A 60948-nucleotide genomic window follows, 5' to 3' on the forward strand; every position below is an offset into this window, starting at 1 on the left:
AAGTCACATCAACTCTATTTTTTTGATGGTCATGAAAAGTCCAAATCATGTTTTTCATGAAATTGTATGATATTTGAAAGAAACCAGATGAAAGTATGATGATCAAACTAAGAAACTAAGCTTTTGCTACATTGATAAAGTTTGATCATAAAGTTACTGGTCCCCTCCCCCATGTCCAGAACCATTTTCCCTAAGTAAATGTTGGAATTTTCATTGGGAAAGAAGATAAAGTGTTTTCAAAAGCGATCTCATTTGCATGGGAAAACACATCTTTTACTACACATGGTTAATAATGTCACTTTTGTTTTGAAACAACTTCACGGTGGGCTTTGAACAGTGCACGTGGCTCTCGCCCGGGAGGTAGACCAGTTCCAAATCGAATGCAATCAACTTTCAGATTATGCAAAACACCAATGTTATCATGATGGTAAATAAGTACCGCCTTGTAACCAATATCGGAGAAGGTGTGTTTGCAGAGGGGCATGGTTTATAAAGCTAGATAGCTAATACTAGTGCCAAAATGTGACAGTAGGGTGTCAGCAAATATAAATAAAATGTTGCCCTATTCATCTTTGGGAAAGATACTTATATGTTTCCCATTTCATCTGTGTCTGATGTTAGCTAGTTACTGGCTAGCTAGGCTAAGTATTCACCCATGAATACTAAGCATTCAACACTATTGAATTGCTTCTAGTTTTTTCTGTCCATCACTCTCCCACTCTATGTTGTTTCCATAGCCCCATAAGGTTCTCCACTGCACTGAAATGCACAAATGGTGTTTTAGAGAGCAGATTTGCTGTGCATTAAAAAAATGTTTTTGTAAATTAGATTTTGGGCGGATTTGCTTTGATGTGCTCACGAGATGTGTTGATGTCACTGAGAACTCTGTATCAGGTGTGCTTGCCATGCCATGTCAGAAACATGACGATTTCTCTGGGACACATGTTTGTCAAATAGAGGCGTTGACATCGTAAATAAATATTATGACATCACGGGGATACAGGGAGGAGTTGGTATCACACAGAAATACCGGGGCAGCAGGTAACCTAGTGGTTAGAGTAATCTAAAGGTCTCTGGATCGAATCCCCGAGCTGACAAGGTACAAATCTGTTGTTCTGCCTCTGAACAAGGCAGTTAACCCACTGTTCCCCGGTAGGCTGTCATTGTAAATAAGAATTTGTTCTTAACTGACTTGCCTAGTTAAGTAAATAAATAAAAAGAAACATGCTAATGTCACAGAGGTGGCAGGTAGCCTAGCGGATAATAGATTTGGGCCAGTAACCGAACAGTCCCTAGTACGAATCCTGAGCCAACTAGGTGAAAAATCTGCTATTTTTTTAAAGGTCATAAAAAGTCCAAATCATGTTTGCTTTACCCTATCACCAAATTAGCTTGAGATGATTTTACTGCAACACTACATCCAAGTTGCTTGACATAGGCATTTCAAAGAGCTGTCAGTCACTGCAAGCTCATGAATATAAGCTCCCGACCCACTCAGCCTGTCTTTTCAAACTTCCCTGGTATTTAGCCATGAGAGGAAAATTACTTTTCAGAATGACTGTTCAGGACCTTTAAGTCAGTGTTTCCCAACAGGAGCTACGCATACCTCTAGGGGTAAGTGGGCAGTCCCTAGGGTGTACATGGGAAGATTTTAAAAAGTAAAAAAATATTGGGAAAAATATTACAAAAAAATATATGTTCACGTTATTTAAATCTTAATAGGCAGGAAAACATTTACTGAGGTCACTGGTGTGAAACATCTGGTAATTTTAAATGTATAGACCTATATTTTTACTTAATTTCAGTGCATGTGCATTGAACTGCATTGAAATGCACATTATCCTTTTCTGGTATCCTCAGAAACTATGATTGACAGCAGCTGATGAACTGAAGACTGTACCATTGTCAAATGACACAGTGTGCCGTAGGATGGATGACATGGGCGTTGATATTGTTGATCAAGTGGTGAAAAAATTATAATTCCGGTCTATTTTCTCTGCAGTTGGAGAATCAACTGATGTGTTTGTGTGATACAGCAACATCTACGAATTTAATGAGCACATTCTGTTCTGCAAGAAGCTAACGGGGAAAACTACATGTGAGGATATGTTTCACATTATTCAAAGCTTCTTCTCAGATCACAATCTGCATTGGAAATCCTGTGTTTGTGTGTGCATGCATCGTGCTGCATCAATACCTGGTAGAGTGAAATTATTAATTGCCCACAGAAAGAAGGTAATCCCACTGTCTCATTCACAGAGAGGCATTGGCCAGCAAGAGAATGAGTCCTGAATTACATGATGTTTTGAGTGATTAACTTGATCCAGTCCAGGCCTCTGAATTATCGACTGTTTGAAAGGCTCTGTGATGACAGTAGAACTGAGCAACAGCAACTACGACTTCACACTGACGTTGGTTGGCTATCCAGAGGGAAAATGCTAGAGGCTTTTTGAGCTGCACTCAGAAGTGATTTTCTGTCTGAGCACTCACACCCCCTTGTGGTTGTGTTAGAGGACAGACTGGGGAACCCGCCTTGCCTGTCTTGCTGATGTGTTCAGGAAACTGAATAATCTGATTCTAACTATGCAAGGTAAAGCCACACACATTCTAAACATGTATGATAAAGTGTGTGGATTCATGAATAATATTACACTCTAGGAGAAGAAATGTCAAAATTGGGATATAAGTTGTTCCCAGCAGCTTGACACCTACCTTTTGAATCAGCTTGAAGGTTCTGGGAAATTTACCAGAATTTTGCAATCCTACCTGCAAGACAGATTATGCTGGTTTACAAAGCGATGTGTAATTTCTATTGGAGTCCAGCCAGACTAGGTTATCCATTAGCTGACATGTACTGTATTCACCTACAATCATAATGACTGCCCGGATTAGAAACAATATGACAAGACCTTATAAGGCCTAATGTATTTAAACTGGAACAACCATTTCAGTAATTGGGGCAAAACATCTAACAAAATGATTGGATTAGTTTAGAAAAATGTGTGGTATATATCTTTGTGTAGCATGAGATTAATCAATAAATCACTCAAAAACACAGATATTAAAAACAATTCCAAGAATATGCCTGCAGTAGAGCGTGCTGGGACAAAAGTAAATTAATATCATAACTTAAAAGATTGTTGATGTGACATCTCATTTAGTTCATGACTTTGAATTTCTAGTGTTCACTCATTTAACTCTGTACCACTCATTGGTGTAAATGAACAACTCCAGAACCCCCATGCTGATGTTAATAATCAGTGTTAAACCAAAACCACACCCATCATTATCCTATTTCCCTACATGCTCTATTGCAAGTCGATTTAACAAAAATGTTTCAGCGACTATGCTTTTGCATGCACATTGATTGAATAATTAATGTTAATGCTTTTCAAGTATAATTAATCCAACTGGTCTGGTCTGGTTCTACTTGTCTGGTGATGACCTGTTTAAGGGGAGGAAGGACAACATCAGAGCAAGCAGACACACCTGGTAGCCCATGACCTGGAGGTCTATGGAGGCTCCAGGTATAGGTTGGTGTCTTTGGTCTTTCCTCTGCTCCTCTGGTTCTGGAATGTGTGGTGTCTAATTCTGTTGATCTGCTCTGGGGGGTTGTTGGTCCTGGTCTGGTCTGGTCTGGTGAGGTAAGGTAAATGGTGGCCTGAAGAGGGCAGATGTAAAAAAAATAAAGGCAGGGGAGGAGGGCTGCAGGCCAAGCGTAGAGGGAGTAAGGATCACCTCTGCCGCACTCTACTCGATGTAAGTCCTGTAGTCTGTCGTCTCCTCCTCAAGCAGCTGGTCTGGTGCTGGTTCTGGCATTTGAGGGGTTACGGGGTTATCAGTGGACTGGGGAGTCAGATCGGGCCGAGGTCAAGCCACTGTTACCTTTCCGTCTCCCTCAATCATTCCAGCAATTCTGGTCTTGTGTGCTGGACCAGAGAAACAGCCGTGGTCAAGCCAGTGTTACCGTTGCTGGAGGAGGACTGGACCCTGGTGGGCTCTCTCTGGTTAGGCTCAAACACCACCAGAGCAGATGGGGTTGGCATATTTGTGACCAACGCCTACCTCCAACTGAAGTCCAGCAGGGTAGTCAAGAGAGGGCGAATCCTACTCTTAGACTTTGAGATTCAGTGTTCGCACCTGAGGGTCATCAATGTGTACGGCCGAGAGAGTATCCCTCTTCAAACAGTTTCACTCACTCCTGTTCACCCCCACACCAGTCCATGTGGGGGAGAGACTTAAATTGTCCCCTCCGAGACGAAGACCACAGCAGGCCCAGGAGAGACCGTAGCACACAGGAACTATAATCAATCATCGACGAGTTCTTCCTTACAGATGAAGGTGGCGCCTCCCCTCCAACACCAACGTGAGTGAGTTCCTCCGGTGCAGCTTACTCCATGTTCTTGCTCTCGCCAGGTCTGAGAATGTGCTCCCTAACAAGCCAAGGGGTGCACTTCTCAGACCACAGGATGCTGACCGTGTCCGTAGACTGGGAAGGCCTAGTGAGAGAAGGCAGGGTTTCCTGGAGGGTGTCTTTGACGTGTACGATCACATATTTGTGATCATTGTTGAGTGGTCCCTGCAGTGTACGATCACAAATATGTGATTGGAACAGTAGCAGCAGAATGTATGATGTAACAAATGTGTTAAAACAATATTTTGTACTGATGGGAAATAAAAGTCTTCACAAATGTATTCTTGAATTTCACCTTTTATTGTAAAAGATAAATGCGAACTTTATCATCCTAACATCACACGGAACACATCCACAGCTAAACTTATTCCATAACCAAGTCTAAATAACAGGTTGAGCTGACAAACAACAAAACACAAGTTAGCGACCTAACAGCTAGACTTGTTTACAATGTACCAGATCTCCGGTGGGCACTAGGGAGAAATGTAATATTGTTTAGAAGAGAGATGCGTGTCAGCTAAGCTAACAGCAGCTAAATTCTTTGGCAGCCATATTTGTTTATGTTTAACTTGGCGAAAACTCCCTAATCCCAGAATGCCATTCACTATAAGATGCAAATAACACCAAAGTCAATGATGGCTGCGTCCATTGCCTGAAAAATATTAACTTAGTTTAGCCACTTTTCAGCATATTACAAAACTTGTTTCAGTGTATACAATAACCAGAGCACATGCCTTGACAAGTAGTTTACTGTTTTTGACAAAGCAAAAAAAGGTTATCGCCTTACAGATCACCTCAAATACAAGCCTACTGCCTAGCCTAACCATAGTGCGAAACCTAAACAGGGATGAAACCATTTTTTTTGCAGGGTTTATTTAATTTGTGGGAGGTTTTCAAGTAAATGGGGGGTAGAAATGGGGAAGGTATCATGGGGGAATATGATGCAGGAAATATTACTATGATGGGGGATTTATCAATAAATGGGGGGCACACACAAGAGAAGTTTATACGCCAAATAAAAATAAAACCCCTGGTAAGGGGGGTCTGGCTGGCAACCCTGAGGTACCAAAGCTACATCTGTGCATAGAGGACAACTGGGAACCCGGAAAAAAGCAAGCTGCGACTGGGAAAAATAGTTCTGAACGGTTATCCAACTCGGAATGCCAACTCGGAACAGTTTCTAGAGGCTCAGTTTTCTGACCTGAAGATCACTGACGTCATGATTTGAACTAGTGTTTTTCAGAGTTCCCAGTTGTATTGAAAGCACCATAAGTTAGTTCAGTGAACTATCCCTTATAGTTCACTGAATGCATCTTTGGTCTGACAGACGTTTGCATGACAATCAGAATGCATTGTATGATGTCAACAAACACAGTGCCACACATAGCCGGCAAATAGCTTAGCATTAGCTCATCATAATCAGTACAACCTTCAAAAAAGTATTTTATACACATATGTGTCCATTACAATCTATGCAAGAATTGGAATACATGATCTGTCACCAGCACTACAAAACATGAATAAAACAGTAAATACATTATGATCCATACATACATACAGTAGAAACGATATACAGAAAATAAGCCACTCACTTTGATAGGAACGCACACATGTCCAAAGCCCAATTTTGTAAGGAAAACAACAATGAAGGCAATGCGGGCGCTAGCCAGAAAATGTGCCAGTGGAAAAAGTTTGTGCAAGGCCAGTTCTGACTAGAGATGCGCAATGTCTTCATACTTAATCTGGGGAAACGCTTGAGCTCTCATTGAAGAGAGAAGTTTGCAGGCTCAGTAAAGCCTCAAACACAGTTGTCCGCAATAGTTAAATGAGCTACTTCGTATGTAAATAAATGAGGAGGCGGAACACACCTCAATTCAAACTGTTGTTAGAAAAAAAAGTTGTTAGAAAATTATTTGAAATTGACAAATTGAGACATGGCCTATAGATAATTAGCAGGCACCGTGCCTTAGTTTGAGGGCAGCGCGGGTTATCTGTCCTGTTGCGTATCAATCACATTTTGGAACAGTGAGTGCATTCTGACATCACATGCATTAAAAAACTCACGCTGGGCCCATTAGAGATATTTGGAACTCGCACGTGAAAAGGTTAAAGGGAGATTGGAAATGTTCAAGGCCAGAACTACGGGCTACTCAGGAGAATATGACGGAGAAAAACTAGGCAAAATAGGGTCAGTTTTGAACACCACAACAAGACCCTCCAACATCTCAGCCTCCTCCAGCTAGAATGGTGGGACATGGCCCGAGAGCTGGACGACATGAAAGAATACCTTTCCACCCTCTATCGGGAAGAACAGAAGAAGATCCAGCACAAGTCAAAACTCCAGGGTCTTGGAGGAGGAGAAATGCACCCGCAGGGCATGGTCAAAGCAAAAACCAATCCTGTCCCTGTACAACAACCAAGGGGACTCTGTGACCAACAGTGATGACATCCTGGGGGTGGCCAAGAAGTTCTATGATAGTTTGTACCACATCAAGCATGTTGACGAGGCTTGATGTCATACAGCCTATTGTAGAACTCCCTGGCCACCCCCAGGATGTCACCACTGTTGGTCACAGAGTCCCCTTGGTCTAGACCAGAGGTGGGCAAGTCCTCGAGGGCCTGATTGGTGTCACAATTTTGCCCCAGATAACACACCTGACTCCAATCACCTAATCATGATCTTCATTTTAGAATGAAATTTGATTAATCAGCTGTGTTTGCTAGGGATGGAGAAAAAGCGTGACACCAATCAGGCCCTCGAGGACTGGAGATGCCCACCCCTGGTCTAGACAGAGTCACAGAGGGTGGCGAGAGCAAGAACCCCGACCTAAGCTCAGAGGAGCTCACCCAGGCTGTGCGCTCCCTGAACAAATGCAAAGCACAAGGACCGGAAAGGATCCCAGGACGGTTCTGTCAGTCCTCCTCAAGGACGACGTGGGATGGTCTTGAGAGCAGTATACAGAGAAAAGAGGCAGGGTGGGTCCATGCAACAGAGTACCGTCTCTCTTATCCCAAAGAAAGGGGACTTGAAGGAACTCCGGAACTGGTTCCCCATCAACCTCCTCTCCATCAACAACAATGACCATGACCAAGGCCCTCACCTACCCTCACCTACTCTCGGCATCTGCAGCATACCCAGTAGGTTCATTAATGGTAACCTGCTCCTGGTGAGAGATCTCAGCGTGCACTCTCAGGGGTGGAGGTCCCCTTTGGGCCTTTTCAGCCTAGAACAGGAGAAGGCTTTTGACAGGGTTAGCCATGGCTTCCTGCAGAGGGTGCTAACCAAGATTAACTTCCCCCAACACCTCATCCACTGGACTGAACTCTGCTACCAGAACATCACAAGCAGAGTTCTGGTAAACAATACCCTCACAGACCCTTTCCCCCATCAGATCCGACAAACGCCAAGGTAGCCCCTCTGCTATGTCATCTGCCTAGAACCTTTCCTCCAGAAGATCAGGTCAAACACCAGAAATCTCTGGCTAACAGAGGCCAGGGCCCCAGGGGGAGAGGCTCGAAGTGGCAGTGGCGGCATACATGGACGACATCACCATCGGCGGCACAGATATTTGCTCCATCGCCAACAAAGGTGTTGGACGACTACTGTGCAGCCACTGAGGTAAGAGTGAACTATTCCTGACACAGGACTGGCATGAGACTCACCGCATCTTTCCCAGTTAAACAAAGACCATTAAACTGTTGGGGGTCGCCTTCCAGAGGGATGGAGGTGGCTCCTTCAGCTGGGAGGAGACCATCCACCACCTTCAACAGAAGATCTGAGAATGGAGTGTATGGTGCCTCACAATGACAGATAAGATCCTGGTCCTGAAGGCAATCGTTCTCCCCATTCTCTTGTACCTAGTGTCATGACGTTGGCCTGGGGGGTAGGTTTATGACAGTCAAATACCTCTTCCCCCCCTTTTTCCTCTCTCTATCCTACTGAGGTTACATTTGCAAAACCCTTGGTTAACATAAGGATTCTGGGAACATCAGAAGGTTGGGGGAAATGAACTATATTCTGGTAATCTGAACAATTGAACATATGCGGTGGTACTTAATGAATATGATGTCAGTTCGGGTTGTCATCGGAGACATTCTCATCCATGATAAGATGACAAACTCAACAGTGGAAAGTCTACACATCAGAGTTATCGGATTCACATGGAATTGTTGTTCAATTTAAATGTTTGAATATGAAATTAAGAAAGCCAAAGAAGATGGCTGCCTAAATATGGTTCCTAAATATGGTTCCCAATCAGAGACAACGATAAACACCTGCCTCTAATTGAGAACCAATCTAGGCAACCATAGACCTACATAAACACCTAGATGGAAACAACCCCATAAATCTACAAAACCCCTAAACAGTGCAAACACCCTAGATGAGACAAAAACACACATACCACCCTCGTCACATCCTGACCTAACCAAAAAATATAAAGAAAACAAAGAATACTCAGGTCAGGGCGTGACAACGACGGTCCTATGTCAGAATGGTTCAGATAATCACTACAGAACGAAGCCAACATCAGCATGAGCTTGGTTGCGAATGGTATGAACTTTGAACGCTTATTCACTACAGAAGTGATACCTCCTAGCCGTTAAGTTAGCAACAGCCGCTGCAAACGAGGGTTAGGAAGGAACAGAGAGTATCTCGTCTGTCACACAATGACATTACTACAACGTATCCAATTGACCACCAGAGACATTCTTCAAAGGACAAAGGACTTGGTTTGGCAACACGGCCTTCCATCTACCACCAATCTACCGAAGCGCAGCTCAGAGTAAATATTTATTGCATTTTCCTTTTCCAAATGGGCGGTAATTTAGAATGCATAAGATACTGTATCTACGATAGCACAGCTTCTGCCTTTGTCCCTCAGTCTTCCCGCTCTTTCACTCAAACCCAGCCCTTTTCCTTTGTGTAACAAGCTGTCATATCTGTTCCGTCCGCTAGGGAAGATTTCCTTTATGATGTAATTTGTAATCAAGTTATGATTTAATTACATTTAATTATGTGTATGTGTAATTCTGTGTGATGAGTTAGGTATTTAGTAAATAAATAATTAAACCCAATTTTGTATTGTTGGTTCAACTTGTTAGCCAGGGTTAGTTTCAGATGAGACTGAATTAAGATGACGATTAATATTGACTGCTATTGATGCAAAATATTACTAGGTCTTTAAGAGTTTATTCGGAAGATAACAGCTCTATAAATACTTTTTCCTTCTGGAAGGTTCTCCCATCTCCATAGAGAGACTCTGAAGCTCTGTCAGAGTGACCATCGGGTTCTTGGTCACCTCCTTGACCAAGGCCCTTCTCCCCTGATTGCTCAATTTAGCCAGGCGGCAAGCTTTAGGAAGAGTCTTGGTGGTTCCAAAATTCTTCCATTTAAGAATGGATGGGGGCCAGTGTGTTCTTGGGGACCTTCAATGCTGCAAACAGATCTGCACCTCAACACAAACCTCAACACAAACCTGTCTTGGCGCTCTACAGACAATTCCTTCAACCTCATGGCTTGGTTTTTGCTCTCACATGCACTGTCAACTGTGGGACCTTATATAGAAAAAGACATTGAAAAAGAGAAGCGGTCGGAATACTTTTCAAATGCACTGTACATTCTCACATCATACACATTCAAACCAGTCAGTCCATCATATTGCATACACTAAAAACATAGAGGACATTGGCACAGTCACTCACAACCGACCGATGTCCCAACTTCACTGGATAGATAAGCACATATACAGCTACAATTGACCCTGCATTTAGTAGTCCTACAGCACAAAGAACAAATGAATGTTTGAACACGTTCTTCTTGGCCATGGGCATTCTGAAGCACTGGCCAGATGGAAGCATCTCGAACTGACTGTGTGGAGGGTGGGAGGGGTTGCCAACAAGAGCCATTGACTTCTTTTTGGTTGACTTCTTGAACAGACTGCTCAAATGTGCCTGTGGTCGACCAATTACTTTGCTGGTTGTGTTTATTATTCCGGTAAGTTTGGTTTTGCTCCTCACGCTCAGATTACTATACCAGACTGTCAAATTGAACATGAGGATGCTCTCCAGCAAGTTGCTGTATACCCTCTCCAGAACATCTTGGCTGACCAAAAATCCTTCAATTTCCTGATTAAAAACAGGAAAGCCAAGTACTTTGAACGTTACTTTGCTACCCCCATCCTCAGAACCCTCAGACTCAGCACCATAGACCGTACTGTGCCCTACTGCTGGGACCTACCACCAGTGTACAAGTGTGGATAGATTTTGCCTTCAGGTCAGGTCTGCCCAAGGCTGGGCTGGCATCCTGGAAGTACAAGGACATCATGGCCCACATCCGCTCCAATGATGGAAGGACATTAACATCTAAACCACCCTCCGTGCCACCAAGGCCAACCCCAGACCCATCCTCTGGCTTTCAGCATCCAGCTTTGCCACCGCATCACTCCTCCTCCATGCCCCATGCCACCGACCATGCTCCCAGCACCATCCAAGGCTGATGGACACATCCTCTACTCTCACCCCCACCTTTCTCTCTCTCTCCATTTCTCTCTTCCCCTACCTCCCTATACACCTATCAGTCTCACAGAACTGGCACCAGCCCAGAACCAGGAACCATTCACCCCCACAAGAGGGCGGAGGAGGGACCAACGTTCAGACCTTCACCCGGAGTGAGCAGGCCACAGGAAAGTACCACCTATTCTGGGGCTCTTTTTGTTCCTCAGGTTGTCCTTCCTCCCCTCTGCAGATCCAACACCAGTCTCAGTTCCAGCACCAGACCCAGCACCAGAACACCAGACGAGGTGCGGAGGATGGACTAAACATCTAACCCTCACCCAGAGAAGGCGGACCACAGGCGAGTGCCACCTTTGACCTCTGGGTCTACAGTAAGGCTCCCTTGTGTGTCTGCTTGCTCCTCAGGTTGTCCTTCCTCCCCACTACATATCCCGACCCAGCACCTGCAGCAGCCCTGTTCCTGGTTCCGAGACCCTAGTCCCAACACCTGACCCAGCACCAACCCATGTTTTCCATTTTCCGTCCAGAACTCAAACGGATCAGAGATACTATCAAATGAACACTACTGTCAAAAAAAGTTAAAGAAAAAGAAAATTAACTGTTAAATGACACTAAAACGTTTTTTTTTTTTTGTATATATAACCTGATGCTTACTGATTGTGTATGTTTTTCTTTACCTAATGCTTGCATTTGTTGCAATTTTTCTTGCATATTTTGTATTCAATGACGAGTGATTGATTGATTGCTTACGATTTATTGACTTGACATATATCGAATTGATTGAATAACCTGCTTTAAGCTTTGTTAACTTGAATGCAATTTGAATTATATATGACATGCATAACCAAATAAAATTACCTTAATCCTTAAATGTTTGAGCATTTTCACCATGTCCTTTTTTAAAATATGTTTTGCCCTGCAGTTTATGCCAGTTTAGAAGCCTTTGTTAAGGCCTCTAGCAGTGCATGTGATAGAAAACATCTAATATTCATGAATATGCTGTCTATGTGTAACACAGCCAACCTGCTTGCACCAATCCCTTGTAATGACAGTAAAATACAGTTAAATACAAACCCCTCCTCTCCTACAATTAATTTAATTTATTAATTAATTCCGAATACAGTAGCATTTACTTTTTTTTACAGTATAATGGAGTCAATTTTACGGTGTTGTGCCATGTCATTACACCTACATTACCTACCTACATTGATACCATATTTATATTACAGTAGGTGTACTGTAATATGAAATACAGAATTCATGGCAAACTCTTTAGAGCCCTCAAACTCAATTCTGGACCTCGAAGTCAGTTCCATTGCATTTTGTCATTGTTCCCCTCTAATCAGGGACTGAATTAGACCTGGGACACCAGGTGTGTGCAATTAATTATCATGTAGAACAAAAAAGGCCCCAGACCTAATAGGGTAATAGTTGAGTACCTCTGCTTTAGAGTGTGGGCTCAAGGCTGTGGCAACGGTGAGTTGTGAGGCTCTTGGTGACTGTGGACAGACTTAACGTTACAGATTTTGCTGTTTCATCTACCCCAGTGCAGAGCTGGGTGATTCCCCATAATGTGGAGGAGGATCCATGGATGGTGAATCCTACACACAACCATCCCCCCCTAGGTAATGAACCCTAGGATCTCTTGAACCCCCGGGTATACCCCTCTGGATCAGTAGCCACCTCCTGGTGCACTGGTAGACATGTGGTCCTTCTTTCCACACACATACGTTTGCGTTGTGTCTATTTATGTTTTTTACTTTATCATCTTGGTCATATGATCAGCAAGGACAGCTCAATTTACAGAACCTGATGGTTTCTGTCCCTCCGAAACAGGGAGAACTATCCATGTAGTCAGAGAGAGGAGGGTTTATCCAACAGCTCAGCCTGTGAGGAGTAGATTTGAAGAGGACCTGTCTAGTGAAGAAGGGATATCAGTGGAGAAAGAGGAGCAGAAAGGGAAAAGACAGGAGACCCAGCCTGGGAGATCTGTTTGAGTGACACACTGGCTGATTTTAAACTGCCACTGAGTTTTTAATGATTATTATTATTAATTATTTCCACTGAAATACAGGTGAACTCTGATTTTGAGATTCTAATTTTGAATATAGGACAACTTTAGATGGTATTTTATTGAAGTAATTTACAATTTGTCACAGATTATCTAGTTTGGTCCCCTCGTATTTGTCATATTTTGCCATCAGTTTAGCAATATGTCAATGTTTTAATAAAATATCATAAAAAAAGTTAACAAATAAAGTTATAAACAAATCCCAGAGTGGAATAGTAGTCCAACCACTCAATGTCACTGTTGTATTTTTTCCTCTTTAGCATCCTCATACTGCTGTGTGAGCATTCATTCATGCGCGCGTGTGTGCGAGCGTGTGTGCGAGCGTGAGAGAGAGTGAGAGGTTATCCTGTGATCTTGTCCTTCACTTGGAAAATTAAACATGCGCTAGTAGGTCATCTTTGACTGGGGTGGGGCTGATGGTGACCCCCTACGTCTTCTGACCCTCCATCCGCCCATGACATAGAAATGTTGTAAAAAAACTATAATATTTAACTAGGCAAGTCAGTTAAGAACAAATTCTTATTTACAATGACGGCCTACCAGGGAACAGTGGGTTAACTGCCTTGTTCAGGGGCAGAATGACAGATTTTTACCTTGTCAGCTCGGGAATTCAATCCAGCAACCTTTTGGTTACTGGCCCACCGCTCTAACCACTGGGCAACCTGCCGCCCCAAAGATCTGAATAGACAAAAACTGAAGTTTTCATCTGATGTGGATGTGAAGTTAAAAAGATTGGAAAAGTCTGTGGAGAAGGATGATGACAATATGTCAGACTAGCCATGCCCAAATGTGTCCCTATCTGGGGCCATTAGCTTTTCCCAGAATGACAAATTGTCCCGAGTACTCTAAGATCTTATGAGCCCACTAAACAACAGCCTTACATTGATTTGTATATTCAGTATGCTGTGGAACGTAATGAGAGTATGTTTCTACGTACAGTGGAATAATACCTGATAAGAAGAATGGATTTGGGAACCCTTTCAAGGGTATGCAGGTCCTCCTAAGCCTTTGTGTTTAGAAAGAAGTGGAAATTGTCATATTATTGAATTCAATGAGACTTCTCTACCCGTGACCTACTCATCCTCAGCGCCTATGTATGAAGGGTCCACCGTCCCACACATATTTAACAAATATTGGAAACTAGTGTTGGAGGAAATTATGGTTGAAATGACTAATTATGTATACATTCCAATCAGAACTGACTAGTCCAAATGCTATAATGTACTGTACAAATATGAATTTTCTCTCTTGCTCCCATTCCCAATTGTATATAATGTAGTCAGGAGTTTAGTAACAATGACGGTCTGTTCTTTGTACAAATGAATGTACTATCTCCAGGTGGCAGGGACGGACTATCTCCAGACTGTCTAGAATGCTGATTTATACTGACTGACCTTGACTTCAGGCGTGGAGCGAAGGCTTGAGAATTATAGGGCCTCTCTACTGGTGTCATGAAAGAGATAGAACATTTAGAAAACGCTGACATCATTTTCAGTTTATAACCTGTGGAAAAATGTGTATGTGGCAGTACTCTCTTGTAATAAACGCTGTTACCTGACTTTTAAGACTGGTCTCGATCTATTTCATGCATAATTAATGAATTTACAACTCATTAATGAAATAGGGAGAGTGCGAATTTGGTTTTGGCTATAAAACATATAGGAATTTAGAATTCCTCTAACAACTAGCCACACACACATACCTACAATATGGATGTGGGGGCAGATTACCATCATCAGGAGTCTTATCTGGCAGTAGTGGTGCATGGGTAAAATCCCCGGGGAAGCCAAGCCCCCCACCCCCAGAAATGTGTTGTGATAATTGCGTTGTTTGCTCATAACCTGTTAGTTCATATGCCTTGAAACCGTTGTATACACAAACCTCTTGAAGCTAGGGGGCACTATTTTTATTTTTGGAAAAATAACGTTCCCAATGTAAACGGCCTATTTCTCAGGACCAGATGCTAGAATATGCATATAATTGACAGCTTAGGATAGAAAACATTCTAAGGTTTCCAAAACTGTAAAAATATTGTCTGTGAGTATAACAGAACTGATATTGCAGGCGAAAGCCTGAGGAAAATCCAATCAGGAAGTGACTCTTATTTTGAACGCTCTGTTTTCCTATGCATCCCTATTGACCATTGAAAGGGATATCAACCAGATTCCTTTTTCTACGTCTTCCCTAAGGGTGTCTACAGCCTTTAGATGTAGTTGCACGCCTTTATGTTGAAGAATGAGCGTAAACGAGCACATTGCGTAAGTGGCCAGCTGATGGCTCTCAGAGTGATTCTTGCGTAAAAGAGAGAGGTAGCCATTTTCCCCCCCGGTCCTACTGAAAAGCCAACTGTCCCGGTTGATGTATTATCGAATAGATATTTGAAAAACACCTTGAGGATTGATCATTAAACAAAACGTTTGCCATGTTTCTGTCGATATTGTGGCGTTGTCGTGACCACTATTTCCGGTGGATTTCTGAACATAACGTGACAAACAAACGGAGGTATTTTGGGTATAAAAATAATCTTTATGGAACAAAAGGAACATTTGCTGTCTAACTGGGAGTCTCGTCAGTGAAAACATCCGAAGATCATCAAAGGTAAACGGCTAATTTGATTTATTTTCTGATTTTCGTGACCAAGCTTCCTGCTGCTAGCTGGACATAATGCTATGCTAGGCTATCGATAAACTTACACAAACGCTTATCTTGCTCTCGCTGTCAAGCATAATTTCAAAATCTGAGATGACAGGGTGATTACCAAAAGGCTAAACTGTGTTTCACTATATTTCACTTGTGATTTCATGAATATGAATATTTGCTAGTAAGATTATTTGACCGTTGCGCTCTGCTAATTAGTGTAGTTGCTGACAATTCTCCCGGATCTGGGATGGGTAGTTCCAAGATTAAAGGCTTGTAAGTAAGAATTTCATGGTACGGTTGTATTCGGCGCATGTGAAAAATACAATTTGATTTGATTTGATATACTGTAGGCCTAAGGTCGAGACAATAAGAAGACACAGTGGCAGAATAAATTCAACCACACAAAAACTTCATCTGTTCAGTGAAGTCCACAAAACATATTGCATGTAACAAAGACTTACATGACCTACAGCAAGGTCAGGCAAGGTAATGTTTCCGACATTGTCGGACTACTAAGCAGCTATTGATTTAGAACCACTGAGAGTTACCGCAAGTCACAAAGAAAACAGGAGCTACCTCCACTATTCCAGCATAATTTCAAGTTCAACATTTTAAACATAATCTAATCACCTACAGTATGTTTACTCTAATACAGTGACAACTAAAAGATACCAAAAACAATTTAGTCGATCAACATAAGCTAAATACAGTATGACGTGGCTGCTCATGGTACTGGTTTGTGTGTGTGTGTGTGTGTGTGTGTGTGTGTGTGTGTGTGTGTGTGTGTGTGTGTGTGTGTGTGTGTGTGTGTGTGTGTGTGTGTGTGTGTGTGTGTGTGTGTGTGTGTGTGTGTGCATACGTGCAAGTAGAAAAAACAAGTTAACATTAGCCTACTAACATTAGCTACATGTTGAACTATCATCCTCTCAGGCCAGGGACACAATGTATGAATGTATGGTTACATTAGAATTGCCGTTATAATCATTGGTCAGTACGGAAAATTAAGTAAACCGCAAGTCCAAATCCTTATCTCCAATTTAGTAAAGGGATGTTTTCAGCTAGCTAGCTAGTTAGCCACCGGAGGACAATGACCCAACGAGATGCAACAATGACGTTTTTTTTCTGTCAATGACGTTTGGCTTCTGATGTGATTGTTCTGAAGTCAAATCCAAACGGGCTTCCCTTGACAGGTTTTTTTTGGTTCACCAGGACAATTCACAGCTGAGCACATTCAGTTTAGCTCAACGCTGATTGGCTATTTTTATTTTTTATCAAGAAAGGCCAAATGCTTGCAGGCTTCTCTTGCATTCAATGTTATGTGCAGCAACAATGTCATACTCTTTTTGACCAGACAGCATCAGATAGATATACGCTACACATACTGAGACAGAGGAGCGCTGTTTTGTTTACTCGGATGCTTTCTCCAGTGAGATACATTCAGCGTCTTGAAGGACATTTATGAAACACAGAAAGACAAAAGAGAAATGATTTAGTATGTTTTTAGATTTTTTTCTTGGTACATTTTTGGGGAAGCCTGGCTTGCTTTGGCATAAATTAATACGCTCCACTGTTATCTGGAGTTAAATTGGGATCAGTCTCAGTATTTGTCAAAAATTGCCACTATATATTCAGTTTTGCTACTCTCCCCACCCACCCCATGCACACACACACACACACACACACACACACACACACACACACACACACACACACACACACACACACACACACACACACACACACACACACACACACACACACACACACACACACACACACACTTTAATCTCCCCAGACCACCTCACATCCCCACCACCAAACCCATTAGCCATGGGATTGATGTTGGGGGTGGGAAGGAGGGAGAGTTACCTAATCCCTGTTAGGGTGGCGGCACACAGAGCATGTTAGTGCAGGGGCCAAACGCTTACATTGCTCTGTCTCACTCTGATGACATGTTTGATCAGCCTTTTATAGATCAACCCTGCCCTTTACTTCTACAAGACGTAGCTTTCTGACCGCACATTGTTGTCACTCCAATCAATACCTGAATAGTATAAGAGCTAGGGTTAGGGTGAGAGTATGGTTGGGGCTGGGACCAGGGTTAGGGTGAGAAGATGGTTGGGGCTGGGACCAGGGTTAGGGTGAGAGTATGGTTGGGGCTGGGACCAGGGTTAGGGTGAAAAGATGGTTGGGGCTGGGACCAGGGTTAGGGTGAGAAGATGGTTGGGGCTGGGACCAGGGTTAGGGTGAGAGGATGGTTGGGGCTGGGACCAGGGTTAGGTTGAGAGGATGGTTGGGGCTGGGACCAGGGTTAGGGTGAGAGGATGGTTGGGGCTGGGACCAGGGTTAGGGTGAGAGGGTGGATGATGCTGTACAGACCAGTGTTAGGGTAAGATATTTGGTTGGGGTGTCTGCTGTGGAATGCATAAAGAGTGGCAGGAGGGAAAGCAGACCTTGATGGAGGGACAAAGAGCTGGACATCTGTCACACGCTACCGCACGCCCTTCACCACCAACACAATAGAACCAGGGACAGGGGGGCCAAGGGAGAACAGGCTAGTTGTCGCTTTGACTCTACTTTCTTTCTGCTTCAGCTCCACTCATCAGCCCCTCTTGAGCCTTTTGGGGGGTTCTCGACATGACACAATTGGCCCTTTGTTTCTCTTGCCAATATTTACCCCTCCACCCATTTTACTCTCTGAAAAACATGTATATCTTCCTTATTGAAAAATACAAGTTGCATATGTCCTCCATACTGTGTGTGTCCTTGTGTGGGTGTGGAACTAGACTGATTTAGGCCTTTCACTGGCTATGATGATGGGCCTGAAGTAGGTGACAGGGAATTCAGAAAAATTAATTAATGTTCTCACCATGATAGAGGTATTACTTAACGTGACACAATCACAGGGGAGCTATGAAGAATGTCACCTCAGAGGTTGGACAACAACCAAGTATGCTGTGGAATATTAAGATCGCAGCAGAATTTCCATAGGCACACCATTTTAGTGTACCTCTACCTTTGAAAAATGCATCATCTCAAGTCAGTGCACTACAGTACATATTCATTTAAATACAGAAAGAAATCATTAGACCCAAAAAGCAAGGCAGGGGATATTTGAAAAGAGGGTTGGGTAGTGACAGGTGGGATGCTATGGGGTGGTAACGAAAGGGATAAATAAATCACCTGTTATCTCTTTAAAAAAAAGATACTGCAATCAAGCATTTTGAGAGAACACTATATGAAGACCATATGGTCATGGTTGTTGAAGGTCCATTGAGTGTTTGATGATTGAGTGTGTCCTTCATGGTAAGCCTTCTATTTCAATATGATATAACGGTTGGGGTTTTAATGGAATATGTTACAGTAGCTTTACCACCAGCTTGAGAGATGACAAATGACGCAGATAGAGGCTGTAAATCAGGAGGAATCAAGTTGCTCTGGATCTGCACTCGCTTCCATTGTTGTTTGGAATTCCTTTCTGAACTCTGTAGATCTACGGTTTGATGCATTACCTTCAGAAGAGGACAAAGAGTAGCCGTCAAATAGCCTCACAAATTACATTTGCAAAAATAATATTTTGTGTGAGCAGTGGCGTAACGCAGTATTGCAGCGCCCCCCGCAAGGTCTGAGCAAGGGGATGTTTTTTTTTGCCATGTGGCAGAGAAAAGGGTTCTGTTTTCGAGCTAATCTTATGCTATTTTGCCATGGCACCGTGAGGTCGGCTAGACAGAGAGCTCCTGTACATTTTGTAAATATTTAATATTTTGTATTTGTTTATTGACAATTTCAGCCACACCTGTTGCTGGCAGGTGTATAAAATAGAGCACACAGCCATGCAATCTCCATAGACAAACAGTGGCAGGAGAATGGCCTTGCTGAAGAGCTCAGTGACTTTCAACGTGGCACCGTCATAGTACCCCAAGTCAGTTCATCAAATTTCTTCCCTGCTAAAGCTGCCCTGGTCAACTGTAAGTGCTGATATTGTGAAGTGGAAAAGTCTAGGAGCCACAATGGCTCAGCCGCAAAGTGGTAGGCCACAAAAGCTCACAGAACGGGACCGAGAGTGCTGAAGCCCGTAGCGCGTAAAAATAGTCTGTATTTGGTTGCAACATTCACTCCCAAGTTCCAAACTGCCTCTGGAAGCAACATCAGCACATTAACTGTTCGTCGGGAGCTTCATGAAATGGGTTTCCATGGTCGATTAGCCACAAGCAAGCATAAGATCAATGCCAAGTGTCGACTGAAGTTTTGTAAAGCTTGCCACTATTGGACTCTGGAGCAGTGGAAACGCGTTCACTGGAGTGATGAATCACGCTTCACCATCTGCAAGGAAAACGCTACCTCCCCAATACATAGTGCCAACTGTAAAGTTTGGTGGAGAAGGAATAATGGTCTGGGGCTGTTTTTCATGATTCTGGCTAAGCCCCTTAGTTGCAGTGAAGGGAAATCTTAATGCTACAGCATACAAATTCATTCTAGGTGGTTCAGTGTTTCCAACTTTGTGGCAACAGTTTAGGGAAGGCCCGTTCCTGTTTCAGCGTGACAATGCCCCTGTGCACAAAGCGAGGTCCATACAGAAATGTTTGTTGAGTGTGAAAGAAATTGACCTACACAGAGCCATGACCTCAACCCCATCGAGCACCTTTGGGATGAATTGGAACGCCGTCTGCGAGCCAGGCCAAATCGCCTGAGCTCTGAGCTCGTCGGGGGCACAGATCTGGGGAAGGGTACCCAAAACATTCTGCAGCATTGAAGGTCCCCAAGAATACAGCGGCCTCTATCAATCTTAAATGGAAGAAGTTTGGAACCACAAAGACTCTCCTAGAGCTGGTCGCCTGGCCAAACTGAGCAATCGGGGGAGAACGGTCTTGGACAGGGAGGTGACCAAGAACCCAGATGGTAATTTTGACAGAGCTCTAGAGTTCCTCTGTGGCAATGGTTGTCCGTGGCTAGAGGCTCAATGCGGTCCGTGGCTAGAGGCTCCGGACCGCAGACCTTCACTGATGGCTCCGGGCCGCAGACCGTCGCTGGAGGTTCCGGACCGCAGACCATCTCAGGGGGTTCCGGACCGCGGACCGTCTCAGGAGGTTCCCGGAACCGCGGACCGTCTGAGGAGGTTCCGGACCGTGGACCGTAGTTGGAGGTTCTAGACTGTGAAACATCACCGGAAGCTCTGGACTGGGAACTGTCGCCGGAAGCTCTGGACTGGGAACTGTTGCCCGAAGCTCTGGACTGTGGAGGCGCACTGGGGCCTGATGCGTGGTGCCGGTACAGGTGGCACCGGGCTGATGACACGCACCTCAGAGCGAGTGCGGGGAAGAGGCACAGGACGTACTGGACTGTGGAGGCGCACTGGAGGCCTGATGCGTGGGACTGGTACAGGTGGCACCGTGCTGATGACACGCACCTCAGGGCGAGTGCGGGGAGGAGACACAGGACGCAGTGGACTGTAGAGGTGCACTGGAGGTCTAGAGCGCAGAGCTGGCACAACCCTTCCTGTCTGGATGCTCACTCCAGCCCGGCAAGTGCGGGAAGCTGGCACAGGACACACTGGGCTGTGAAGGTGCACTGGTGACACAGTGCGTAGAACTGGCACAGGATATCCTGGACCAAGGAGACGTACTGGAGACCAGGAGTGCTAAGCTGGCACAATCTGTCCTGGTTGGATGCCCACTCTAGCACGGAAAATGCGGGGAGCTGGAACAGAGCGCACCGGGCTGTGAAAGCGCACTGGAGACCCCGTGCGCACCACCGCATAACACGGTGCCTGACCGGTCACATGCTCCCCATGGTAAGCATGGGGAGTGGGCTCAGGTCTAAACCCTGACTCCGCGAATCTCCCCGGTTGCCTCCTCCAAAAAAGTTTTGGGAGCTGCCTCTTGGGGTTCCGTTGTTGAGCTAACTCCTCGTATCTTCGCCGTTCCGCTCTCGCTGCCTCTATCTGCTCCCTTGGATGGCGATACTCTCTGGCCCTTGTCCAGGGTCCTTCTCCATCCAGGATTTCTTCCCATGTCCACTCCTCCTGGCCACGCTGCTTGTTCCGTTTTTGGTGGGATCTTCTGTCACGTTTGTTGAAATGAGTAGACCAAGGCGCAGCGTGAGTAGAGTTCCACATATTGTAATCAACTGAAACTCACCAAAACAAAACAAGAAAGCACAAACGAAAGGTGAAGATACTGGTGTGCACTCAGGCAACTAAATGTAGACAAGATGCCACAAACACAAATGAGGAATGGCTAAATATGATCCTCCTTAAATATGATCCCCAATCAGAGACAACGATAAACAGCTGCCTCTGCTTGGGACCACATCAGGCCACCATAGAAATACAATATCACCTAGATGACCCACCCAAGTCACTATCACACCCCAACCAACACAGAGAAAAAACAGCTTACTATGGTCAGGGTGTGATAGCTTAGGAAGTTAATGAAAATAAGTGCTTTGTCTAACCTTTCACAGACTGATGTTTCTCAACCTGAAGCTGTTGATTTTACACCTGTACAGAGCATCAACCTTCTTAGTGAGGGTGGCGAGCTGGAGAGACGGGTTCCCGGGCTGCTCCTCTTTGTTAAACACCTGCACTCTGCCTCTGTACACATTACTCAGACTAGACTTCCTGATTCCTAGGATCCCTGTGATTGGATCAGCTTTAGGTCCATCGAACATCTACAGACTTGGCATCGGGTTCAGAAGAGGAGCAGGGCAGGAAGACAGGCTGGCCAGAGTAGGCAGTGATCTGTGTCACTTCAGAGCCTGACACAGTACAGTCTTTAGAAACAGACAGCACAGAGACAGACCAGTCTGGGTGAGGTGGTGCTGTCGGTGTCAGAATTTTTACTACCAATGTAATTTCCCAGGGTGTCTTGAGTACATTTTACAGGTACCTGTACCACCCATGACTGTGTTCGCTGCTGACAGAGACATTATTGTTACATTCAATGACTTTCATTCCTATAGCCTTCACCAGTGAGTACCGAAGTGAATATTATATCATAAAATGTAAATGATATATGAAAACACATTACTTTTCTGAACCATACCATACTTTTGCAGCCTAGGTTTGCTATAACACAGTGGTCTGAAACTCTTGGTTTGCAGGCCGTATTGATCGGCAAGTCATATTTTGCTGGCTTGCAAAGTGTTATATATCCAACAATTGGCACTTCTAATAACCTGTGATCTGTAGTTCGAATGACTTCCAAGGTAGGGAAGATTGATAAATGAGACTAAACCATGACACCGCACTCCAAAAAGCAAGTCCTCCAGGCTCTAGTTTTGTCGTATCTTGATTATTGTCCGGTCGAGTGCTGCAAGAGCTGCAGCTGGCCCAGAACAGAGCAGCACGTCTTGCTCTTCATTGTAATCAGAGTGCATTCTGGTTTCAGAGCTGGTCATGGGTGCACCTCAGCCACGCTCAAGGTTCTAAACGATATCTTAACCGCCATCGATAAGAAACAATACTGTGCAGCCGTACAAGTTAACCTGGCCAAGGCTTTCGACTCTGTCAATCACCATATCCTCATCGCCAGACTCAACAGCCTTGGTTTCTCAAATGATTGCCTCGCCTGGTTCACCAACTACTTCTCCGACAGAGTTCAGTGTGTCAAATCTGAGGGCCTGTTGTCCGGGCCTCTGGCAGTCTCTATGGGGGTGCCACAGGGTTCAATTCTTGGGCCAACTCTCTTCTCTGTATACATCAATGATGTTGCTCTTGCTGCTGGTGAGTCTCTGATCCACCTCTACGCAGATGACACCATTCTGTATACTTCTGGCCCTTCTTTGGACACTGTGTTAAAAACACTCCAGATGAGCTTCAATGCCATACAACTCTCCTTCCGTGGCCTCCAACTGCTCTTAAATACAAGTCAAACTAAATGCATCTCTTCAACCAATCGCTGCCTGCACCTGCCCGCCCGTCCAGCATCACTACTCTGGACGGTTCTGACTTCGAATATGTGGACAACTACAAATACCTAGGTGTCTGGTTAGGCTGTAAACTCTCCTTCCAGACTCACATAAAACATCTCCAATCCAAAGTTAAATCTAGAATTTGCTTCCTATTTCGCAACAAAGCCTCCTTCACTCATGCTGCCAAACACCCTAGTAAAACTGACCATCTTACCGATCCTCGACTTTGGCGATGTCATTTACAAAATAGCCTCCAACACTCTACTCAACAAATAGGATGCAGTCTTATCACAGTGCCATCTGTTTTGTCACCAAAGCCCCATATGCTACCCACCACTGCGAGCTGTACGCTCTCGTTGGCTGTCCCTCGCTTCATACTCATCGCCAAACCCACTGGCTCAAGGTCATCTAAATCATATCAAATTTTATTTGTCACATACACATGGTTAGCAGATGTTAATGCGAGTGTAGCGAAATGCTTGTGCTTCTAGTTCTGACAATGCAGTAATAACCAACAAGTAATCTAACTAACAATTCCAAAACTACTGTCTTATACACACAAGTGTAAGGGGATAAAGAATATGTACATAAAGATATATGAATGAGTGATGGTACAGAGCGGTATAGGCAAGATACAGTAGATGGTATCGAGTACAGTATATACATATGAGATGAGTATGTAAACAAAGTGGCATAGTTAAAGTGGCTAGTGATACATGTATTACATAAAGACGCAGTAGATGATATAGAGTACAGTATATACGTATACATATGAGATTAATAATGTAGGGTATGTAAACATTATATTAGGTATAATATACACTTTTGTTTAAAGTGGCTAGTGATATATTTTACATAATTTCCCATCAATTCCCATTATTAAAGTGGCTGGAGTTGAGTCAGTGTGTTGGCAGCAGCCACTCAATGTTAGTGGTGGCTGTTTAACAGTCTGATGGCCTTGAGATAGAAGCTGTTTTTCAGTCTCTCGGTCCCAGCTTTGATGCACCTGTACTGACCTCGCCTTCTGGATGATAGCGGGGTGAACAGGAAGTGGCTCGGGTGGTTGTTGTCCTTGATGATCTTTATGGCCTTCCTGTAACATCGGGTGGTGTAGGTGTCCTGGAGGGCAGGTAGTTTGCCCCCGGTGATGCATTGTGCAGACCTCACTACCCTCTGGAGAGCCTTACGGTTGTGGGCGGAGCAGTTGCCGTACCAGGCGGTGATACAGCCCGCCAGGATGCTCTCGATTGTGCATCTGTAGAAGTTTGTAAGTGCTTTTGGTGACAAGCCGGATTTCTTCAGCCTCCTGAGGTTGAAGAGGCGCTGCTGCGCCTTCTTCACGATGCTGTCTGTGTGGGTGGACCAATTCAGTTTGTCTGTGATGTGTATGCCGAGGAACTTAAAACTTGCTACTCTCTCCACTACTGTTCCATCGATGTGGATAGGGGGGTGTTCCCTCTGCTGTTTCCTGAAGTCCACAATCATCTCCTTAGTTTTGTTGACGTTGAGTGTGAGGTTATTTTCCTGACACCACACTCCGAGGGCCCTCACCTCCTCCCTGTAGGCCGTCTCGTCGTTGTTGGTAATCAAGCCTACCACTACAAGTCTTATCTCTGCTCGCTGGTCACCATAGCTGCACCCACCCGCAGCCAGCACGCGTTCCAGCAGGTATATCTCACTTGTCACCCCCAAAGACAATACCTCCTTTGGCCGCCTCTTCTTCCAGTTCTCTGCTGCCAATGACTGGAACGAACTACAAAATCTCTGAAACTGGAAACACTAGCTTTAAGCACTAGCTGTCAGAGCAGCTCACAGATCACTGCACCTGTACATAGCCCATCTATAATTTAGCCCAAACAACTACCTCTTCCCCTACTGTATTTATTTATTTAGTATTTATTTATTTAGTATTTCTACTTTGCACACTCTTCTACTGTCAAATCTACCATTCCAGTGTTTTAATTGCTGTATTGTATTTACTTCGCCACCATGGCCTATTTATTCCCTTTACCTCCCTTATCTCACCTCATTTGCTCACATTGTATATACTTATTCTTCTACTGTATGTTTGTTTTACTCCATGTGTAACACTGTGTTATATGTGTCAAACTGCTTTGCTTTATCTTGGACAGGTTGCAGTTGTAAATGATAACTTGTTCTCAACTTGCCTACCTGGTTTAATAAAGTTAAAATTAAAATTAAATAAATAAAAAACAAATTAGTGTTTGAAAACCTTTTTAATAAATAGATTACATACGAATAAAATGCTGTTATAGAGGTGATTTCCTTCGTATGTAATATCAGAGGGGAGAAGTGGGACCTCAGGATGTTCGGCGAGTTCCCACTAGTAATTACCAGTGGTAAATTTACTGAATGTGGTAAATTCCCACTTCCCGCTTGGTTATGAATGCATCATTACATAAACACCACCTGGTTAACACTTCATTTTATTCACTGCAGGTGGCGTCAATTTCAATCCCACTGGCGGTACACTCAGATATAATGGTGCTTTCAAGACAGCTGGGAACTCTTGCGGGAGGGGTAACTGAGGCCAAATCATGACATCTGTGATCTTCAAGTTGAAAAGTTGGAACTCTAGAAAGAGGCCTGAGTTCCCAACTTGGAATTTCGAGTTGGATGACAGTTCAAAACCATTTTTTACCAGTCAGAGCTAGTTTAAAAATATATACAGTGGGGCAAAAAAGTATTTAGTCAGCCACCAATTGTACAAGTTCTCCCACTTAAAAAGATGAGAGAGGCCTGTAATTTTCATCATAGGTACACTTCAACTATGACAGACAAAATGAGAGAAAAAAAATCCAGAAAATCACATTGTAGGATTTTTAATGAATTTAGGTCCCTCTGTGTGGTTCAGCCCTCTTGGGGCTGCCTCAAGAGGGCGTGAACAATGCTGAATGGGTGTAGACAAAGGAGAGCTCTCCAGTAGGTACCAAAACATTCAAAGGCCATTTTTTCAAAAGTCAGTTTACAAGTTTATCAACTTTCAAAGCAGAATTATGATCACATTGTTCCTCAAATGCAGTGTATGATATACCATTTTGTAGCTCTGAGTCTCTACTTTTATCCAATATAAAAAACACTATTTTAAACTTTGCTACATAAGACTGATTTGAGCTAGTCGGTCACATATACCACCATGATATATAGGCTTAATGGTTTCCACATGCTAAGCGCGGCTAAGCGAACCGAACGAGGGTGCTTGCATACCTTTGAAAAAAAGCACCAATGGTACTGTTTGTCCATCTTGATGCCGTAGCCAGTACACTTCCTCCTAATAGTCAGAATTAATCTAAGATAACTCAACAAATCTGTCAGTAATGTTGACGGTTTTGCAGAGGAGGTCTTTGTTGCCCAATTTTAAATTTAACTAAGATGTTTTCTCAAGTATTTCTCACAAAAGATCACTTAATTGAAGAATCTTTACTGTTGACAATTCCCCGATTAAGGGGCATAGAGTTCAGCTACTGAACTTCGGCTTGCCTCAAGAAAAACTTTGTGCACTGGAACAGCCAAAGACAACTAACAGAAACTCACAAAATGTTGTCATAATATTATTCAATATTATATTTGCAAACTGTTTAGACTTGGATGCATACATTAAGCTTAACTGTGGTCAGTTCATGTAAATCTGCAATAGAGTAATCGGTCTCCATCCAGTGTTGTCTACATAAAGAGTCCATCCACCATCTAAAGAACCCACAAACTATATAGGCTTCCCATGGCAAGATCAGTACTGCAGTTAAACAGGTACCCATGTTATATGCACATTCACCATGGCCTGCAAATTACAAGATTTTTAGGATAAGAAAACAAACTGGAGACAGAGTTTGGTATAGTCTCTTAATTCCCATGAAACACTTTATTTTTAAATACAGCCTTTTGTGAGGGAGACTATAACAGTTCAAGCATCATCATCATTATTCCAAAACAGACATGTGAAACAACAGGAAATAAATATTTCCATGTACAACGTCTTCAAAATGAGGTAGAAATGGTTACAGAGAATGTACAAGATAAAATAAAGTTACTACTGTATTTAAAAATATAAAATCCCACTTTAGTTGGACAAACTTATCTCCACATACACCTTCACATTGGTGACGCTGAATAACATCAACTTGGGACAACAAAGAAAATAGGTCTAATCTTATTAGTAATTGTGTCTTAAAGCTTAATGCACATAGCATTATGAGTGTCAATTTACTGTTGCTAAGCGCTTTTCCAATGTCCTTCGATTTTCTGGACTGTGAAACTATTTGCTCAGCCTTTCACACAGTCAGCACTCAGTACTGATACAATTCTATAATTCCAACACAAAGTTAAATTTATAATGCTAACAAAACGTTTGTTAGATTATTATTCATTGGCACAGATGCAATCCACTGGGTCATATGTTGCTATTGTGGATGTTTTTTCTGGTGCAGATGATTGAAGAGCTGCTGAAATAGAACTGAAATGTGTATGGAGGTGTGTGTGAAAACCTTGTGCACACATCTAGATGTGAAACTGTCATGTGTCATACTTTCAGCCACTGACCACATCCTACTGTGTCAGTGGACTCTTACTACCACAACCGAGCTGCAAAATACTGTTAATGTTCTCTGGATATCCCTGTGGCCAATAATGCCAAGGTAACATGACGAAATGAATTTCGCCCAGTAGCACTCACATCTGTAGCCATGAAATGCTTTGAAAGACTGGTCATTGCTCACATCAACACCATCATTTCAGACACCCTGGACCCACACCAATTTGCATACCTCCCCAACAGATCCACAGATAACGCAATCTCTATTGCACTCCACACTGCCATTTCTCACTTGGACAAAAGGAACACCTATGTGAGAATGCTATTTATTGAATACAGCTCAGCGTTCAACATCATAGTTCCCTCCAAGGCTCATCACTAAGCTAAGGACCCTAGGACTGAACACCTCCCTCTGCAACCGGATCCTCGACTTTCTGACGGGATGCCCCCAGGTGGTGAGGGTAGGCAACAACACATCTGTCATGCTGACCCTCAACACGGGGCCCCTCAGGGGTGAGTGCTTAGTCCCCTTCTGTATTCCCTATTCACCCACAGCTGCATGACTCCAACACCATCATTGTTTGCCTACGACACAACGGTGGTAGGCCTGATCACCGGAGATGATGAGACAGCCTATAAGGAGGGGGTCAGAGACCTGGCAGTGTGGTGCTAGAACAACAACCTCTCCCTCAACATCAGCAAGATAAAGGAGCTGATCGTGGACTGCAGGAAACAGAGGGCCGAGCATCGACAGGGCTGTAGTGGAGCGGGATGAGAGCTTCAAGTTCTTCGGTGTCCACATTACCAAGGATCTATCATGTTCCAAACACACCAACACAGTTTTGAAGATTGCACGACAATGCCTTTCCACCGCAGGAGGCTGAAAAGATTTGGCATGGGCCCCCAGACACTCAAAGTTCTACAGCTGCACCATTGAGAGCATCTTGATTGGCTGCATCACTGCTTGGTATGGTAACTGCTTGGCATTCGACCGCAAAGCGCTACAGAGTGTAGTGTGTATGGCCCAGTACATCACTGGGGTCGGCCTCTCTGTCATCCAGGACCTCTATACCAGGCGGTGTCAGAGGACAGCCCTAAAGTCATAAACTGTTTTCTCTGCTACCGCACGGCAAGTGCTACCGTTGTACTGGAACCATGGAACCAACCGGACCATGAACAGCTTCTACCCACAAGCCATAAGACTGCTAAATAATTAGTCCGAGTAGCTATTTGGTTAATTATTTAGTTATTTACATTCAACCTTTTTTTTTAAATATATGTGACTTTTCACATACGCTGCTGCTACTGTTTACTATCTGACACTATATTCCTAGTTATGTACTTATATACCTCAATTACCTCGTACCCCTACACATCAATTCGGTATTGACACCCCTTGTATACAGCCAAGTTATCGTTACTCATTGTGTATCTATTTTTTAAACTTTAATCTTTACTTTTCTATTGTTTCTATATTTTCTTTCTCTCTTCATTGTTGGGAAGGGCCCGTAAGTAAGCGTTTCACTGTTAGTCCACATCTGTTGTTTATGAAGCATGTAACGAATAAGATTTGATTTGTTGGATTTTTGTATTAAATTTTAACTTAACTTCTTATGGCTGGGGGCAGTATTGAGTAGTTTGGATTAATAAGGTGCCCAGAGGTGCCCAGAGGTGCCCAGAGTAAACTACCTGCTACTCAGTCCCAGAAGCTAAGATATGCATATTATCAGTATATTTGGATAGAAAACACTCTGAAGTTTCTAAAACTGTTTGAATGATGTCTGTGAGTATAACAGAACTCATATGGCAGGCAAGAATCTGAGAAAAAATCTAACCAGGAAGTGGGAAATCTGAGGTTTGTAGGTTTTCAACTCTTGGCCTATCAAATACACAGTGGGATATTGGTCATAATGCACTTTCTAAGGCTTCCACTAGATGTCAACAGTCTTTAGAACCTTGTTTGATGCTTCTACTGTGAAGTGGGGGCGAATGAGAGGGGAATGAGTCAGGGCTCTGGCAGAGTGCCATGAGCTGACCACGCTCGTTCACGTGAGAGCGAGCTCTGTTCCATTGCATTTCTACAGACAAATGAATTCTTATGAAGATTTATGTTAAAAACATCCTAAAGATTGATTCTATACATTGTTTGACATGTTTCTACGGACTGTAACGGATCTTTTTGACTTTCCGTCTGCTCCTAATGAACGTGCGTCATGAATTTGGATTTGTGAACTGAACACGCTAACAAAAGGAAGTATTTGGACATAAATTATGGACATTATCGAACTAAACAAACATTTATTGTGGAACTGGGATTCCTGGGAGTACATTCTGATGAAGATCATCAAATGTAAGTGAATATTTATAATGCTATTTCTGACTTCTGTTGACTCCAACATGGCGGATATCTGTTTGGGTTGTTTTGGTCTCTGAGCGCCGTACTCAGATTATTGCATGGTGTGCTTTTTCCGTAAAGTTTAAAAAAAATCTGACACAGCGGTTGCATTAAGGAGAAGTGTATCTATAATTCCGTGCATGATAGTTGTATCTTTTATCAATGTTTATTATGAGTATTTCTGTAAATTGATTTGATGTGGCTCTCTGCAAAATCACTGGATGCTTTGGAACTACTGAATGTAACACGTCAATGTAAACTGAGATTTTTTTAATATAAATATGAACTTTATCGAACAAAACATACATGTATTGTGTAACATGAAGTCCTATGAGTGTCATCTGATGAAGATCATCAAAGGTTAGTGATTCATTTGATCTATATTTGTGCTTTTTGTGACTCCTCTCTTTGGCTGGAAAAATGGCTGTTTTTCTATGACTTGGCTCTGACCTAACATAATCGTTTGGTTTCCTTTCGCTGTAAAGCCTTTTTGAAATCAGACACTGTGGTGGGATTAACAAGAAGTGTATCTTTACAATGGTGTAAAATACTTCTATGTTTGAGGAATTGTAATTATGGGATTTCGGTTGTTTTGAATTTGGCTCCCTGCACTTTCACTGGCTGTTGTCATATCGATCCCGTTAGCGGGATATCAGCCCAATTAATATTGAAGGCAGGTTAGAGAGATTCCTGAGCCCCAACAGCTTGCAAATGTTTAAGGAGGAATATCATATATGGCACACTTAGGATGATATGGTGGCCTTGGACAAGTACAGTATATCTGTCTGGTTGGAACAAAGCAGGTACAGTAATGGTCGTTAGCTACTAAATAAACACATTTTGCTAATATATTCAGTATTTATGTTTCATTTTCCAACGCCCTAGTTACCCTATAGCTACAACATAAATCATTTGAAAGAGAGGTATCAAAGCAAAGATATGACCATTTTTGTTTTGTTTTCTATAATGAAAATTGCATATTTGGAATAGAGGGGGTTGAGGAAGCATTGATTATTTCTACAGCTGTGCTATTTTTGGTGGTTCTTGAGGCTCTGATGTGTTCACCATTCTGTTCTGAGAAAATAGATCAATACCCACTGGCTACAGGTCATCTATAAGTCTTTGCTAGGTAAAGCCCCGTCTTATCTCAGCTCAGCTCACTGGTCACCATAGCAGCCCCCACCCGTAGCACGCTCTCCCTCACTGGTCACCCCCAAAGCCAATTCCTCATTTGGCCACCTTTCCTTACAGTTCTCTGCTGCCAATGACTGGAACGAACTGCAAAAATCACTGAAGCTGGAGATTCATATCTCCCTCACTAACTTTAATGATGAAGTTAATCATTTGCACATACTGTATATAGACTTTTCTATTGTATTATTGACTGTATGTTTGTTAATTCCATGTGCAACTCTGTGTTGTTGTTTGTGACGCACTGCTTTGCTTTAGCTTGGCCAAGTCGCAGTTGTAAATGAGAACTCAACTAGCCTACCTGGTTAAATAAAGGTGAAATAAAAAAAATAAAAAAATAGGCACAGTGAGGTCAAAGGTAACAAGGATGGATTCTCTGTGTCTATGGAGGCCCAGCAGCTGTATACTATATGATGGTCTGTATAATACTCAATGTGAGGGTTACTGGACATTGATAAGATGGCTACTATAGAAAACACAAAGTAAAGAAGGGGGATGGGAGGTAGGAACTGTTACTGGGCTGTATAGTCACGCAGAATTTAAGACATTGCAAAAACATACATAATGTAAGTTATAGATTACATTGATAGAAAGGTGTTTGATGGATGTAGACATTCACTTCCTATATCTCTATAACTATTTTTGGTTTAAGCACTACCGGCTAAAAGTTGTAATTTCCATTTTGTCATAGGTTGTCAAAGTTTGTCCACCAAAAGTGTTTTTCGCGCTTTGCTAAATACATACTACTTCATGAAGATAATCACGCCACCAAAATCTACATGGGAAATAAATCTAAACACAAAGAAAATGTTTTATATATCTAAAAACATTATTGATGTACGTTATGGTATCTATTGTCCTTAGAAAAAAATATCTGAATTACATTCAACATTTCAGGCCTTGATAGCAACCTCAAGTTTCAAATCACCAAGTTCAAAGACTGTGGCAGTGTACTTTGGGTGTTAACTTTTGAATGTACACAGCTGTGTGTGTGTGTGTGTGTGTGTGTGTGTGTGTGTGTGTGTGTGTGTGTGTGTGTGTGTGTAGGTGCAGATGTTTGTGTGCAAGGATGTGGGTGTGGGCACACAAATGTTAACATTGGTGGCCCTAAAAGCTCTGAGTCCGCTGAAGTTTACAGTATATGTGTATTACTACAAAGCCATGACTCCATTATAGCGTCTATAAAGCCCCCTACAAACACCTTAAGGTAATACATACATTCTTATGTTTTAATTCTGAGGCAACAATAACATTCCTGAGTATTCAATAACAAGACTACATATATTTCTTTTAAAAAGGTGAAGAAAAAAAATGCTTACATAAAAAAGAATACTGTCAGATTTAGGATTATAAGAGTAGTACAGCATCTGTATGAAAATGGCACATTTGGGAAATGCATTAGTTTGATAGTGCACTGTTTATAAGATGCTGTGTTAAAATGTGCATTCACCCTCCAGCTCACTCTCTCAAGTATGTTTCTACTTAACCAGTTCTCTCTTTCAGCAGGTTTACATATCTGAATGTATTGATAGAACTGCATGTGGCACTCCGTAATGAAATTAGATATATGAGAGCGATTGTATGTGAAATTAACAAAAAGAGAAAGAGTGACTGAAACAAAACAAAAAAAAGCATGGGAGGGAAAAGGAGTGAGCTAAGGTAGTGATGAAAGGTAGAGGATGGGTAGAAAAAAAGAGAGAACTGAAAAACCGGGAAAAGGGAATGGGTGAGAGGGGGGACATTTGTTTCAAACAAGGTATACGGAGGCAACAAACCTCAGAAGAGACGTGATTGTGCTGGAGTTGTTATTAAAATACACCACAAGGATGTTCTTCTCTACGTTTTGGTTTGAGAGGATATGATTCTTATGGTGCTTGAGGAGGTATTGCAGTCAAAGGCCCTTTTCATATCAAGCGGCCACTCTAATTAAGAGAGCAACTCATCAAAACAACACTTTCTGCCATAGTAGCAGATTGAAAAAATAAATAGGATCCTGAGAGAAGCAGTAGGTAATCCATTCAGACTGACAGTGCTAAATCAGGCAATCTAGAACCCTCCCTCCCCTCCCCTCCCCATACCACCCCACCCCACCCACACCCACATCCAATCCACACCCCTACAGGACAAAGTGCCCATTGACTCTTTGGAGAAAATCAAATAATTAAAATTATAAAGATGTAAGAGGAGGATACAAGTCATTTGCCATTTTCTCTCCTGACTGGTTAGATCACATGACCTTTCTTTGCAAAATCCAACGATTGTTTTCCCCCAGTTATTGGCTGAGTAAGAACTCTACTTGGTTTTCAAATGCCAATATAAAAGAGGGACCCCCAGAAAGCTGTCTTCTCAAGTGCCTGACCTAGCGTCCTCCAGTGGGGTCATCAGATCGCGCACGTGACGCAGGCATCTTCATGGCCAGCCTCTGATGGGGGAAGCCGTGTTCCCCACCTAGGCCTGAGGAGGGGCTGTACTCCCTCTGCCCACCATAAGGAGGCAACACCAATGGCTTGCCAGGTTTGTAGGCCTGGCCTTCTGAGCCCGCCATGGCGTATCCGTTGAAGGGGCTCTTGCTGTGGCCATTTCCATGGACATTGCCGTACTTCCTGTACTGGGAGCCCTCCCCCTCTCCTCCTCCCTCCTCCCCCTCTTCCACCATCTCAACGGCCTTGCGTTTCAGTGGCCCTCCTGTTTCAGAGCTGGCCCCTAGGCTGTGGCTGGGGTATCCATAGCTGCTCCCCACCACGGTGGGCCGGGGGGTCAGGGAGGTAGAGGTGCTCAGCCCTGAGGGGAGGTAGGAGGCACTGGGGTGGCTGTAGCCAGATGCCAGGCTGGTCTGGGGGTGGGGGTAGCAGCCTGGCAGGTAGTTGTAGACTGGATTGTTAAGGTTGTAGCTGGGCACCAAGGTGGGGGTGGTATGCAGAGAGTGTAGAGAGGCTGGGGGAAGTGCTGAGCCAGTCTGGGGGTAGTATCCAGAGGAGAGGTAGCTGCTGTTGTAGGAGGATGGGTAGTCCTGAGAGGGCGGCCCATTACAGGAGCCACTGCTGCTATACCCGGGATCAGAGGTCAAGTTACTGCTCACTACCGTCACACTGCCTGTGCCAGTGAGGCCCACTGACACTGAGCCCACTTTGCCCCCTGCAGCCAGGGCCTCCAGCCCAGAGTAACACTCCATTCCCTGCCCCAGGGACCAGGGCTCAGCCTCACTCTTCAGGAAAGACCCAGGCTCTGAATATGCCCCTGGGGCAGGTCTCTCATAGGGCAACTCCAGACCTGAGTACTTCTCGGCATAGTGTTTTAACAAGGAGGAGGCAGTGAGGGCCGAGATGTCATCACTGGCCCAGGGGTAGCCGGCTGCAGGGGTGTAACCGCAGCGGCCTGCGGTGGCGTAGGGATCGTGTTTGTGGACGGAGGAAGGGGAGGTGGTGGAGGACACATCTAGGTGCTGCTCAGGCCACTGGGACAGGGGCGCCACATGCTCCGGAGACCAATGCATTTTCAACAGACCTACAGACACAGAGAGAGGACCGAGAGAGAGCATGGTTATTCACCACGTAATACTTTTTAACCTTTCAGTCCAGAGCAGACGTAACTGCAGATTTTCAGGTTGTTCAAAGAACCATACCACATTGGTAATACACTAACTACATTCAAATAGATTTAGTTGATAAAATACCACATAGTGCTCTGAGCTCCTCCATGCCGTGTTGTTACGAACAACACAGCCCCTGGCCTTGTCCCCACAGCGATAAGCCGCCCGCTCCCTTCTGCCTCGCTCTCACTGGGACCATTGTTGTCCCCCTGTACGGGGCTCTGTGTGTGTGAGACCCTCACTCCACTCACTCTAACACACACACACACACACACACACACACACACACACACACACACACACACACACACACACACACACACACACACACACACACACACACACACACACACACACACACACACACACTGGTGCAGTGTGTTTCACTGGGGTAGTGGTCGACCATTCTTTTTGATTGACTTTACAGGCTCTGTCTTTGAGCAGGCATTAGGCTGACATTCCAGGCATTGTAGAGTATTATTAAACTGTCCCGACCCTTTGAGCCTAGAACTGAGAGGCTACGACAGAACTGAGAGAGAGGGGGAGAGGGAGAGAGAAATAGGGGAAAGAGAGGGAGAGAAAGGTGGAGACAGAGTGAGGGAGAGAGAGCGAAAGCAAAGAGAAACCTGGGGTTGTTCACATGCTTTCCCCAATCCTAGTCAGTAGCATGGTGGTGTGGGTTCGTTGTCTCAGTGTTGCGTTTGTTTACAATACAACTCTAGAGTGCCTTTTGCCTACATCAGACTGTCTGATCTCTCCATACACACACACACACACGCACTAACACACTCCCTCTGTGTGTGTGTGTGGTTTAGTCACACATTGACCAGGACCACCAGATGGGCCGCTAAACGATCCACATGTTGATCCCAAAATGAAATGATCACTCAGTCCCATAATCTCACTCATCCAATCCAGAGATCCCAGGTTGCCCTGGCTGAGTCTCCCAGCCAAGTCCCAATCCCCCCTGGAAATGTCTCTGTGAAATCCCCCTGATGCTCCAGGGATTTCCAGCCAGTCATGGGACTGTCCCTGTCCCCAGCTCAAAAACAAACACACCACTTCTGGCACAGAGTCGATAAACCCTTGGTAAAAAATTGCAAACCTATGGGAAATAATAAACACAATCTACACAGACACATCTATACTAGTGTACATACAAAAGCGTACAAAAAGGGACTTCAAGAGAAACACATAAGAGAAACACATAAACATTAGCAGAAACAGTCTGAGACACACACTGCCCCACACATGAAGGGGTCGTTCCATGAAAAGAGCTCCTTTTGCATCCCTTTCATATTTTAAGGAGATATTGTGCACCAATATTGCATTTTATAAAAAGTACTTAAATAGTACTTTAAAGTACCTTTACTTAAGTAGTTTTGGGGGTATCTGTACTTTATTTATATTTTGACAACTTTTTAACTCCACTCGATTCCTAAAGACAATAATATAAGTTTTACTCCATACATTTTCCCTGACACCCAAAAGTACTCGTTACATTTGGAATGTTTAGCAGCACAGGAAAATAGTCCAATTCACACACTTATCAAGAGAACATCCCTGGTCCTCCCTACTGCCTCTGATCTGGCGGACTCAAAACATTTGTAAAGATGCTCAAGTGTTGGATTGTGCCCCTGGCTATCTGTAAATTTACAAAACATGAAAATTGTGCAGTCTGGTTTTCGTAAAGCAGGGTTTCCCAAATTCAGTCCTCGTGACCCAAAGGTGTGCATGTTGAGATTTTTGCCCTAGCACTACACAGCTGATTCAAATAAACAACTAATCATCAAGCTTTGATAATTTGAATCAGCTGTGCTGTGTTAGGGCAAAAAGTAAAACATGTAGCCCTTGGGGTCCTGAGGACTGTGTATGGGAAACGCTTACTTAAAGGAATTCTGAAATTATTTATTACTTTACTTTTTAAGTATATTTGACAAATTACATTTACTTTTGATACTTAAGTAACATCAAATACTTTTAGACTTTTACTCAAGTATTATTTTGCTGGGTGACTTTCACTTTTACATTAGCAATTTTCTATAACAATTATTTAGAGTCTAAGATGTTGGGGAGGCTGACATATGGAATTGTTTTAAGATGGTCACACTATGTATCATTTAGCTATTTGATTTAGAATTTTAGGACTCCTTTAGGTATCGGAAAAATTATTAAAAAAATTGGGGGGGGGGACAAAATGTTGATTTTGGTCTTTACTACTAAAGCCCATAGAAACTCATTGAATAACACATTCATAAATGGCACAAAAAGGACAGTGAAAAATGATCATAATTCTATATCTAGGAGATATAAATAACTCTGGTGGATTGAGATGCAGATATCTCTATTGACAGATTTCAATGCAGATTTTCTTTGTTATGTAACTTAGACCGTCTCATCGGTGTGTCATTTGATTCTAGGTGGTTAATGTATCTATACTTACTCTAGGTATCTATACTTACTCTAGGTATCTATACTTACTCTAGGTATCTATACTTACTCTGGGTATCTATACTTACTCTAGGTATCTATACTTACTCTAGGTATCTATACTTACTCTAGGTATATATACTTACTCTAGGTATCTATACTTACTCTAGGTATCTATACTTACTCTAGGTATCTATACTTACTCTAGGTATCTATACTTACTCTAGGTATCTATACTTACTCTAGGTATCTATACTTACTCTAGGTATCTATACTTACTCTAGGTATCTATACTTACTCTAGGTATCTATACTTACTCTAGGTATCTATACTTACTCTAGGTATATATACTTACTCTAGGTATCTATACTTACTCTAGGTATCTATACTTACTCTAGGTATATATACTTACTCTAGGTATCTATACTTACTCTAGGTATCTATACTTACTCTAGGTATCTATACTTACTCTGGGTATCTATACTTACTCTAGGTATCTATACTTACTCTAGGTATCTATACTTACTCTAGGTATCCATACTATACTCTAGGTATCTATACTTACTCTAGGTATCTATACTTACTCTAGGTATCCATACTATACTCTAGGTATCTATACTTACTCTAGGTATCTATACTTACTCTAGGTATCTATACTTACTCTAGGTATCTATACTTACTCTAGGTATCTATACTTACTCTAGGTATATATACTTACTCTAGGTATCTATACTTACTCTAGGTATCTATACTTACTCTAGGTATCTATACTTACTCTAGGTATCTATACTTACTCTGGGTATCTATACTTACTCTAGGTATCTATACTTACTCTAGGTATCTATACTTACTCTAGGTATCCATACTATACTCTAGGTATCTATACTTACTCTAGGTATCTATACTTACTCTAGGTATCTATACTTACTCCAGGTACCATACTATACTCTAGGTATCTATACTTACTCTAGGTATCCATACTATACTCTAGGTATCTATACTTACTCTAGGTATCCATACTATACTCTAGGTATCTATACTTACTCCAGGTATCTATACTTACTCTAGGTATCCATACTATACTCTAGGTATCTATACTTACTCCAGGTATCTGTACTTACTCTAGGTATCCATACTATACTCTAGGTATATATACTTACTCTAGGTATCTATACTTACTCTAGGTATCTATACTATACTCTAGGTATCTATACTTACTCTAGGTATCTATACTATACTCTAGGTATCTATACTTACTCTAGGTATCTATACTTAGTCTAGGTATCTATACTTAGTCTAGGTATCTATACTATACTCTAGGTATATATACTTACTCTAGGTATCTATACTTACTCTAGGTATCTATACTATAATCTAGGTATCTATACTTACTCTAGGTATCTATACTATACTCTAGTTTGACAATTAGGTTATTTTCCCCCCACTGAATGAAGTGCCCTTTGATATAGAATCCCCCTAAAATGTTGTTAATTATATATTTTTTCTATGAATAAAGACTTTCTAATGTGCCACAATTCCGTATTTTGACATGTCCCTCTGTGAATTTAAGATTTGAACCAACTTCACCCCAACATTTCTCCAACTTTTCACCAACATTTGTAAATATTTTGTTGCTCTGACGAAGTCATTCCATAAGATTATTTATTTGATGTGATAAGTGATGCAATGCATGTCCCTCACCAACCCTGTTGGTGAACTGAACTCTCATTTTAATGTGGGGAAACTATTCATTTTAAATAATATTTTCAAAAGAAACAGTGAACATCTAATAGTCAAATCATAGTGTCAAAGAATGTGAGCTGTTTCTACACTTTTTGGCCATTTTTCTGGTCTTTTGTGTTGAAAAACTGAGCTGGTCGAGCACAACGCGTCAACACTGTTACCAATAGATAGACAATCTAGAAATGTTTTAACAATTAATTTTTTTTTGTGAAGCTTGAATTCAATTGACCCTCCCTGTTGTATACATGTTGTATACAAGCTTCCATTCCCACTCTAACAAGGGGATGTATTGCTGATTTAAGATTGAATCGCCAACCCTGTTGCAGCCAACTGTGTGGTACGGTCAACCCTGTCCCTTTAGTTGGAACTTAATAGGCACTTACTATCGTCGTTTAAAAAAAAATGTACCTCTTACAATTAGAAAATGTGTTTTTTACTAAGTTAAACATGTGTTCATGACAGAATGTTACAATTGGTTGAATTTATATGTGTGTGCACGTGCATCTCTATGTTTACAGTAGTATTGATTCATAAAGGAGGGTGAGGAGATTTCAGGCAAGATTAGGGAAAAACAGTGAGTATATAACACAGCCATCTGTATCAGATGATGTATGGGGAGTAGGGCATGGAGAAGAGGGGTGTGTTCAGTCCCCTAACCCTAATCTGGTCCCCCTTCCTCAGGGCTTAGAGGGGCACCTCTCATGGCTAAATCATATCTGCAAGCTTACCAGGAGACTGAGATGAGGATGATGAGGTATAAGACGGCCTTACATCCATGCATCTTATAATGGCTTTTTAATTATCCTGTATGTGTGTTTTTGTGTATTGTCATCTCTGTTGGTGTCCTCTTGTTGGAGGTATATTCCTGTTTGTGATGTTGTAAGTCCTCAAAATGATTGTGAGGGGAGTTGAAAACCTCACTATGGGTAATAATAGAAAACCAAAACATGGCAGATACATGATGCGTAACTCAATTGTTTGCAATTGTTTATAGCTCAAAATTGTTTCAAGCCACTGGTTCCAAATACTGCAACCCGCGTGAATCGCATGCATCTAACAGTTTACTAAACTCTGGTTCTATAATCACCTATTGTTCTGTACTAAGAGTTCCGACTTTGGACCTAACTCTAACTAGAGGTTTTGACTGTGTGGATGAGTCTAACATGTTGGGCGACTGAGATTGGAGGGAGCATGTTTGTGCATATGTATGCGTGTGGCATTACGTGTCAACACTGTCGTGTGGGTCCCAAAAAGAGACAGCTGTTTTGAGCAGAGGGGCCTTCTTTCGCTCTGTCCAGCCTGTCCCTCAACTCCTATTGTCCCCCCACGTCCCCTAACAAAGCCACGGGACCCCATTGTCTGACAGCAGATCCTATAAGAGCCCAAACATCTCACTAACTCAGACCACCAGCTCCATATATCCACCAGCAGTACTGACAGCTTACATGGTGTGTGTGTGTGTGTGTGTGTGTGGTGCATGACTGCACATGTGTAATGGGTATTCCCAACAGGATAGTGGCTCCTGAAATCTGAGACCTGGAAGAAGTGAGCTAGAGTTGTAACCACACAAATGCCACACACATATATGCGCACACACACACATGCACCACGCTCCTCCTTCTTCTCTCCAGGGGTCAAGTGCTACCCTAACTCTACACCCCAGCTTTTGTTTTCCTGTCTTCAGGATGAAGGCCCTCACATGGATCCAACATGCCTCATAGGACCAGGAAGCCAGTAAAACAGAATGATTGTGTGCCTGTGTGTGTGCGCGCCTGCATTCGTGTGTGTGCCTGCACATCGAATAGGGAAAAGGGGGCTTGTAAACAAGAGCTTGATCAATCCAGTCAGAGGATGGCCAGTATGTGGACCCCCCCCCCCCCCCCCACCTCCTCCTTCAACACCATCCACTCTGTCCAGTTCTGTGAGAGAAAGCAGCTTTGTCTAGCTGGACTGGTCCTAATTACATAGCCAGGTGGAGAGACGATTTAGCTTCTGCGCTGATCTCTCTCTCTCTCTTTACCTACCGTCAATCACCAACAAGGGCCAGTGTCCAAATTACCATTCCACAGCCAGCATAGACCATATTTGTTGGTCAAGTGTTGAGTTCCCTAGATCTCACAATAACGCAAATCAGTAGTACCATTAACACTGGAGAGACCAAACCCACTGGCATGTCTGATCTTACTAATTTTCTTATTTCTTATACACACTCTTATTTAGTTCTGTTCAACAATGAATCATGTGATCAGTCAACATATGGGCCAGAGTTTGTGCATGTATTTGATCTGTGTGACCAGAAGAGCTGCTGGTGTGAATTAAATCTCCTTCTTGGTAGCGGTCCACTGCACGGTCAGTGTGAGCAATTAAGGGTTAATTAGATGAATAACGGAGAGAGGCAGGCAGGGAGGCGGGGAGGGACATGGGCATGGGATTTGGAGTGTTTGCAAGGCATCAGAGGCAGTGTGATAGATTGGACTGGATAATTTTCCCTGAGGGTAGGTAGCCTGACCACTCCAAAATAATCACTATTACTCAGTAACAATACACAAAGACTTCAATGCACACACATAATGTTGCTGAGAAAGTTTAATTGTGTTTATGTGTTGTGTTTGATTGAGATACGCAGATAGGTCTGTGCGAAGACCAGGATGTTTGAGCATGCTGTGCAGACCTGCCAAGCGGCAAGAGAGAGAATCCTGCAGATGACTTAGGCTATTGGAATGTATGGAATTCAGAGAGAGAGAGCTCTCTATCAGCTGCTCACACAGTATTCGTAAGTATTAATTGAAGCCATATCTGGATCAGTACGGCACGCTTCAGATAACCAATGGGACATTAAACTCTTCCATTCCATTCCATTCCATTCTCTCCCTTCCCTCTCCTCCCCTCCTGTTCCCCCTCTCCTCCCCTCCTGTTCCCCCTCTCTCTTTCCCTCCCTCAGACCTGTACTAACATGTGTCCGTGCTCGCGTGGTTTAGGACACCCCTCCCCCACACGCTGTCTCTTTCAGCTCACACACTCATGTGGCCGGAGCTGCCTTGCCTCTTTGCTCATTGTGTCCACACATATATCACTCTGCAGCTGACCAGTCCATCTGCCCTTCTCTCTCTCCCACCTCTGTCTCTAAATCCCCATCCTTATACTATTTCTCCATAAACATAGTTCTCTTTTTCCCTTCCTCCTTTCTTTGGGTTACTCTCTGCCTGCCCTCGGCTGTTTCTCCATGCATTCCTCTGTGTGGAATGGCTAAATGGTCACTCTGATCTTGCTGTTGGCTACAGACTGAACAAACTCTACATCATTGCAGGCCAGGGCTCTGTAAGCCTTTACCACCTAATGAGGACCTTAAATCAACTGGACTCAAAATTTGCTTAATGAGCTGTCATGAACACTATGGTGGCCTGATGCACACGTTTGTGTGTGTGTGTGACCGAGAGAGAGATACAGAGAGAAAGAGTGTCTGTGTGTGCACGTGAATCACTCCACACCACTCTAATTAGAGCTCATTTACACCACGTCACTAACGACCTGACTCTTCCTCACAGAACTACTTCACCCTGAGCAACTGTTTAGCTACGATCCACAAAATGTATTCACTACCATGTTTTTATCACACACTCCTAATTATGACATGTGTGTGTGTGTGTGTGTGTGTGTGTGTGTGTGTGTGTGTGTGTGTGTGTGTGTGTGTGTGTGTGTGTGTGTGTGTGTGTGTGTGTGTGTGTGTGTGTGTGTGTGTGTGAGAGAGAGAAGTTTCTCTATGGGGAGAAATCTAACACAGAAGTGTGAGTCTTTCCAAAAGCAGGTATGTTACAGACGTACGCTAAACAATCTTATCGCAGTCAAGACACAAAGCATGTGTGTACCCACAATTCACTTCTTCTTTTCAAAACCCCCCAAAACAAAATTGTAGGCTCCAATATCTCTGCCTATAGTAGCACACAGAGGTAGGTATGGTGTGTCCCTAATGTATTATTCAAATCATGTTAGTGTGGTAATCCTGTTAAACCTTCTCCTAATCAATAACATCAGTCAATATAAGCATATTCATTAGCTTGTCTTAGAGACCCCTCATGCAAAGCACACATGCATGTGGAAGCATAACAATCTATCTACCCAGCTATCACCACAAATACACACCTATTTATGGGAATGCATTGCTAAAAACAATAACAAGCTAGAAATGTGTCCCAAGAAAATAATTAACATCCAAAACATACAACATAATAATGTACGCAGAGCCAATTGATTCTTGGGTTTAGTTTAACACCAAGAAATAGGAAAGGATATGATGGCAGAGTCCAAGGCTGCTAATTTTACTCTCTCCGTGTGGATAAAGCGCTACATTACATAACGAGGAGGGACTGCTCACTGTGACATAATCAGTCCCCCACTGTACCAGCACATTTCAATTACATGGAGGATAGAGGATAGATAGAATATTCTCTACCCCAATAGATTGGACAGCAAGATCATTGTTGCACTGGCTATACGCACACACACTGGACCCACATACTCCCACAAACTTACATTGACATCCTAACACACACACTACATACAGTGCATTTGGGAAAGTATTCAGACCCCTTGACTTTTTCCACATTTTGTTATGTTACAGCCTTATTCTGAAATTGATTCAGAAATCTACACACAATACCCCGTAATGAAAAAGTGAAAACAGGGTTTTAAGAAATGTTTGCAAAAAACAGACACCTTATTTACATAAGTATTCAGACCCTTTGATATGAGACTCAAAATTGAGATCAGGTGCATCCTGTTTCAATTGATCATCCTTCAGGTGTTTCTACAACTTTATTGGAGCCCACCTGTGGTAAACACAATTGATTGAACATGATTTGTAAAGACACACACCTGTCTATATAAGATCCCACAGTTGACAGTGCATGTCAGAGCAAAACTCAAGCCATGAGGTCGAAGGAATTTTCTGTAGAGCTCCGAGACAGGATTGTGTCGAGGAGCTAGAGGTACATTTTTGCAGAATTGAAGGTCCCCAAGAGCACAGTGGCTTCCATCATTCTTAAATGTAAGAAGAACCACCAAGACTCTTCCTAGAGCTGGCCACCTTGCCAAATTGAGAAATCGGGGGTGAAGGGCCTTGGTCAGGAGGGTGACCAAGAACCCGATGGTTACTCTGACAGAGCTCTAGAGTTCCTCTGTGGAGATAGGAGAACCTTCCAGAAGGACAACCATCTCTGCAGCACTCCACCAATCAGTCCGTTGTACTAGAGTGGCCAGAAGGAAGCCACTCCTCAGTAAAAGGCACATGGCAGTCCACTTGGAGTTTGCCAAAAGGCACCTAAAGTCTCTCAGACCATGAGAAACAAGATTCTCTAGTCTGATCAACCCAAGATGGAACTCCCAGACTGGGGTGAAGATTCACCTTCCAACAGGACAATGACACTAAACACACAGCACAGCACTAAACACACAGCACAGGAGTGGCTTCGGGACAAGTCTCTGAATGTCCTTGAGTTGCCCAGCCAGAGCCTGGACTTGAACCCAATCGAACATCTCTGTAGAGACCTGAAAATAGTTGTGCAGCAACGCTCCCCATCCAACCTGACAGAGCGTGAGAGGATCTGCAGAGAATATTAGGAGAAACTGCCCAAATACAGGTGTGCCAAGCTTGTAGCGTCATACCCCAAAATACTTGAGGCTGTAATCCCTGCCAAAGGTGCTTCAACAAAGTACTGAGTCTGAATTCTTATGTAAATGTAATATATATACATATATATATATATATATATTTTAAATTATACATTAGCAAACATTTCTAAAAACGTGTTTTTGCTTTGTCATTATGGAGTATTGTGTGTAGATTGATGGGGGGGGGGGGGGGGGGGGGGGGGAACACTTGAAATCCATTTTAGAATAAGGTTGTAAAGTAACAAAATGTGGAAAAAGTTTCCGAATGCACTGTATATGTACATAGCTACCTCAATTACCTCGTACCCCTGCCCATTGACTCTATACTGGTACTCCTTGTACATAGCCAAGTGAATTTGACTCATTATTGTTATTCGTTATTCACTGTATTTATGCCTCATGCCACTATTCCCATTCTTCTTTTTTTACTGTGCATTGTTGGAAAGGGACTTTCACTGTAAATCTACACCTGTTGTTTACAAAGCATGTGAAAAATACTAATTTATTGGATTTGTTTAAAACTAGCCTTAAACACGCTGGTGGTCGCCATTCAGAAATAGAGAGAGAAACAGAGAAAGAGACAGCAACTCAGCTCTTTATTTAAAATTCCTCAATGTGAAGCACAGAGAAGAGAGACTCAGCTGTTAAAGTTATTATCCCCTCTCCAATATCTCGTTTCCCAGTTCCCTCCCTCACGCCCTCACCTCCCCCTTTTCCACTGGCCACAGGAGAAATGTCCAAGACTGAGTGTCAAGACTGAGAAAGACAACCAAATTAGCGCATACACATGCGCGTGCACACACAGTGTAACCCCCATCCGCTCCATACACACACTTACTGTGGAGGGTGACAGGACTGAGCATTCTGCCGCCCTGCTCCCTGGTAAAGAGGAGAGGACTGAGTCCACTCAGTGTTGGTGGAAGCGGGGACACACGTTACACTTTCTGCTGCTGGCTGGTCCCACGCTGCTGGCCATCTGAGTGGGTCTGTTAGTGTTTGTTGTCATACACCACTCCATTGCTAGCCTCAGTACCCTCCACTACACACTAACGACTGGAATGGAGAGAGAGCAGTGAGTTAGACAGCGCTGGAAAAAAAATATGTACATAATCACATAAAACTCGAACATCAAAAAGCTGTATTCACTCTGGTTGTATGTTCCCATTGAAGTGACCCAAATGCAAAGACTTATTTTCCTCCTCAAGCATGTTCATGCTCACTCACTAGCACTTGCTCACTCTAGCCCCCTAGGTCAGTAGCTCACTTGGTTAGCCACTTGTTCACTCACATGCAAATGTATTTACAGACCAGAAAAACAATTGTCAGAAGCACTTATTACTAATGCTAATACATAATTACCATGACTGAAAGGAAGAATGTAATTGAGAGTAAGATCATCTAAAACGTGTAAAACCTTAATATTTCCGTACACATTAGGTCTGTTATTGGAAAAATATTTGTTTTTGATAAGCTAACGGGAATGGGAGAACTCTTCAGGAAAGGCATGTGCACAATCAAAACCAAACAATATATAGTGTTGCTCACAGTCTGAGTGTTCATGTAACAGTGGTGCTAAACGCTCTGACAGAAAGGGAACAGCTTCTGCCCTCTGACCATAAAACCACAATATCACCATCAGAAGAAAAATGACTAAAGAGTATCCAATCCTCTGGACCCATCCACTGGTCCACACACTCACACAGTTATACACCAAAAAGAACCATCAGATCTTTGCACTTTGTCAAGTGTTGAAGAATGCAGCTGTGTTATTACAATCTAAAGCAAAAATGCAGGAAACAGGTTGAAAATATGAAGATAACTGAGGAATTTGAGTATCAGAGAGGATCAACATTTAAATAATAGACACATGGTAGAGAAGAAAAAACGTAAATAAGGATGGGAGTGTGGAATGGAGGAAGATTTTTATATATTTCTAACAGAGGATAAAAATATCTAAATTCAACAGCAGGTTTAGAGAGAAATAAATAAAGGGATATCACAAAACCAGATATGGGAGAAAAAGAGAAGAGAAAAGCAGAAAAGAATAGGAATGTGGAGAGCAGAGTGAGAGAAGAAATACAGAAGAAAGATAGAAAAAAGCAGGAAAATGAAAACAGAAGGAAGATAAAACTCTAAAACAAAATCCAGTCCTACCTGCTCATGCTTTATTTCCTTGATATGATGCGTCCTATGTGGAAGCCAATAGAATAACCCACACGGTAAGGCAGTGTAGAGCAGTGGTGTGTATGGCCATCCCTCTTTTTCACTTCTGGGACCCTACCCTTCTCTCTCTGCTCTCCCCTCTCTCCCTCCCTTAGTGACAACAGAGCAGCACATGCATCCCCTCCCCCATCCACTCCTTCCCTCCCCCTCTCCCTCCCTCTCTTTTGTTAAAACTATTTAAGCAGGAAGGGAGAGGGGAAAAAGTGACCAATCATGCCATGTCAGAGAGGTGTGTGTGTGTGTGTGTGTGTGTGTGTGTGTGTGTGTGTGTGTGTGTGTGTGTGTGTGTGTGTGTGCGCGCGCGCGCGTGTAAAAAAGAGAGGATTGGTGTTTTTCTGATTGTGACTGGTGCACTGTTGAACACACATTCATGATACATACTGTAGATGCATGCACGCACACAGGCACATGCATACAGGCGGCTGAAAGATACTGAATTTTCGCCTTCAACGCTCACATAGGAAGTTGAGAATATGACTTTGATTGATTATAACATTGATCTAAGCATTGATGGAATGGTGGGGGTGAAACAACTCACCATGTCAATGACTAATACCTAACACTCCCCCTGCACATACAGTAAGTGTACAACACATTAGGAACACCTTCCTAATATTGAGTTGTACCTCCCACCCCTTTTGCCCTCAGAACACCCTCAATTTGTCGGGGCATAGAAGAAATCGCCTGTCTCTCCTCCCCCATCTGATAGCGAAGTCGAAGGAGCACAGCAAGAGAAGCATGGCAATCAACAATGGTCGCTTGTCATGAGCCGTGGAAGCCGAAGACAGCGGCTTCCGGTAAAACAGTCTACATTCCCAACAAGAGGCCTGGAGCGGATACAAACAACAAATAGTTTCGCCACCCTGGAGCCTGATCAGATCAAATCAAATGTATTTATATATAGCCCTTCGTACATCAGCTGATATCTCCAAGTGATGTACAGAAACCCAGCCTAAAACCCCAAACAGCAAGCAATGCAGGTGTAGAAGCACTGTGGCTAGGAAAAACTCCCTAGAAAGGCCAAAACCTAGGAAGTAACCTAGAGAGGAACCAGGCTATGAGGGGTGGCCAGTCCTCTTCTGGCTGTGCCGGGTGGAGATTATAACAGAACATGGTCAAGATGTTCAAATGTTCATAAATGACCAGCATGGTCAAATAATAGGTCTGGGACAGGTAGCACGTCCGGTGATCTTCCTGCACCTTCGTTGCCGAGGATACCTGTGTCTGCGGCCGCTGTGCCTACCATCTGTCAGAGGCCTACACCATCCTGTGAAGTGTGGGAGTGGGCAGATTTCCTCGTCCTTCTCGCAAGCCGTGATTTTGGGCAGCTCCATGGTAAGAAATGTGACTGTTCCTGGTGCAAAAACAACGTCCCATCTCGGGGCTCGAGTAAATTACATTACTAAGCTGCTCCCGAATGTACTACGCCAGGACATGGACATTAATTCTACTGTAGGTGTGTTTTAATGACATAATGAATGACAGCTCTAAACAGTCGAAACTGGATTTCAAAGAGCTGACTGACTCTCTGTTAAACACTAATAAAAGACCCATCATATCAGGCCCTGTGCCCTCTCTGAATAGTGGCATTGAATGCTTTAGCAGGATTCTTTCTCTTCACAACTGGCTACATCATTATTGCAGCTCAATGGGTATAACAAAACACGTTTCATAAGGAGGATGGGATCCACCCAAATCATTTGGGTTCCTGGATCCTTTCACAGCCATATAAGGCTGTGGTAAGACAATGACTTATCAATGAACCAAGCCCAGCTCAGTTACTCCCTACCATTGTGTCTCTGAGTCATCATAATGCAAATGTACATTATACCAGGGGCATTGTTAGACACAATGTAAGTAACCTAATTTATGTCCCTCTAACTGCCTCTGTTGATCCTACAGCTATTGTATGCAGCTATCACGTGTCTATGAACCAGATTTATGCTGTTAGCACTGAGGCAGTGTGCCCTAGTAGGAAGTCCACTGTGTGCAGCTCACCCTGCACTAACATAAATAACATGAGAATATCTACTTCTGCTAAGCTTCCCAGTAAACCACATTCCTATAAAGCTTAGATGTTCATGTTAAAGATGCTCATGTTAAATTCTGATGAAGTAACATGGCTGGCTACAGGTTCATCTGCCTTCATCATTCTTGTGGGAAGCTGCTATAGACCACCAAGTGCTAACAGTCAGTGTGAAATGCTTGTGATATTGTGATATTTATTTTACTATAACTAATTTTTATTTTCAATGATGGCCTAGGAACAGTGTGTTAACTCCTTGTTCAGGGGTAGAACAACATATATATTTTTTTACCTTGTCAGATCAGGGATTCGATCTTTCAACATTTCGGTTACTAGTCCAACGCTCTAACCATTAGGCTGCCTGCCACCCCATATAAACAGAGAGGTATATTTCCTGGATGCTGCCCACTCAAGAAAATGCTTCAAACTGTCACCAGTGTCCGCAACCTGGTACAGGTCATCACAATATACTGTAGTAGGCATATCAAGGAAAACCAAAGTTTCAAAGGCTGGGCATAATATAGTGTATAAGAGGTCATAAAATATGTTTTGTAGTGATTCCTATGTTGTTCATGTAAAGAATATTTGTACTGTGAGGATCCCAATGGGTCAGATCAGCTTGGCAATGGCTGACAATAACCAGACCTTCTCCTACCCACAGAGGGGTGCGGGGGTTTTGACACATAAATTAAGCAGGAGAGGACTCTCTCTTTTCCCTTTAGTATCAACCAAAGGAATGTATTTGTTTCACAGACTGTTTCTGCTGAAAACTCTAACACGGTCAAACTTGGATAATGGAACAATATTTCTAACAATGTGGGGAATGGTCAGTGGGGAGTTATGGAAAACAAATATAATATTGCTTTTCATTTTGTGATGTCATTAAAAACTGGATGGACGAAATACTGTAACTTGGAAAGGATACCCCCTTTATCTGTCAAGTTTCCATCCAATACATTTTGCATATAGTATGATTAAAGTATTTCTGTTACGATATGAATGTGATTTTAGGAGTCATAAGAGAACTTCTAATCATATCCTTTGCACATTAAGTAGCCACGCCCCGAGTGGGGTCAGAAGAGTGTGTCAGTGTAATGTAACCGTCCTTTTCAACCAGAGTGTTAAAAAGCACTGGCTAAGAATGAATATATCAGACCAGGAAACATGAAGCAGAGCAACATACTGTAATGGTTGAAACTTTGAACCTCACCACGAGGTGAAGAAATAAACTCACCTTCCTTTAAGACCAGAGAGACGAAGAGCTGCAGCTCAAGTCCATAGTGGTCTGAATCCTGAACCCTGAATAATCAACACAAGTAGGAAGAGGCAACAAACTCCCCTCTCAGTCCCTGGTACAGCTGATTAGCTGTCCTGAGTCCAATATCTCAAACTCTTCAAACCATCCCATCCTACTAAGAGTCTCAAATCACCGTAGTAGTCTACTCTCATCACCCCACTGGAACCATCGACACGGCTGACTTATCTTCAAATAAGCAGCTTCAGGAGCGAATGGAAGGGTGAACTCTGTAGTTCTGTTCAGGACTACATGATGGACAAGGGCACCCCCACATAAATATGTTCATGATTTCTTATTCCAAACGGGCGGCAGTTCATGTGCAAACTATATGATTGTGAGAATAGTTATAGAATGTGTCCACGATAAGTGTTCCTCTCTCTCTCAATGTTGATGGGTAAATTGCCATGTTGTGTAAGTCTGCTATGGACCTTTGTCTCATGTAGTAAGTGTATGTGCGTGTGTGTATTCTGTGTTATTATTTAGTTAGTTAGTAAATAAAAAATGTAACCAATTTGTGTGGTACTGAATAATGAGCAAGGCTGGGTTTTTTGCAGATGCAAGAAAGTTACGATTGGTCAGGATGTTGATATGATAAGAGGTAATGATTCATAAATATGATTAATGATGATTAATATGGGAGTTGGTAACTCTTCAACCCTCTTTTGTGGTGCCCCAAATCCTAATGAGTTAATTGTTACATGATTAATTTAATCGGGAATATTAAACATAGTTAGTTGATTAAATAAATTACAGTAATCAGATTAATGAAGGTCAAGTGATGACAGTCCTTGGTGTGTAGTGGAGGCACAAGCAAACGTTGCACTTCACACATGTATGAAATTACTTATCCCAGTTACTTATAAATATGCACACATTAATTAAGAAAATTACTCTAAAAACTGTTAAAGCCCTGTGGATTGATGAGGAATTGAACAATTGTATGGTTGAGAGGGATGAGACAAAAGGAATGGCAAATAAGTCTGGCTTCCCAACCGATTTGGCAAACATACTGCAAATTGTGAAATCATGTGATTAAATGGAATAAAAAGAAGAAGAAACTACACTATGAAACAAAGTTAAATGTCATAAAAAATGATAGTAAAAAGCTTTGGAACACCTTCATTTACATAATGGGAAAAATGCAAACTCATTCACTAAATCATTTGGCTCATTTATTACAAAACCTACTGACATTGCCAACTACTATTATTTTTTCATTGGCAGGATTGCCAAATTTAGGTATGACATGCCAGCAACAATCGCTGACACGACACATCCAAGTATATCTGACCAAATTATGAAAGACAAGAATTGTCATTTTCAATTCCGTAAAGTAAGTGTGGAAGAGGTGATAGAAAACAATAATTTATCAACAATGACAAGCCACTGGGGTCTGACAACTTGGGTGGAAAATTACTGTGGATAATAGTGGACAATATTGCCACTCCCATTTGCCATATCTTCAATTTAAGCCTACTAGTAAGTATGTGCCCTCAGGCCTGGAGGGAAGCAAAAGGAATTCCACTACCTAAGAATAGTAAAGCCCCCTTAAAACCTCTTGAAGCTAGGGGGCACAATTTTTATTTTTGGAAAAATGACGTTCCCAAAGTAAACTGCCTATTTTCTCAGGACCAGAAGTTTCCAAAACTGTAAAAATATTGTCTGTGAGTATAACAGAACTGATATTGCAGGCGAAATCCTGAGAAAAATCCAATCAGGAAGTGACTCTTATTTTGAAACCCCCGTCTTTCTATGCATCCCTATTGCCCATTGAAAGGGATATCAAGATAGATACCTTTTTATGTGGCTTCCCTAAGCTGTCTACAGCCTTTAGACGTAGTTTCAGGCCTTTATTTTGAAGAATGAGCATAAATGTCCACATTGCGTAAGTGGTCAGTTGTTGGCTCTCAGTGTGATTTTTGCGCTAAACAGAGAGGTAGCCATTTTTCCTCCCGGTCCTAGTGAAAAGCCAACTGTCCCGGTTGATATATTATCGAATAGATATTTGAAAAACACCTTGAGGCTGGATTATAAAAAACGTTTGCCATGTTTCTGTCGATATTATGGATATATTTTGGAATTTTTGTCTGTGTTATCGTGACCGCTATTTCCGGTGGATTCCTAGGCATAACGCATCAAACTAACGGAGGTATTTGGATATAAACAATATCTTTATAGAACAAAAGGAACATTTGTTGTCTAACTCGGAGTCTTGTGAGTGAAAACACCCAAAGCTCATCAAAGGTAAACGATTAATTTGATTGCTTTTCTGATTTTCGTGACCAAGTTACCTGCCGCTAGGTGTACATAATGCTTTGCTAGTATATCGATAAACTTACACAAACGCTTGTATTGTTTTCACTGTGAAGCATCATTTCAAAATCTGTGACGACAGGGTGATTAACAAAATGCTAAGCTGTGTTTCGCTATATTTCACTTGTGACTTCATGAATATGAATATTTTCTAGTAAGATTATTTGACCGTTGCGCTATGCTATTTAGCGTAGTTGATGACAATTATCCCGGATCTGGGGGGGGGGGGGGGGGGGGATCCAAGAGGTTCCAAGAGGTTAACAGGCTCAAATAGTCGACCAATCAGCCTGATACCAACCCTGAGTAAAGTTTTGGAAAACATGGTGTTTGACCAGATACAATGCTATTTTACAGTAAACAAATTGACAACAGACTTTCAGCATGCTTATAGGGAAGGACATTCAACAAGCACAGCACTTACACAAATGACTTGTTGATTGCCCGATAGAAAATGATGATAAAAAGATTGTGGGGGCTGTTTTGTTAGAATTCAGTGCGGCTTTTAACATTATCGATCATAGTCTGCTGCTGAAAAAACATATGTGTTATGGCTTTAATCCCCTGTTATATTGTAGATAAAGAGTTACCTGTCTAACAGAACACAGAGGGTGTTCTTTTAGCCTTTAGCCGTACTCTTATCCTACTCCTCCTCTGTTCCTCTGGTGATGTAGAGGTTAACACAGGCCCTGCAGCCCCCAGCATCACTCCCATTCCCCAGGCGCTCTCATTTGTTGACTTCTGTAACCGTAAAAGCATTGATTTCATGTATGTTAACATTAGAAGCCTTCTCCCTAAGTTTGTTTTATTCACAGCTTTAGCACATTCTGCCAACCTGGATGTCCAAGCCAAGTGTCCAAGTGTCTAAATCCTGACTTAGGAAGGCCACCAAAAATCCTGAAAGTTCCATCACTAACTATAACATTTTCCGACAAGATAGAACTGCCAAAGGGGGCGGAGTTGCAATCTACCGCAGAGATAGCCTGCAGAGTTCTGTCATAATATCCAGGTCTGTGCCCAAACAATGCGAGCTTCAAAAATACATTCCTCTCCATCTTAAATAAGAATGCCCCATTAAAAAAAAATGGAACTATGAACAGATATAGCCCTTGACCACCACAGACTTGACTGCCCTTGACCAGCATAAAAACATCCTGTGGCGTTCTGCATTCGCATCGAATATCCCCCGCGATATGCAACTTTTCAGGGAAGTCAGGAACCAATATACTCAGTCAGTTACAAACAGAAATTAGCTTCCTGTAGCACTAATTCCAAACAGTTTTGGGACACTGTAAAGTCCATGGAGAATAAGAGCACCTCCTCCCAGCTGCCCACTGCACTGACGGTAGTACACTGTCGCCACTGATAAATCTTCGATAATCGATTATTTCAATAAGATTTTTTTCCACGGTTGGACATGCTCTCCACCTGGCTACCCCTAACCCGGCCAACATCTCAGCACCCCCTGCAGCAACTTGCCACCCCCCCCCGCTTCTCCTTCACCCAAATTCAGACAGCAGATGTTCTGAAAGAACTACAAAATCTGGATCTCTACAAATCAGCTGGGCTAAACAATCTGGACCCTCTCTTTCTAAAATTATTATCCGAAATTGTTGCAACCCCTACTACTAGCCTATTCAACCTCTCTTTCGTATCGTCTGAGATCCCCAAAGATTAGAAAGCCACCGCTGTCATGCCCCTCTTCAAAGGGGTAGACACTCTAGACCCAAACTGTTATAGACCTATATCCATCCTGCCCTGCCATTCTAAAGTCTTCGAAAGCTATGGTAATACAGTGCCTTGCGAAAGTATTCGGCCCCCTTGAACTTTGCGACCTTTTGCCACATTTCAGGCTTCAAACATAAAGATATAAAACTGTATTTTTTTGTGAAGAATCAACAACAAGTGGGACACAATCATGAAGTGGAACGACATTTATTGGATATTTTTTTAACAAATCAAAACCTGAAAAATTGGGCGTGCAAAATTATTCAGCCCCTTTACTTTCAGTGCAGCAAACTCTCTCCAGAAGTTCAGTGAGGATCTCTGAATGATCCAATGTTGACCTAAATGACTAATGATGATAAATACAATCCACCTGTGTTTAATCAAGTCTCCATATAAATGCACCTGCACTGTGATAGTCTCAGAGGTCTGTTAAAAGTGCAGAGAGCATCATGAAGAACAAGGAACACACCAGGCAGGTCCGAGATACTGTTGTGAAGAAGTTTAAATTTGGATACAAAAAGATTTCCCAAGCTTTAAACATCCCAAGGAGCACTGTGCAAGCGATAATATTGAAATGGAATGAGTATCAGACCACTGCAAATCTGCAGCCAAGAGGCCCATGATCACTCTGGATGAACTGCAGAGATCTACAGCTGAGGTGGGAGACTCTGTCCATCCATAGGACAACAATCAGTCGCCACCTGGGAGACACACCAAACATGTGGAAGAAACAGATCACCGACCATTTCGAATCCCACCATACCTTCTCTGCTATGCAATCTGGTTTCCGAGCTCGTCATGGGTGCCCTTCAGCCATGCTCAAGGTCCTAAATGATAGCATAACCACCATTGGTAAAAGACATTACTGTGCAGCCGTCTTCATCGACCTGGCCAAAGTTTTCGACTCTGTCAATCACCACATTCTTATCGGCAGACTCAACAGCCTTGGCTTCTCAAATGACTGCCTCGCCTGGTTCACCAACTACTTCTCAGATAGAGTTCAATGTGTCACTTCTGTGGGTCAGAAGTTTACATACACTAAGTTGACTGTGCCTTTAAACAGCTTGAAATTCCAGAAAATGGATGTCATGGCTTTAAGAAGCTTCTAAAAGGCTAATTCACATAATTTGAGTGAATTGGCGATGTACCTGTGGATGTATTTCAAGGCCGACCTCCACAAGTCTGGTTCATTCCAAATGCCTGAAGGTACCACATTCACCTGTACAAACAATAGTATGCAAGTCTTAACAACTTGGGACCACGCACCCGTCATACCGCTCAGGAAGGAGATGCATTCTGTCTCCTAGAGATGAACGTACTTTGGTGCGAAAAATGCAAATCAATCCCAGAACAACAGCAAAGGACCTTGTGAAGATGCTAGAGGAAACAGGTATAAAAGTATCTATATCCACAGTAAAACGAGTCGTGTATGTATTGACATAACCTGAAAGGCAGCTCAGCAATGAAGAAGCCACTGCTCCAAAACCGCCATAAAAAAGCCAGACTACAGTTTGCAACTGCACATGGGGACAAAGATCATACTTTTTGGAGAAATGTCCTCTGGTCTGATGACCATCGTTATGTTTGGAGGAGAAAGGGGGAGGCTTCCAAGCCAAAGAACACCATTCCAACCATGAAGCACGGGGGTGACAGCTTCATATTGTGGGGGTGCTTTTCTGCAGGAGGGACTCGTGCACTTCACAAAATAGATGGCATCATGAGGGAGAAAAATTACGTGGATATATAGAAGCAACATCTCAAGACATCAGTCAGGAAGTTAATGCTTGGTCAAAAATGAGTCTTCCAAATGGGCGATGACCCCAAGCATATTTCCAAAGTTGTGTCAAAATAGCTTAAGGACAACAATGACAAGGTATTGGAGTGGCCATCACAAAGCCTTGACCTCAATCCTATAGAATTTCTTTGGGCAGAACTGAAAAAACATGTGCGAGCAAGGAGGCCTAACAACCTGACTCAGTTGCACCAGCTCTGTCAGGAGGAATGGGCCAAAATTATTGTGGGAAGCTTGTGGAAGGCTACCCAAATAATTTGACCCATGTTTAACAATTTAAAGGCAATGCTACCAAATACTAATTGAGTGTATGTAAACTTCTGACCCACTGGGAATGTGATGAATGAAATAAAAGCTGAAATAAATCATTCTCTCTACTATTATTCTGACATTTCACATTCTTAAAATAAAGTGGTGATCCTAACGGACCTAAAACAGGGAATGTTTACTTGGACTAAATGTCAGGAATTGTGAAAAATTGGGCAGATTTTCCCATATATTTTCGAAAACTGCATGTGACATAACTCCCCCATTTCTATTCATAATATCATTATTAAATATAATACAATTACATTTTTATAAATTTTTATACATAAATTTAAAAAATGTATTGATCAATATATTTTAGTTTAACCATAACATTTGTTGTAATATTTGTTCTTTCTTTTCTGGAGGATAAAACTGAAATTGTAACCAGCTTTGTATGGCTTGTTTAAGGAAGGGCAATACTTTAAACAAAATTTCATTTTCAATTAATCGGAAATGAGAAGTTGTAATCTGTATTAAGGCAAAAAAAAAGCCATTTTCGAACAAAGGATGAGCTGTTCTTAATAATCTATTGGAGAACCATTTTGGGTTTAAGTATAATGTATGTTTGAGTGAAGCTGTTAGTGAGAGGTTTAAAGCTTTAATATTTAATCATTTTAGCCCCACAAACTCATATTCATTATATAAATAGACATGCTTAATTTTGTATGGCTTAGCATTCCAAATAGAATTAAATATTTTTTGCTCATATGATTTTAAAATCGAATCATCTGCAGTAGGCAATGCCATTAGTAAGTGATAGTACCAAAGAGTTAATCAATGACATTTTTCCATAAATAGATTTACCTCTCCATGGTTTCAAAATCTTATCTATTTTTGCAAAATTTCTATTGAAATTAATTGTAAGTTAATTTATATTTTTTGAGATGTGAATACCATGTATGTCTACTTCACATCCGCCCATTTTATTGGTAAACTACAAGGTAGTGTAAACACTGTATTTTTTAATGATCCAATACATAATATGGTACACTTTTCATAATTAGGTTTTAATCTAGAAAGGCTAGAAAAGTGATCTTCAATGAGACTGTCCAGGGATCCAGATTGCAGATTTAAGAAAAAACTTGTCATCAGCATACTGTCGTGTCTTTACTATCATTAAATTGAAGACTTAGTTTTTATCAAAGATTCTCTGTAATTAGTATTACTCGATCAAACTGATTAATTATGTAACTGTAATTAAGTCGGGGCTCCAAGGAAAATATTCAGATTACAAAGTTATAATTTCCCAATATAACCTTTCAGATATTTTAATATCTGATCAATAGTCTTCTGATTAATGAATTATTTATTTTACCTCACATTTGTGTCTCGTCGTAAATTGTTGGTTATCTGCATGAACCCAGTCTTCACTATGAGTCATCCATACATCAATTGTCTTAAAGAATTTATTTATTACTAACTAAGTAATTCAAAGAAATGCATAAACAAAACAACGTGGTAAATATGCTTACAAGAAATGATAGGAGAATGTGCCCTAGTGTGCTAAACCGGCCTCGCGGCTCGTTAGACAAAGGTGAAGTGGTGGTCGATGGAGAAGTCACGACAGAGTGAATAATTATAACAATTGGAATGCTAATCCTTTACACATGAACGCTCAGTCATTTGGGAACAATTGCAATCAATATACAGTGGGGCAAAAAGGATTTAGTCAGCCACCAATTGTGCAAGTTCTCCCACTTAAAAAGATGAGAGAGGCCTGTAATTTTCATCATACGTACACTTCAACTATGACAGAAAAAATGAGAGAAAAAAATCCAGAAAATCACATTGTAGGATTTTTAATGAATTTATTTGCAAATTATGTTGGAAAATAAGTATTTGGTCAATAGCAAAAGTTTATCTCAATACTTTGTTATATACCCTTTGTTGGCAATGACAGAGGTCAAACGTTTTCTGTAAGTCTTCACAAGGTTTTCGCACACTGTTGCTGGTATTTTGGCCCATTCCTCCATGCAGATCTCCTCTAGAGCAGTGATGTTTTGGGGGCTGTTGCTGGGCAACACGGATATGGAGATTGGCTAGGCCACTCCAGGACCTTGAAATGCTTCTTACGAAGCCACTCCTTCGTTGCCAGGGCGGTGTGTTTGGGACATTGTCATGCTGAAAGACCCAGCCACGTTTCATCTTCAATGCCCTTGCTGATGGAAGGAGGTTTTCACTCAAAATCTCACGATACATGGCCCCATTCATTCTTTCCTTTACACGGATCAGTTGTCCTGGTCCCTTTGCAGAAAAACAGCCCCAAAGCATGATGTTTATACCCCCATGCTTCACAGTAGGTATGGTGTTCTTTGGATGCAACTCAGCATTCTTTGTCCTCCAAACACGTCGAGTTGAGTTTTTACCAAAAAGTTATATTTTGGTTTCATCTGACCATATGACATTCTCCCCATCTTCTTCTGGATCATCCAAATGCTCTCTAGCAAACTTCAGACGGGCCTGGACATGTACTGGCTTAAGCAGGGGGACATGTCTGGCACTGCAGGATTTGAGTTCCTGGCGGCGTAGTGTGTTACTGATGGTAGGCTTTGTTATTTTGGTCCCAGCTCTCTGCAGGTCATTCACTAGGTCCCCCTGTGTGGTTCTGGGATTTTTGCTCACCGTTCTTGTGATAATTTTGACCCCACAGGGTGAGATCTTGCGTGGAGCCCCAGATCGAGGGAGATTATCAGTGGTCTTGTATGTCTTCCATTTCCTAATAATTGCTTCCACAGTTGATTTCTTCAAACCAAGCTGCTTACCTATTGCAGATTCAGTCTTCCCAGCCTGGTGCAGGTCCACAATTCTGTTTCTGTTGTCCTTTGACAGCTCTTCTGTCTTGGCCATAGTGGAGTTTGGAGTGTGACTGTTTGAGGTTGTGGACAGGTGTATTTTATACTGATAACAAGTTCAAACAGGTGTCATTAATACAATAATTTTTTCCCCTCATTTTGTCTGTCATAGTTGAAGTGTACCTATGATGAAAATTACAGACCTCTCTCATCTTTTTAAGTAGGAGAACTTGCACAATTGGTGGCTGACTAAATACTTTTTTGCCCCACTGATTTACGCTCAGTGTGTCATCTTGATCGCTGTTGAAAAGTTAGTTTCTGTTGGAGAGTTTTCGTCCTCTCTCTCTGGTTAGGATGGATCGTTCAGAGTGACATTCATTTGTTTCGTTATAGAATGGATGTTTCGGCGGTTGTCGTTCTTCGCGTTCAATGATACCCAATTCCTAGCTGCAGACTAGTAATTAATATCAAAGACTTGTTCTTATTCTGTCGGTATCGAATCGATAGTCTTAAGAGTTTAACCACATGGTATGGTTAAAAGATTCAGCGATGGCCTGCAACCTTCATCCTCCCGTGATTGAGCGAAACATGGTCTATTTAAGGAATTCTCTAGATTGGGTTTTATTCAGAATTGCAGAAAAAGGGGCTGTCCCAGGATGCCTGACCCTAACTGGGCTCATGGGCGGTCCTCTGATTTAGTTCAAATCAAAAGGGGATTGGAGTTTCCTTCATTAAACAGTCCAAAATCACATTACACAATTTTACAAACAGTATCATACTCATTCATCTTATACAACAATTAGATGTAAACCTTATATCTGAGGCTATTATATAAACAGCGTTATGGTAATGTGGCCACACCGTCTCCCATGAGCTTCCCCAAGTTGTAACAAACGGACCAGTTCATAGTTCGTGGATTCTTCACCGATCTTTTATACCTTCTCCGGAACATGAAATTTGTTCAGACCTCAATTTCTGTGAGGTGGAAGAAATTCCTTTGGTCTCTATGAAAATGAACTCTGTCTCTTATACTGTGTGGCCATGAGGCATGGTCTTCTCCTCAGGAATTTACGACCTCTCTCTGACCACAGCAGTCTGGATGTAGAAGCAGCGAGTGGGGGATTGTGCTCGCTGCACCCAAAGAGGGCAACGTCATGGCAATACATTGACACTTTTTTTTATCCCCTAGATTTTTAAACCTTTGATGTTTTTGTTGGATCTAATTTTAATAGCTAGCATTTCAATGGCTATAATAAATAGATATGGAGACAACGGATAGCCTTGTTTTACTCCTCTTAAAGCCCAATACTTTCTGAGAAAGAACTATTTTACATCTGGGGTTGCTGTACATAACTAAC

At 42.4% G+C, this 60948-nt stretch overlaps 1 protein-coding gene across 1 annotated transcript; it reads right to left on the bottom strand.

Moving 5' to 3' along the window:
- Positions 1–33824: 33824 nt before the first annotated feature.
- Positions 33825–46163, bottom strand: LOC116373987 (putative fidgetin-like protein 2). The gene is made up of 2 exons (XM_031822889.1): positions 45952–46163; positions 33825–35188 (listed from the first exon to the last, which is right to left on the bottom strand). Exons 1-2 carry the CDS (start codon positions 45974–45976, stop codon positions 34044–34046), a joined length of 1170 nt encoding a protein of 389 aa, XP_031678749.1. The 5' UTR covers positions 45977–46163; the 3' UTR covers positions 33825–34043.
- Between the last annotated feature and the right edge of the window lie 14785 nt (positions 46164–60948).

The sequence above is a fragment of the Oncorhynchus kisutch genome, linkage group LG1 (genome assembly GCF_002021735.2).
Source record: "Oncorhynchus kisutch isolate 150728-3 linkage group LG1, Okis_V2, whole genome shotgun sequence".
NCBI lineage: Eukaryota > Metazoa > Chordata > Actinopteri > Salmoniformes > Salmonidae > Oncorhynchus > Oncorhynchus kisutch.

Coding starts and splice junctions, on each gene's coding strand:
- LOC116373987 (XM_031822889.1), bottom strand. CDS start 45,976: ATGCTCAGTCCTGTCACCCTCCACA. Junction 35,189..45,951: donor CAGTCCTGTCACCCTCCACA/GTAAGTGTGTGT, acceptor CTGTGTCTGTAG/GTCTGTTGAAAATGCATTGG.